At 42.7% G+C, this 72,089-nt stretch overlaps 1 protein-coding gene, 1 non-coding gene and 1 pseudogene across 2 annotated transcripts; 1 reads left to right on the top strand and 2 right to left on the bottom strand.

Moving 5' to 3' along the window:
* Positions 1-12,659: 12,659 nt before the first annotated feature.
* Positions 12,660-12,731, bottom strand: Trnae-uuc (transfer RNA glutamic acid (anticodon UUC)). Its single transcript has one exon. It is a non-coding gene; the product is annotated as a tRNA-Glu (tRNA).
* Positions 12,732-13,367: 636 nt separating this feature from the next.
* On the top strand, positions 13,368-36,672 carry Wbp4 (WW domain binding protein 4). Its single transcript, XM_055609994.1, has 10 exons — positions 13,368-13,469; positions 13,967-14,039; positions 16,955-17,017; positions 17,102-17,225; positions 20,841-21,014; positions 23,507-23,553; positions 24,130-24,205; positions 27,175-27,365; positions 31,126-31,292; positions 36,163-36,672. Coding segments are annotated over exons 1-10 (1,119 nt in total). The 5' UTR covers positions 13,368-13,467; the 3' UTR covers positions 36,365-36,672.
* Positions 36,673-50,066: 13,394 nt separating this feature from the next.
* LOC129678913 (kelch repeat and BTB domain-containing protein 7-like) lies at positions 50,067-51,534 on the bottom strand (annotated as a pseudogene).
* Between the last annotated feature and the right edge of the window lie 20,555 nt (positions 51,535-72,089).

Raw genomic sequence — 72,089 nt, 5'->3', positions numbered from 1 at the left:
TTATTTTCAAAGTATCTTTTCCGCTATGACCTAAGTCTCACAAGCATTTGTGTGCTTTTGCGTCCTTACGTCCCCAACACTTAACATCTAGTGCTCGTCACTTAGTGCCTTCATCTCATCCTAGAAGTTCTTTACACTCCGTGCTGGGTTTCCGTGCACTGACCATCCAACTAGACAGTCAGTGATGCCAATAAAACCCAAAGGGCAGAACTCAACAAGTTTCTGGGTAGCCAAACACAGATTTCTTAAGCGTAGTGGCCTGGAGAGGGTCCATAAACTCCATCTTCATCCCCTTTTCCAAACTCAAACTATGCACTTCTCGAGCTGTATCCTTTGTAATGTTCTTTATAATACACTGCCAAACATATTCCCTTGACTACTGTGTGCTACACACTTCTGTGTGTCCCTCAACCCAGGACGGAGTTGTGGGAGCATTGATGAACAGCCAGCCAATCAGAAAAACAAGTATAGCAGTATGGGGGGGGGGGGGTTATGTTTGAGTCCAACGTGAAGCTGCTTTGAGGTCTGAACCCTCTACTTGAGGTCTGATGCTCTCTCCAGGTAGAACCATGTCAGAGGTTAAGATGAGAAAACACTTCCTGGAGTCCTCTGCAGCTAACTGCTTCCTTGCTGGTGAGGCAGCCTCACATACCTGTGTCAGAAACCCTTCTTTGCTGATTGTAGTGAGACCAGAGAGGAAAGATGGGAATTGTTTTTCTGTAAGAACACCAAAACACAAAGTCAAATTTGCTTTTCAAAACTCTTAGTTGGGAGTGGGGCTGGAGAAACGCTTCAGCGGTTAAGGACCGCTGCTCTTGCGGAGGACCCAGGTTCCATTCCGAGCACCCACAACATCAGTAACAACACTTCCCAGGGAACCAGTGCCTCTTCTCACCTGTGTGGGCACCAGGCATGCATGTGGTACACATACAAACATGCAGGTAAGACACTCATACACATAAAAAATAAAAACTAAAACAATTTCAGTTGTGCCAAAATCTGTGTGATATTAAACTTACTGCCTTAACCATGGCTCTTGGTCTACAGCTCAGTAACAGGTAACATGCACATTGTTATGCCACCTGTGAATTCTTCCATTTCGCAAAATTTAAACTCTATACCCACTAAACACCTCCTCACTTTCCCTGGCAAACACCAAGGCCTTTATCTCTATGAGTTAACTGCTCTAGATACCTAGAAAGTAAATGAAATTATTCAGCATGATTTTTGTGACTAGCTCGTTTTCACTTGGCATAGTATCTTCAAGTTTTATCCATGTTATATCATAGTATGTGACACAATTTCTTCTCAGGGCTAAATAATATTCTACTGTGCAGTTAAATACATTGTTTTACCTTTCTACTCATCGATTGACAGTTGGATTATTTATACCAATGTTGCCATAAATACAGGGATACAAATATTTCCATGAGTAATCCACTTTTTAAGGAATCAGTTTACATTCTTAGCAACAATACACAAGGCTCGCTATTTCTCCATGCCAGCAGCTTCCATTTTCTGTTTTATACTAGCCATCTTGGAAGGTATGCATTGGTAAATTACCTTTATATAAATTTAATGTGGGTTTTCTCTACAACTTTATAGCTAAAGAAACTCTAAATTAAAAACATTTCTAGTAAGTATTGATAACACAAAGAAATGAAGGCTTTTAATGAAGAATTTTAAAAGACAATAAAATTATGGATCGTATGAACAGTAGAAACAGGGCACACACATACACACACACACACACACACACACAAAAAAAAAAAAAAAAAAAAAACAAAAAACAGCATTCCTACTCATTTCTAAAATTCCCAGACGCCACCAGCATGGCCAAATTGTGCCTCCCATCAGGATCCCCTCTCTCAGCACTCACCACATAAGGGGCACTTCCCCTGTTAACATGAGCGTAGCCTGGAGCCATGAGCTTCCTGTCAGACCCTCCCCATCCACCTCAGCTCTGGCAACTACAGACAGATCCAGATCCAGTACCCAGCCTTCCTTCCCAGTCAGCAGAGTGATCTGTATTCCTCGGCACAGAGATAGAAGTGATAAACAAATGATGGGAAAGCTGATCATTAAAACAAAACACTGTAGCCTTGAAAGGGTAAAAAAAAAAAGTTTGATTAAATCCAGAAATAGAGTCCAAATCCCTTCACAGAACAATATATGCTACTATTAGAAATATTCTGGCCTGCAGATTCCAAATCCTGAAGAGATTTTTAAACAAAAGATTAAACTATAAATAAAACTTTAAGACAATTTAAAAAGCCTTTTTAAATTCAAAAGTCACTCAGCTAAGAAGCATCTGAAGGATTCAAGAGTACAAAAAGTTTTAAACTAAAGATAATTTACTTAAGGTCCAGTGGGATGTCAGGGACTTAAGGGCTACTTGCCACCAAGCTTAGAGGCCTGAGTTTGGAAGGAGAAAACTGACTCTGAAAGTCGTCCTCTGACCTACACATACACACGTGGTATGTATGGGAGCACACACGCTCACAAAACAAAAATGAAATTAGAATAAAAGGTATTTCCTTAGGAGTGAGTAGTTTACATTCAAAATATTAAAATTTATATACAAGCTTCATTAAATAATTATTACCTTACAAAAATTCCAATTAATCTATGCTAGAGTTACTTTTCAAAGGAGAAAAGAACCTTTCATTATTTGCACAGATGAAAAATATAGATATGAAAAGTAAAAGGGAGCATTACTGCAGCGAGCACTGTGTGGCTAAAGACAGGCCGAGAGACGCCTGAGAGTGTCGGCTAAACAGAAACTGAACCCAAGTTTGGTGCCATTTACAATCTGTAAAAGGATAACAGCAAAAATTACTAAAGAACGACAGAAACATAAATATATCTATAAATGTTATTCATTCTCAGAACTCACATGAAAAGGTAAGAAGGAATCAGCTCTGTGAATTGTCCTCTGATCTCCACACATGAGTCATGGCAGGCATATGCTTCCCCCAGCCCTCAGAATAATCAAAAATTTTAAAATGTAAAATACGTATGACAATATACCTGTTAGGCCTCTGTAAGCATGTGCTTTTGCCTTTTGGGAGGCCACACTTACTTGTGTGCTGAGGCCTCTTTGTGGTCTGCAGAGGTCTCCAGCACAGCTCACACGTTACACCTGCTGCCTTAGCACCTGGATGGCTTCGAGCGCTTCCGTTTGTACATTTTAAACATTGTCTACTTCACTTGAAATCAGAGGTTATTTATTGACTGTAAAATACAGATATACATCTAACAAAAAGTAATTGTGAACCATCAACTACATCCTACCAATTTACTTTGGTAAAGTTAAACCAAACCAAGCATTTAAGTCTGTCAGAGCTGGCAGTGTGACGCACACCTTTAGTCCCAGCACTCTGGAGGCAGATGCAGGCGGATCTGTGAGTTTGAGGCCAGCCTGGTCTACAGGAACAGTTCCAGGACAGCAAAGGCTGCACAGAGAAACCCTGCGCAGAGAGATGGCTCAGCAGTTAAGAGCACTGGCTGCTCTGACAAAGGTCCTGAGTTCAATTGTGAGCAGCCATATGGTGGCTCACAACCATCTATAATATGAACTCATGCTCTCTTCTGCAGGCAGGTATGTATGCAGGCATGCATGCAGATAGAGCGCTTGTAGACAATAAATAAACATTAAAAAAATCGTTAACACTTAGATTTGCCGTTACCCCAGTAACAAAAGGTCAAGTCCCTAAGGTTGGTACCTGGGACCTTACAGGAGGGACACAGATTCAAGGAATACTTGAGCTGGCCTCATCGGTGTGGATTTCAGAACACTTACACTTAACAGTCGCTGGCCTGGAGCATCAGCCCAGCCCACGCAGACTCTACACAGTTTCAACACTAAGTGCCTCCGCCCCACCCATGCTGACACGCCTGGGAATTCTGGTGTGTAGGCCATTTACGACATCATAGGCTGTAAACAACACATCTGCTGGGAAGGTTACTTTGTACAGTCCTGGCCTGGGCCATTCCCCAAGCTGCAGAAGGCAAGTGAGCCTTTCCCAATCCGCATTTCATTTTAAGTCAACTTACCACGGTTTAGTTTTAACGCTGACTTGTTTTAAATAAATAGCATGTAATATGTAATATGCTATTTATTCAATATATAATATTCAAAACTTGTTTACATAAGTGCCACTAAAGGTATCCAACATGGAAGAATTTTTACCCATTTTTTGTTACTTATAACAAAAAATAAGAAGCCACATTTATTTAGGGGGATGTATACTAGAAAATAGTAGTTGAAAAAAAATCAGTATCTGAACTACATAGTGATGTCCTATCTCAAAACAAGAAAAAAAAAATCAGTACAAGTTTAAAGACAACTATTTTACGTAGGCCTCATATACGACAAATGTTTCTTTAAAAACGAAGTGTGAGCAAAATGGTGGCACTCACATATAGTCCTAGTAGTCAGGGGCTAAGATAGCAGAACTACTTCAAACCCATGGCTAGCCAGGGCTACAAAGTGAGCTCCAGGATAGCCTGGGCTAGACAGAACCCATCAGTTTCAAAATACAAAAATAACATGTATACCCAATAAAATAAATAAATAAATTCATTAATGTTCTGGTGCAAAAATATTCACCATCTAAACAGCATGCTTGGATTTCTAGGGTTTGTTTTGCGGTGGCTTTGTTATTCTAAGACAGGGTCTTACAACTGTTGCTAGGCCTTGGTGGGCCTAGAACCCTCTATGTACATTAGACTGGCCTCAACTCACAGAAACCCACCTGTCTCTAACTCTGCCTCTGCCTTCTGAGTGCTGAGGTTAAAGGCGCGTGGCACCACGTCTGGCTTTCACGGCTTTTAAAAAGCTATTGTATTTGGGCTCCCTTTGTTTAGAAGCCTCAAAAGATAAGCTTTAAGCTTTCAATTTAATAAGTATGACCATATACACCGAGGTAGAAGAACCGCTGCCAGTTGTAAAATAGCTTATTTCAAATCAATGAGGCTTTCCTTTAAGTCCTGAGGGTGGCGGTTCTAAATTCAATGTCCACAGGGTGGCAGTGTCATAGTCGTAGTCTTGGTTCCTGGAGCATTTGTAGTGTTCAAAAAGCAATCCACCTCACAAACACAAAGATGAGCAAGAACAGTGTAATCCACACTCTGAGCAAAAACTGCTTATTCTACCAAAAAACAAAACCTGCGCTGAATTTCCCCACTTCTATTGCAGTGTTTACTTTCCGACCTCTCAAATATTCCCTTCAGCCAAGCCTTTGAACCTGATCTTTCTGCTGTGTCGTCGCCACCCTCCTGAGGGAGAGGCCAGAGGCGAGCCTCCTGGCTCCCCTGTCACTGCACTGCAAGAGGAGCCCGACTTTGGCCTGGGAAAGTGAGAGGAGAGACAGGAAAGGGAAGGTGTGGATGGACGCCACAGACACTGCTCTCCAGTTGACCCTGAACAGTGCTATCAAATGAATCTCATTAGCTCCTATTACCAGAAATCCACTTTGCTAGCAAAGAAAACGCCTTTAGCCGAAAATTCCAGAACCTCTCACACTGTCAAGACTCAAGAAAATTCCCAGCACGAACTGTTTCCAGCAGACTTTGTAACCTGGCTTTCAGTCAGTCAGATGCTTCCCGAACGCTCACAGCTGCATGCACAGCTCCGCGTCTGGTGTGACAGAAAGGAAACAAGCCAAAGTCCCCAGCCCAGAGTCACACTGCTGACACAGGGACAGGGCAAAGCACACATTCCACAGGAGCAAGGACGGGCCACCAGAAAAGCCCTAGAGGCTGAGGAGGGTGGGCAAGAAGCAGCAGAACTTGTCAGAGAGCTGACATCGGTCCGCACTGACCCTAATCTATTTTTGCAGCCTGGCTTCCCACTCCTATCCTACTTGTACTCACACTTGGGCCAAAATGTGCCAGCAGCTGTTAAAGCGCTCCCGCGCCCCTCTGCTTCCTTCCCTTGCCTTGTCGCCCACCCCATCTGAACTGTGAGAGCCTAGTGATCTTCAATTCCCTTCTCAAAGACTGCTTCCCACAAAGGGGCCTGTGCCACGGCCTCACGCACACCCAGATGGGAACCTCGGAGACTTTTGAGTGCTTGGGACATCGGTTTAGTGTGAGCATTTTTCACACTGTGCTGTCACAGTCACCTGTGGACTTTGTCTGACCACTTTCATTGGATTCCTTAGAGTATGTGCTACATTATTAGAACAATCTTGAATTCATACTTTTACTCATCAAATATTTCATCATTATTTTTAAGTAGAATAGCAAGCCTATTCTCAGGTAAAATATTCCACGGGGCTTTTTTTTTCAATCCTTTTTAAAATTTTTTTAAAAATTTACTTATTTTTTATTAATTACAGTTTATTCACTTTGTATCCCAGCTGTAGCCCCCTCCCTCATACCCTCCCAATCCTATCCTCCCTCCCTCATCTCTTCCCTGCCCCTCTCTAAGTCCACTGATATGGGAGGTCCTCCTCCCCTTCCATCTGACCCAACTTATCAGGTCTCATCAGGACTGGCTGCATTGTCCTCTTCTGTGGCCTGGTAAGGCTGCCCCTCACCCCCACTCCCACCCCCCGCCTCAAGGGGAGGTGATCAAAGAGCCAGCCATTGAGTTTATGTCAGAGACAGCACCTGTTCCCATTACTAGGGAAGTCACTTGGAGACTGAGCTGCCATGGGCTACATCTGTTCTAGGTTATCTCCATGCATGGTCCTTGGTGGGAGTATCAGTCTCGGAAAAGACCCCTTTGCCCAGATTTCTTGGTTCTGTTGCTCTCCTTGTAAAGCTCCTGTACCCTCCAAGGATCTCTTCCTGCTTTCATAAGATTCAGTGCACTCTGCCCAAAGTTTGGCTATGAGTCTCAGCATCTGCTTTGATACCCTTCTGGGTAGAATCTTTCAGAGGTCCTCTGTGATAGGTTCCTGTCCTGTTACCTGTTTTCTCCCTCTTCCGGAGTCCATCCTGTTTGCCTTTCTGAGTGAGGATGGATCATCTTACCCAGGTTCCTCCTTCTTGCTTAGCTTCTTTAGATGTACAGATTTTAGTTATGTTTATCCTATATTATATGTCTAATATCCACTTATAAGTGAGTACAACAAGGACATTTGCTCAACCATGTTCATAGCAGCTTTATTCGTAATAGAATCTGGAAACAACTCAGATGTCCCTCAACTAAGGAATGGATACAGAAATTGTGGTACATGTACACAATTGAATACTACTCAATAACTAAAAATAAGGAAGGATATCATTAAATTTGCAGGCAAATGGATGGAACTAGAAAAGATCGCCCTGAGTGAGGTATCCCAGAAGCAGAAAGACACACATGCTTCAATCCTTTTTAATAGTTTTTGCAAACACAGGGCTGCAAAATGTGGACTTTAATACCTAGTTTCTTTCACTTGGCATAACATGCTTGAAATTCGTTTGCGCTGTGGTATAGATCACCATATGCCACGCCTTTGTTTGATTGTTTGTTTCCCGAGTCAGGGTTTCTCTGTGTAGTCTTCGCTGTCTCGGACTTGCTTTGTAGACTTGCTTTGTGACCTCAAACTCACAGAGCTCTGCCTGCCTCTGCCTCCCCAAGTGCTGGCATCACATGTATGCACCACCACAGCCGGCTAAGCTATATGCCTTCTTCTAGTATTCCGTTATACAGATATACATTAAACTTAAGCACGTGCTTGGGCCGTTTCCAGCTTTTGCGTATGAGGAACACTGCTATAAACATCTACATGCAAGTTGTAACTGAGGCATATTTTTTCACTTTCTGTGGATCACGTGGTAATTCTGTGTTTACTATTTTAAGGACCTGCCAAAAGTTTCCAGTTGACTGTACCATTGTATATTTGCACCAACAGTGTATGTGGTTCCAACTTCTTTGTGGTACAAACTGAGCAGCGCTGATCTCACTATGTGATGCCCTTATCCTCAAGGAACCACTACCCTGATGAGATAAAAAGAAAACTGAGGTGGGGGGCTGAGAGAAGATTCAGTGATTCTTCCATTTGTTGCTCTTTTTTTAATTTAAATTTTATTTTTTTTCACAATTTATTCATTTTATATCTCGACTGAAGCCCCTCAACTCCCCAGTTCCAGCCCCCCTCCATCTTTTCCCCATCCCCTTCCCCTAGTCCACTGAAAGGGGGAGTTTTCCTGCTCTGCCATCTGCCCATAGCTTATCAAGTCTCATCAGGGCTGCCTGGACCTTCCTCCTTGGCCTGGCAAGGCCACATTGCCAGGGGCAAATGATCAAAGAGCAGGCAATAGAGTTCATGACAGAGGCAGCCCCTGTTCCCCTTACTCGGGAATCCACATGAAGACTGAGCTGCCTGTGGGCTACATCTGAGCAGGGGGTCTAGGTCCTCCCCATGCATGGTCCTTGGTTGGTGCACCAGTCTTTGCAGGCCATCCTGGGCCCAGGTTTTTTAGCTTTGTTGGTCTCCTTGTGGAGTTCCTATACCCTCCAGGTCTTTCTCTCTCCCCCTTTTTCCGTAAGACTCCTGCGCTCTGCCCAAAGGTTGGCAGTGAGTCTCAGCATCTGCTTAGATTCCCTGTTGGGTGGAGCCTTTCAGAGGCCCTCCATTGCTCTGAAAGGGGACCCAGCTTTAGTTCCTGGCACCCGGTGGTGACTTACAACCGTCCTAACTCCAGTCCCAAGGGAACTCAACACCCTCTTTCTGACCTGGTGACCTCTAAGGATACCAGGCATCCTCATGATACATGTACATGCAGGCAGGCAAGATGCTCAGACACATCAAATAAAGGAATCTTTTTAAAATTTGAGAAGGCCCAGAACTGGCTCAGCAGGCAAAGGCATCTGCTGCCAAGGCTGATAACCTGAGTCTGATCCTAGGTGCCCAGTGGTGGAAGGGGAGAACTGGGTCCTACAAGTTGTTCTCTGAACTGAGAGAGAGTGAGCAAGCGAGAGGGAGGGAGGAAGAGAGAGAGAGAGAATTCATTTTAATTTTAAAAAGGCAAACAGGTTAATTGCAGTAAAAAGCAAATAAGAAAGGAAAACATGAATAAGCAAAGTAAATTAACCTGAAAGTAACTGAAAAGTGAGAGTCTATCTAATGTGACCAGAAAAAAAAAAAAAAAAGCCTCTCCACTGTCTCTAACATGAACTCAGTGGCTGCCTCTTTGATCACCTCCCCCTGGGGGGTGCAGCCTTGCCAGGCCACAGAGGAAGATGATGCAGCCAGCCTTGATGAGACCTGATAAGCTAGGGTCAGGTAGATGAGGAGGAGAACCTCCCCTATCAGGGAACTAGGGGAGGGGCATGGGAGGAGATGAGGGAGGAAGGACAGAATTGGGAGAGGCTGAGGGAGGAGGCTACAGCGGACATACAAACTGAATAACTTGTAATAAATAAATAAATAGATAAAATTGAATTACAATTTTTAAAAAAGCCTCTCTGAGAAAGTAAGGCACATTTACTGAGATGTGGAGAGTTGAAATAGAAAAACAAGTATTAAAATTCCTAGGCACATTCAAGAGCCAACAAGAAGGCCAATGGTAGCTGAGCTTCAGTGAAGTGGCAGAGGGAGAGATGAAGTGGAGAAGTTAGCAGAGGCAATGGGACACTGGGAAGGTCTCTGAAATTTGCTTAAATCATCTTGTCTCCTACTCTCTTGCATGTCCATAAACACAGGTGTTCACAAACTTTCATTAAACATTCAGACATCTCCTGGTTGCACCTGGCAGGAACAATGGTAAAACAGACCGGGTGAATTAGCACAACTCTATTAATGGTCTAGAGGAAACACCTTAGGCATCACTGGCAACCTAACAAAGACTGTCACACATTTATTGAATATATCTTCCCAACTATTCAGGAATTATCAAGGCCCCAAAAAGAATAGCTGCAATTCACTCATTAATGAATTTAATGAATTAATTAATTTAAACCCAGACCTCATTCTTTAAAGGTCTAATTAATTGCTTTTCCATTCTATTAATTTGAAAATATTCCACTCCTAAACTTAAAACCCACAGGCACAAAATATTCTGCATGTTCCTATATTGTTTGAGTGTTCTGAAGTAAGATTTCTTTTTTCACATACCACAGTCACACTCAAGCTTTTCAGAGACAGAACTGGATGTGGGAGAACACATCTGTTAAGCTGGGCCATGACAGTAAGACTCAGCCCTACAGTAACAATAACAGCACAAAACAAAGAGACAAAAATGCTTGTAAAACTGTCCTGATATAAAAGGTTGCTGCTTGATTAACAGTAACCTAGCCAATTACAAAGTTTCAAATCCCTGCCCCTCTCCTGCTGCCACCATCTTCCTCCAGGCACTGTCTGTGCCTGCCACACCAGACTTCCTGCAGGTCTCCTGATCCTATGTCCCTCTCCACCTCAGATTTTATGATTTACATTTCCCACTGGGAGAAATCCAACCAGTTCTTCCAGATACAGGGCAAACACTAGCCATTCTTGCCCTTCCCCTGGAGCCAAACCTCCGCCTAATCTCGTCAATTCTGTACCTCAGACCCTGCCTGAGCGAATATCCCCACCTGACCCAGAGCTTGACAGAGGACATTTGGGGCAGGAATGCTGTCACCCTACCACTGCCCTAACCTCACCCTCACGGAGTACGCCCACCTGCCATCACATACTGTTCAGTTTACAATAACAGACACTTCAGCACAAGTCAAGCAAGTCCTTACAAAAATTAAAGCAGAGCTGGGCGCCTTTTCTTCGGAGTCTGGAGAGAAGGCTTTCAGTGCCTGGTTCTTAATGCACACAAAACTGTTGAATAAAAATTCCTACTCCCATTACCTAGACAAGATCTACCTAAACCCTGTGAAGGATGTGTTGCTATGGAGAACGTAGGGTGCTGCTAGAGAGGTTTTGGGCACTTGTGTCTCCTGCGGAGAGGAAGGTTTGATTCCCTGGCACCAAAACACAACCATCCAGAAGTCCAGTTCCAAAGGATCTGACACATTCTGCCCTCCCTGGACAGCAGGCACCCCACGTGGTGCACATGCCGACAAAACGTTCATGCACATAAACATTTTTAATTAACTTTTTTTTTTTTTTTCCTGAAATCTAGTCAGGCCTGGTGCCACAATGCCTGTAATCCGAGTCTGAAGCGGCGGGAAGATCAAGAGTTCAAGGTTATCCTCATCACCACAGAGATTTTGAGGCTATCCCAGGCTACAAGAGCAGATGTCTCAATGCCCACCTTATCCTAGCCCCCAGAAAGAATCCAAACAGGCCCTGAGGCACAAGCCTGCACTCTCACTGCTTGAGAAGCAATGGCAGGAGGATCACAAATCCCAGCACTCTGGGCTCCCAGTGAGTTCTAGGCCATCTTGGGCCACATGTAAAATCATACTTAATATAATGATGATGAGGAGGAGGAGGAGAGAGACTATAAAGGACAGCTTACGGCTCTAAAGCTAGAATACAACTGAGGTCAAAGACCTAAGCAGGTCCCACAGCTAGTCACCGGAGTCAGAATGGGGTAGCAGGGACCTCAAAACATCCGTAGGGTACCTGACATGGGTAAACACACAGATATTTTACGTAAGGTTTTAAATATTTGCCAACGGGGTTTTCTAGCTTTAACTTTTTGAGGGAAGGCTAATTAACCCCTAATCACACAGATCACATTAACAGTTATTTTTCAAACTCAGCGGTGCCAGTTAAGGCTATAAAATATTTTGAGAACACACAAACACAAGCCAAAACTTCTGCTCACTCATGGCTCTGACCAGAAACCTATCCGCGGGAGTCAGTTTTTCCTTATTTGTGCCCAAAGGCCCGACAGACTAAACATTACAGCCGCCCCAATCTTCTAATTTCGACTTGCACTTGAGATAACGCTTTTGTTTCGTTCTCGGCGCTCGGGCTGCTGACACAGCTGGGTCCCTTCTCTGTAATAAACACAGGGCTTCTATATTTAAAAGTACACTGCAACTTTGTTATAACATCCCTCCCGAGTCTCCGGGCTAGTTTTCTGTCTCCCAGGCTCCGCCTCCATCCACCCCATGATTCTTTTTTAATCAGTGACGCTCCAAAACAGCCTCCCAGAAAGTGGATTCTGTTCTTTAAAGACAACTCATCACAGTGGTATTTTTTTTTCTTCCCCGCAGCTTGTCGCGTGTTTGAAGAGTAAAAAGGGAGTTAGAAGGGTGGGGAGGGGGGGACAGTTTCTGCAGAGGCCTCGTCTTGAGGCTGGGCGTGCTTCTTGGGGAAGCGGTGGGCTCAGCCCGGGCGCAAACGGCGGGGGTCCCGGAGCCGGCCGGGCCAGCCCAGGGGTCTCCGGTGGCTGCTGACAGTAACTGGAGCGCGGCCGGCACGCCCCAGCCCGCGGTGTCGGAAGGGGGTGACCGAGTAGGGTGTGGACGGAGGGGCCACCGGGGCGGGGGGGCAGATAAGGCGAGGCCCGAGTTAATCATCACCTCCCTAACGCCTGGAAAAGTACGGGATGAGGGCGGGCGGCCGGCGTGGCCGGCGGGCGGGGAGCGGCGGCCGGGAAAGCGAAACTCCTCCCGCACTGGCCCGGGCGCGGCGGGGACCCCCGAGCGCACCCCGCGGTCCTGCGCGAGCCAGCTCCCCGGTCCCTTCCCAAACTCAGCCGGACACCACAAGCACAAGTTAGCCGGGGCCACCAGAAAACAACACCACCGCGTCCAAACGGTGACAAAAAGTGCGCCGTTCCCATACCGGGAGTCGAACCCGGGCCGCCTGGGTGAAAACCAGGAATCCTAACCGCTAGACCATATGGGAAGTGCTGCCGGGAGCACCGCCGCGACCCACCTGACTAGCGTAAGCGCAGCTCCCGGCTCGTCCGCTCTGCACGATCCCAGCCGAAGACGCCCGGCCGCCGCCGCCGCGGCCCCCACGCGCGGGAACGAGCCCGGCGGAGCGCGCGCGGGCGTGACGGGGGAGGGGAGGAGCGGGGCCGACGCCGCCACTGGCAAGTTCCGAGGCGAAGCCCGGAGCGCCGTGCGGTCCCGGAGCCGGCGGCCGCGCCTTTCTTTCGGAGCCCTCAGGTCTCGGGCTGCTCCCGGGTCACGGAGAGAGGAGGCTACCGCGGGCAAAAGGCGAGGGCGGCGCCGTCCGTGGGAACAGCTGCGCGCGCCGGGGGCGGGGGGGGCGGAGGAGGCGGCGGCGGCGGCGGCCGAGCGGAGCCCCCGGATCCCGGGAGGAGCGAGCACCGCGGGATGGAGCCCGGCTCGGACGCTCGAGGACCACCGCTCCGGTCCCGTCGCGCCTCCGTCCCTTCTGGGTGACCTCAACCCCTTTATACCGACCCCACCTCTCAGGCGCCGCGAGGACCGCCCCGTGGGGGAGGGGAAGAGGCGGTGACGCCGCGCGCGCGCGCGGACTGGGCCGTCGCGGCTGCCGTAGCCCGGCCGCGGAACGCCGGGCCCGGGGACGCGGAGACCGGGAAGTCGTGGGTTTCGCCGCCGACGGACGGCCGTGAGCCGGATCGCGGGCCGAGCTCGGAGCTGGTGCGGTCATGTGAGTCGGGTCGGGTCGGGTCGGACCTGCGCCGCGCGGCGCCTCCTCCTCCCCCCTCCCCCCAGCTCCGCTCCCCCGGGGCCGCCCGACCTGCCCGGCCGGTTCTCGAGGAGACGCGGCCGCCCTTTTGGCCGGAGCCCGGGGCTCGGGGGCCGCCCCCGCCCGCCGGCTCCCGGGGCCTGCGTGGCGCTGCCGCCGCTGACGTCCTGCGGCTTTCCCCGGAGTCGGGTCCCCGGAACAAGCGAATCGGCTGAGAAGGGGACGGGAAAGGGAGATAGTTTTCTTTGAGGCTGGCTCTCCTCCATCTCTGTGGCAGTAGCGAGAAGCCTGGCTTTACCTTACGGAAAGCAGCTCTGCGCGGAATTTAGCTTCGCATAATGAATAGAACTGCTTTGCTAAGAAAAGACGGTCAGCAGCCTTATGTTCCACATTTTAACAAACCTAACAATTCTCTTTCAGTTTTTGGATAAACTTGAGCGTTGTTTTTCCTTTTTCAGGGCCGACTACTGGAAGTCACAGCCAAAGAAATTCTGTGATTACTGCAAGTGCTGGATAGCAGACAATAGGCCTGTATGAAATTTTCTACTAAAATATTCATGTGATATGATGCTTTTAAATCTAAGTGGAGTTTTCAGACCGCTTTCATCTATAGTGCTCTGTATTGAAAATCTAAAAGGATTTGTTTGATTCACCTTAGGAAAGTTACTTGCCTTCATCTCTTCATCAATCTAACTTTGAGTTGTAAGGCCAAATTATTTCTGTGGCCTTTGAGGAAATGGACAGTGAGTGGGTAATTTCATCCTTGTTTACAGAGTGCCTACCCCTTAAAAAGAATATTGTACTTCGTTTTGTTTTCCAGAGAAAGGAGAACATTATTCCATCTCACGAAATACAAAGACAGCAGCTGTGAAACACATTATGCTTATAGCCTAAATAGAGCTTCCCCCACCCCCACCAGTGGTGGGGTTAGGGTTGGTGGTGTGGAGACACGGTTTCCAGAATGCTTTGGCTGCCCTGGAACTCACTCTGTAGACCAGGCTGCCCCTCCCCCCCATTCACAGATCCCCAGGGGTGCTGGGATTAAAGGTGTGTGTCACCACCACCTGACTCCTAGATTCCGTCTTTAAGGTATAAAGCAAAAAAGTCAGCAGGCCTTCTTCCCTCTCTATAGAGTATGGGGACTGGAGAGAGGGCACCACAGTAAAGAGCACCTCCAGCTCTTGCAGAAGTTGGGGCTCAGTTCCCAGCAGCCATGTGGCAGTTCAGAGCCACCTGTAACTGCAGTTCTAGGGTTCCCAGCAGCTTCCGACCTCTACTTGCGGCTGTATTCATGTGGTGCTTATGCACTCACATAGGTGTGTAACCCACAAAAGAATACTTTAAAAACTTACAATCAGCCTGCCAGTGGTAGCACACCCCTTTAATCCAGGGACCTGGGAGAAGAGAGGCAAGATCTCTGAGTTTGAGACCTGCATGGTCTGTAGAGTAAGTTCTAGGCAAGGCTACACAGAAAAACCCTATTTTGAAAAACAAAACAACAGAAATCCTACATATACATAACCTTATTAGTAGGCAGAACTGTTGTACACAGAGAATGATGCGATCTTTTTGTTATATTCCCTCATTAAACAGCATTAAATCACCTTTGGCTTTGAGTGTTGCTCCTCAGTTTTGGCTTTGGTGATTGTTGCTAAAGATTATGCATATTTTATTTGGCTTAGGTTACTCCTTATCAAAACTATGAGATTTTAAAACCATACAAATTGAAATACATCCATCCTTAGAGGTTTGTAGACAGTAAAATGGCTTTATGAGTTATTTAAGTGATCTTTCCAGAGGTCTGTCTGTATCTCCGTATATATCTAGTAATTTAGCTATTAACAACAAGCACTATTCAGTTTGAATGATCCTTTAGTATAGTATTCCTTATGTGGTAGAATCAGCTGTAAGTAACCCAGTATAGGAGCAATAGAGAAGACTGCTTTACAGACCCCAGCTTTAAAGAGGAATTCATAGGAGTATATTAGAATAGTTTGGTCAGGACTCTCCAGGGATTTCTCTTTTCTTACTACCAGACATGTATGATTTAGTGGGGATTTCTAATGATTTAAGTAGGTCCCAGTGCTTGCTCAGGCGTCCCAGTCCCCATCCATCTAATTAATGTTGCTCTTCAGAAGTTACCACCCCTGTTTTTCATGTACCCTTCCATTATTTATGTGTGTGTATTCTAGTCCAGCTGGTTTACATAGCAGTTTTAGTTTTGTTTTTTTTTTTAACTGAGCTAAGTATATCCTGAAGGTGTCTGCATGTCAGTACAGAGGGAACTGTGCGCTCCTTTTCTGTTCTATGAAAGCCTATGGGAATGAATGCAATTTGCTCAGCCAGTCTCCAACAGATAGGCTGCAAGACTATTGCTACAAACAGTACTGCAGTGAGTAACCTTATTTATTGCATCATTTTGCACAATGTGAGGGATTTTTAAAATGTATTGTGTGGGAATGTGTGTGTGTTGGTATGGGTGTTTCGTGGTGTGTGATGGCAGAGGGCAATCTCAGGAGTCTGCTCTCCTTCCATCGTGCGGGTCCTGGGGCTTGGATCCAGTCGTCAGGCTTGGTCACAAGCACCTTTACCCACTAAGTCATCTTACCTGTCCACATGAGGAATTTTTTTTAAGAATCTTTTCTTAATGCTTTAAAGACCAATTTTCCTCCCACATACACACACCTCCCCCTTTGGTTTTAAAGTTTTTCTGCACTCCTCTCTGTCCTAGAACCTCACTCTGTAGACCAGGCTGGCCTCGAACTTGAGATCTGCCTGCCTCTGCCTCCCAAGCGCTGGAATTAAAAGGCATGTACCACCACCACCAAGCTAAAACTTAGTCTTTAAGGATATGTTTTTATGTCTTACATAGCAAAACAGAACAATGAAATTTTAGAGGTTTAGCCAGTTTTGATATTTGATGTAGAAAGGTAGGATATTGTTGTTGTTGGGGCTTTAGTTTGTTTGGTGGTTGCTTTGGTTTGTGGAGTTTTTTTCTGTTGTTGTGTTATTATCTTTTGTTTGTTTGTTTGTTTTGAGGCGAGATGTCACTTGAGCAAATAGCTTAAGCTGGCCTTAACTCCTTGAACTCTGGTTTCTCTTGCCTCAGTCTTTGAAATGTTGGGGTTACAGTAAATGTGACTGTCTAGCTGTGATATATTTTTTGAAAGACTTCATGTCTTAGGTCCTTATTACACCCGTATTCACTGGGTTAGTACTGTATATTTCTTCCACCGGTGTGGTCATCCTGGCTCATTTGAAGAACCAGAGAGCGCCTAGTGGGGGAGCACAGTAACCCGCTTAGGCTGCTAGCATCACTTGATACAAGGGTCAGTTTGCATTAAAACAATCTTTTTTTTTTTCTGTTTTCTGCCATTATAATCTTACAATTCAGCCATATAGTTTAAGAGAGTTTAATAATAATTGTTTCCTTTTTCATTTTCAAGAGTGTTGAGTTTCATGAAAGAGGAAAGAATCACAAGGAAAATGTGGCCAAGAGGATCAGTGAGGTAATTTCAATTGGCTCTTTGTTTACTTTTCTGTGTAAATGTTGATCCCTTCTCTCACTTTCATTTCATGTGTATCTTACACAGATTAAGCAGAAAAGCTTGGATAAGGCAAAGGAAGAAGAAAAGGCCTCCAAGGAGTTTGCTGCCATGGAGGCAGCTGCCCTGAAGGCATACCAAGAGGATCTGAAAAGGCTTGGCTTAAAGTCAGGTAAGACATCAGCAAGCAAATTTTATAAGTAACAACACAGGTTGTGCTCAGTGGTCTTTTTTTGTCTCCATATAGGAGCTATGTACTTGGAATATTCTAGTGCTTTTATTATGCATTATTGTCCTATTCAGAATATGGGCTTTGAAGCACTTTTGTTTTGTGCTGTTGCTATTGTTGTTGTTTTGTTGCATGTAGTGGGCTGGTCTTGAACTTGTAAGCTTCCTACTTAGGCCCTCTTAAGTGCTGAATTTAAAAGTGTGAGTCACTATGCCTGGCTTGTTTTGCTTTACATATTTATTTACTTATTTATTTATCTGTGTATTTATGTTTCTGTGTCTCTGTGTGGAGTTCAGGTGACAGCCTAGAAGAGTCAGTTCCCTCTTTCCACCATGTAGGCTCCAAGGATCAAACTTAGGTCATGAAGCCCAGTGGCAAGTGCCTTTATACCCTGAACCATCTTGCTGGCTCCTTGTTTAATTTTGATTGCTTATTTATTTACTTACTTATTTTAGGTATATGATTGCTCTATCTGCATGTATGTGCATGCCAGAAGAGGGCACCAGGTCAATCACATTATAGATGGTTGTGAGCCACCATGTGGTTTCGGGAATTGAACGCAGGACCTCTGGAAGAACAGCCAGTGCTCTTAACCACCAAGCCATCTCTCTAGCAACCCCTTGTTTTGCTTTTAATGTCTCATTTTTTTTGATACTTTTATTGTTATCAATAATATTGCCTTTACAGTTACCTAGTCCTAGCTCCATCCTAGCTGAATGATTCGTTTCCAAAACCTTCAGGTTTCTCTTTTAGATACTCCTTAAGTTATAGGCACTATTCATTTAAAAACAAAAACAAAAAAACCTTGCCTTATAATTACATATTTTCAACATAGCCAAAACTTGCTGTATCTATTTATATGGTTGGCTACATAATGAAGGAGTTGCCTTTTCTAGACAAATAACTGATGTGACATCAAGCAGGCAGATTGTTTTGAGGGTTTGAGTAAGGGGTATTATTGAACATTTCTATCTTGTTGAATTTAAGCTCTAAAATGGGAAGTTTTTATGAGCTTTTGTCCATGACAAATTGTATTAGTTACTTTTTTCATGACGAAATACCTGACAGAAACAACCTACAGGATAAATTGTCAGCTGTGAGTTTCAGTTCCAAAGGTGTCAATCCACTGTCCTGGGATGACACAGTGGTAGGTGCCCGAAAGGGAAACTTGGAGGCTTACCCACACATTGAAGACCAGAAGCTGAGAGAGCAGCCCAGAGCCAGAATGGAGATATAAACCCAGCAGGCCCTGCCTCCTAAGCTCTGCACCCCACTAAGTCCCTAAACCCGACATAGAAGAGATCTCAATTGTAGATCTGGTAGAGTAGGTAAGATGGCCAGATGGGTTTGTTTTTTACTTTTGTGAACCAGTGATCTTGTTGAGCTTACTTAGATAGCATGAGTGAGGAGCACAGATGACCTCAAACAGCTGCATCACCTCAGAGGCACGCCCCATTGGAGGTCACTGCCTTGGGGACTCCATATCCAGGAGCCTCTTTTCAGTTAACCTTGCACTCCTTTACTTGAGCAGCTCCCAAGATCACCTGTCAGGGGAGCTGGAACGGGATGGAGTAAACTAGCAATCCAAATGAGAAGGAGCAGGTCCTGTGAGACCCCCTAGGAAATGTCAGTACTTCCATTACCATCAGCATATACTTGACCATCACTGTATCATGTTGCTCACTTATTTATTGCCGTGACTGGATCAAGGTATTCTCTACTCCAGATAGTGGGGTGATCCTGTTATATTGAAAGGGAAAAGCTCACTACCACAACACCTCCATCTCCTGGCTCTTGGAATCTTTCCACCTCTTCTTAACAGAGGTTTTTCTGAACCTTGGAAAAGGTGACGTGGAAGAACCTTAATGAGCATTGGGTTGACACACTAAAACAGCAGCCACTTACTTTCAGTAATTTAACCAGTTATGCCTCTCCATTAGTAACCATGCCCACTAAAAGGTTGTCTTCCACAGCCAAAGAAGGCTGCAGCAGTAGAACTGCTGCCTACCTGAGTAGACTTTGTACAACAGAGGCCTGTGGGGCGGGGGCTTCCTGCTCAGGTCAAGCCATTATTTTCAGCATGAAATGATACTCTCTAGTCTCTAATGAAAAGAACTCTAAATTATGGGTTTAAGTAGAATAGTGCTTTCATTAAGTAAGAATCATTGTCAGCTTAATGTAGTCTAAATATTAGTATTTAAGAAAAAGAAGGGGCATGTGTTCCAAAAAGCCATTTATTTATTTATTAATGAATGAAAGTCTCACTGTTTAGTTCAAATAGCTGCAAATTCACTGTGATGTCAGACAGGTTCCCGTGCTCTGGGATTACTGGCATAGATCATTACACTCAACTGAAGATGAAAAGCATTTGGAGAGAAAAAAAAAATTGGTATGTTTGGAGAAGTGTTCATTGAAAACTCATCTCATTTGGATGGATGGATGGATAGCTTTGTGTGTTTCTGGAGAAGTGTTCATTGAAAACTCATTAATTTGAGGATGGATGGATTCCATTTTGATGCCCTTGGCTGTCCTGAAGCTCATTTTGTAGACCAGGCTGGCCTTGAATGCACAGAGATCCACCTGCCTCTGCCACCCAGGTGCTAGGACTAAAGGCATGTGACACCATACTCAGTTTGACCTGGAATTTACATTGTTGTGAAGAAGTGAGAAGCTAGTGGAAAGTGGCTTAATAGATTTGCCTTTGAAACTTGTTGTTGACAAGTCCCATTCCTGTTGTCATCAGCATTGACCTTTGTTGATATGGGCAGAATATCTGCTTTTCAGATGGGGTTTCACAGCCCAGGCTGTCAGAATCCTTGGTCACTGAAGATGGTCTTAAACTCCCGAGCTTCCTACCTCTACCTCCCAAGTACTATAAGGCATGCATCATCACTCTGTTTACTCTGGCACCTTTCCTAAGTATTCCTGCTAATAAAAAAGCACCAGGAATCTTCTTCAGTGATTCTGTGGCTGGACCATTCTGTTTCAGTTATGTGTTTGCTTATTTCCTCATCAATTCTCCGCTGCTGGATTCCTCCCCCTACAGCACTAGAGGTCTAACCCAGGGCCTGTGCATGTTAGGCAAGCACTCTGCTGCTGAGTTACAGTCCCAGACCTGCATTTGTTTTAAGTTGAATTTTAGACTAAGTTTTGTTTGTCTTGTTTTTGTTTTCTTGGTGTGCTGAGATTAAACCCACAACCTTGGGCAGTCGTGGTAGATGTACTACCCTGGGCCACACTCCCCAGACCCTAGGGTGACTTCTAAGGAGCAGTAGAAGTCTATAACCCTTGCTACTACTACTTTTTAGCTTTCCCTATATGTTCTTGCATGATTGTATCTCAGATAATTTTATTAAAATATGTTTTGTTCCCAAGAAGACTCTTGTCAAACTTTTGTTTTTTCAAATGTTGTCTAGGCTGGTCGCAGACACGGAGTGCGCTGCCTCAGCCTCCTGAGTAGCTGGAATCTCAGGCATGCATCACTGTCCTGGCGCTGCCGGGCTTCTGGCTGATACAGCACTTAAACTGGTAAGTTACCTATCTTTATCTTTTTTCTAGACATTTCAGAGCCGAGTCTGTCACCAGTGGGGAGCACTGTGCAGCCCACCTCCACATCCAATCAGCAGAAAGAGAAGAGAACAAAGAAGAAAAAGAAAGAAGCACCGAAGGGCAGATGGGTGGAAGGCGCCACGGCTGACGGCCACTCTTACTATTACGATCTGATCACAGGAGGTGTGTATGCTGGGGAAGCCTAGAACTCTTTCTGAAAATAGAAAAACACAGTATTTTGAGGGTTTTACTGAATATTGGAATATGTTAAGCAGTGAGAAACTGTAACTTCATTTTTACACAAAGCTTAGGAAATTATGTGCCTTTTGTGGTAATGCACACTCTGTAATTCCAGCGTTCAAAAAGCTTGAAGCAAAGGGATTGCCACAAGACTAGCCTTCTTATTAATGTTAAGTACCAGTTTAGTGAAGTACAGTAAGAATATTAAAAACTTGTTTGTTTTGTTTTGTTTTCCCCCAACAGGGTTACTCTGTGTAGCCTTGGCTGTTGTGGACTCACTTTGTAGACCAGGCTAGCCTCAAACTCACAATGATCCACTTGTCTCTGCCTCCCTAAGTGCTGGAATTAAAGGTGGGTGCCACCACGCCCAGCAAAAACATATATTTTTATTCCTTTAAAATTTAATACTTTTTTTAAAATTTTGTGTATATTCTGGGGTAAATAAGTTTACTTATTTTATCCTTCAGGAATACAGAATTTATGGCAGAAATAAGTAAATTTGGTACAAAAAGGAATTTTCTTTTTAGCTGCTCCCCCAACCCCTATTCTTACGCTAGATTTCGTGTCTATTTCCTCATACTTACCAGGCAAGTGCTTTACCATTGAGCTAAGTCCCTATCCTATAAGAAAAGAACGTTAAGATACTGTGTAGTAGAAACATAACCTAAGATTATGTGGTAGCTCATACTAACAGCTGGGTGTGGTAGCATACACATTAGTAATCCTGGCACTTGGGAAAAGGAAGGCAAGGAATTCACAGTTATCTTTAACCACTCAGCACTTCCAACGTGCTATCTTAGGAATTTTAGCCTTGGCACAGTGTTGGCAGAATTTGTGTACTCCATTACTTTAAGATTTTTTTTTATTTTATTTTATATGTATGTGTGTTTTACCTGGGTTAACATATATGTATCATGTGTGTGTAGTGTCTGTGGGGCACCAAAGAGGGCTTTGGATCCCCTGGAACAGGAGTTACAGATGGTTGTGAGCTGTCATGTGGGTGTTGAGAACCAAACCAGATCCCCTGGAAGAGATCCCAGTGTCTTAACCTCTGAGTCATCTCTCCAGGCCCCAATAGTAATCATTTCTAAGTTTATTTGCACAAAGTCTTAAATGAAATGCATATTGTAGTTCAATAGTATATCAACTATAAATAGACACTTGGAATGAGGTATTTGGGTTTTTTGTTTTGTTTTTCAGATGCACTTTGAAGCTCTTTTTCTGTCTTCATGTGCCTCATTTCTTCACCATTCTATTTTGTGTATTATTGTCCTCAATGATTCTTCATTCTTCACCTCTCACTCTCCCTTTACCCGAGACAACAGAAGGTTGGCCATCTTTTTCCTACGAAAGCTACTAAGCTGACCATTTCCACACAGCAGAAGTGAGACATAAAGAACTAACTGATAAAATACCTCTAGATGTAATAAGAAAAAAGCCCTCAAAAGACAGGGTCACACTGTGTAAACGTGGCTGGCCTAGAACTCAAGAGATCTGCCTGCCCTTGCCTTCCCAGTGCTACTATTAAAAGCATCCAGTGCTGTAACTGGGAGATTATATATCTTTTAAGGACTTGTACAAGGTCTGACTAACCTCAAATTTACAGCAATACTTTTGACTTAGCTTCTCAAATGCTGGCATTACAAAGATGTGTCACTGTGTTCACTTGCACTGTATTTTTAGGTGAGTAGGTATCTTAGTTACTTTTCTATTGCTGAGACAAAACATCACGACCAAGGCAACTTATAAAAGAAAGTATTTATTTGGGGTTCACGGTCCCAGAAGATTAAAAGCCATGATCGTCATAGCGGAGAGCATGGCAGTAGGCAGACATGGTGCTGGAACAATAACTGAGAGCTTATATCTCATCCACGATCAGGAGGCAGAGAGAGCAAGCACACTGGGAGTGCTGTAGGCCTTTGAAACCTCAAAGCCCAACCCATCAACACACCCCAACAAGGCCACACTTCCTAATCCTTCCCAAACAGTTCCACCAACCAGAGAACCAAGTCAAATATATGAGCCTCTGAGGGCCATTCTCATTTAAACCACCACAATAGGCAAGGCATCTCATAGAAGAATTAAAAGCACATAAAGATGGGAAAAACAAAAAACCTACCAAGTATAAATTCCCTAATCTCTGAGAAAAGTCCTGTCTAGCCCTAGTAATTACTGTGGTAGTTTCAGTAACTCTTGCTCAGTCTTCCCTTTCTTCTAGATTATGTAACATTCATGTGTGTTCTGTGCTGTGCCTCTAGGAATATATACATATATGTATAAATATATATGTATGCTTTGGTTCTTTAGTTTTTCAGTAATAAACTATTTTGTAGTGTTTTATAGATGTTGACTATCTGTGGATTTTTACCTGATTACACTTTTGGGACTTGTTTTATTTTAAAGCAAAATTATTTTATAATGTATTTTGTTTTAAGCATCTCAGTGGGAGAAACCAGAAGGATTTCAAGGGAGCTTAAAAAAGGTAACTGTAGCATATTTATAATATCTTTGCTTTATTCTTTCAAGTGTGATTGGCTTCTACAGTGCTTGAGTGGGGTTTGGGTGGCTGGTTTTATGGTGCTGGGGATTGATCGGAGGACTTTGTGAATGGCCGGCATTCTCCCCTGAGCTAAACAAATCTCCAGACTGGCTGCTGTGACTTTTTATAGAGTTTTGCTAAGCAAATTTACTTCCAAATAAGCAGTTCTCTCCAACCGCCAACATGGCTTCTTTCTTCCTATAACCCTTCTGTTTGAATTCTGGGTAAAGAAGGAACACACACACAAAACCTATTCAGGAGAAATAGTAGTTGATTTGTAGTCATTTGTTGTTCACATGTCTCTGTCCCACAGAATTCCTGGCTTTGAGAGGTAAGACAGTCTCTGTTTGAAAGTTGGTAGTGACAAGCAGAAACCAGACTGTGTTACCATGATCTTTATCACTACTCTTGACTCCCAGGTACCAGCTAGAAAAGAACGCATAGCAAGATTTGCCTTAGTTATTCAATAGATAGCCATTGTCATTATTTTCAGTGTATTGTCTTTTTCCTTCCTATTAGACATCAGCAAAGGCCATTTGGGTAGAAGGTTTAAGTGAAGACGGTTATACCTATTATTATAATACAGAAACAGGAGGTGAGTGTTGTCTTTGATTATTTTAACCTAAAATTGTACTGCATGTGAGATAATATATCATCTAAACTAACTTTAATGTAGTAAATATTTCTATAGGATGTATCTATATTTTTTATAAGGGATACTTTAAATTTTTCTACTTATAGTATGTTATACTGTGCATCAATGTTGTTTTGTTTTTTAATGTGTATGGCTATTTTGCCACCTGTGAGACTGGTGCCCAAGGGAGCCCAAAGAAGGCATCAGATTTCCTGGAACTGGTGTCGTGGTTGGTTTTGAGCCATAATGTGGGTGTTAGAACTTAACCCAGGTCCTCTGTGAGAGCAATAAGAATTAACTGCTGAGCCACTTCTCTGTGTCCACTTAGTGAAATTCTTTTAAGTAATTATTTATTTATTTTTATTTTATATACATTGGTGTTTTGACTGTATATACATCTGTGTGAGGGTGTTGGATCCCCTGGAACAGGAGTTACAGACAGGGGTGAACTTCCATTTGGGTGCTGGGGATTGAACCCCAGTCCTCTGGAAGACCAACGAGTACTCTTAACCGCTGAGCTTTCTCTCCAGCTCATTAATAAGACATTTTCAAATTTTAAAAAGAATCTTCAACTCTCTAAAATTACTGGGTCTTATGATTGATTTAATAATTTTCCTTCTAAGGACCTATAGGTAGTTATCACCTCGTTCAACTTTTGTCATGGTGAGGATGAAACTTGGGACCTAAGGCATACAAGCTTGTACCCTCTCAGTGCACTAACCCTCAGCCCTCACCATTTTCTTCTTTAAAAAAACAAAACAAAACAAACAAACAAACAAACAAAAACCAAAAAAAAACCTGGTGTTGGAGATGTCCCTTAATTGATAGAGTGCTTACCTAGCATGCAGAGTCCTGGGTTCAATCTGTAGCATTACATAAAACAGAATGGGGACTAGAAAGGTGGCTTGGTGGTTAAAGTGCTTGCTGTCCAGGAATGAAGACCTGAGTTCAAACTCCCATCATCCACATAGTGAAATGTGGACGTAAACACCTGTAACTCCAACACTGGGTGTGCAGAGATGGGCAAATCCCACAGCTTGTGGGCTGGCCGGTCTAGGTTCAGCGAGAGACCCTACCTTGATAGATGGTGGGTGGGTGGGTGGGTGAATGATACAGATAATAGAGCAGAGATGGGCAAATCCCAGCTTGCTGGCTGGCAGGTCTATGTCAGTGAGAGATCCTACCTTGATGGATAGATTCATAGATACATAGATGATAGATTAAATAGATAGATAGATGATTGACAGATAGGTAGGTAGGTAGGTAGGTAGGTAGATAGACAGATAGATAGACAGACAGACAGACAGTGGGGAATGATAGAGAAGGTACCAGAGGTAGTCCTCTGGCCTTCACATGCAAGTGCATAGGCAAGCACACCCCCACAACACCTATAAGCATATACCATATGCTCAAGCAAAACCAAAAACAAGTGTAATCAAACATGCCTGTAATCCTATTACTAGGAAGGTGGAATCAGGAGGAACAGGGGTTCAAAAGGCATTCTCAGATAGTGAGTTTGGGATACATGAGACCCTTTCACACAAGGAAGAACAAAGTAAATTCTTAGAAAATCGCAGAATTTCTTATAACCATCCTTCAGTTAAGTCTTTGGTGTTCCTTTTCTGGCTTTCTGAGATTATCTCAACCTGGCCTCCAGCTCAACAGGTGGCTGAGTAGGACCTGGAAGTCTTGATCCTCCTGACTCTACTTCCCCGGTGCTGCAAGTACAGGACTATGCCACCTTACCCAGCTGGTTTTCAATGTTTCTTATGCCTGGATTTCAACTCTTTTAAAAAATTTCTTGTTTGTCCCAGCATGCATCATATGTTCAGGTTTTTATCCAGAAGGACTGAAGAAAAGAAAGTACTGGGGTGGGGAAGCAGAGGATATTAAAACTTGGCCATGTTCATGTTGATACTTAGGACAATGTACGAAGAAATGACAATGTACAAAGAAATAAGTTGCCATATGGGAAGTGTTATAAGTTCCTTCAGTGAAGTGCCCTCAAGTTTCTTAGCCAGTACCACTGGATAGCTGTCCCCATCAGTCTTCACATTTTCCTTTCTGCTATCAGCTTGGGTGTCTAAATTCTTACTATTCTAAACTCTGTATTTCATCTTTTAGGAAGAAATAGCCTTTTAAACTTTCAAACAGATACGTATTCTGCCCAGTGAAAGCAGTGTTTCTGTACCAAATAAGTAAAGTTCTCGGTCTTTAGAGAGATCATACAGCACATTAATATAATAGGACTTTAGACTTAATACAGGTCTAACTTCGATGCAGCTTCTTATCAGTGAAGTCACTGAGTTTGTAGTCATTCTTGAGGAAAAAAGTTTAATCCTGATCAGTGTAATTAGTAACCACTTTCCATCTTGTTTGTTACTTTGTAGCTGGCTGGTGGGAAGTCACCATGTAGACCAGGCAGGCCTTGAACTCAGAGAAATCCTCCTGCCTCTATCTCCTATTCAGCTTCATTCTTAAAATTGTCTCAGTTGGATAACAACTTGTATATTTACTGTCCCTTTTACAAAACGATTATTAGATGATTAAAAGCACTTTAATATCTCTAAAAGCACACTAGATGGCAGTGGAGTTCAGCCAATTGAGATTCCTTTACTATGAAAGTAGTATAGTCAAATCATCACTATATTGTGAAAACTCCAGAAGTCTTGTTTTCAGGTAAACTAAAGATTTTTAAAATTATCATCCACTTCCCAAGTTTGTTCCTATTGGAGGGTTTATGAGTTTAGTAAATGCAGATTACCCCAAATTTTCTGAATGATAAAAGAATGAGAGGTTTGAGCTCCTTTCTTGATAAAGTATAGATATAAAAATGCCATATTATGTAATAATTACAAATGATAAAAAGTGGTATATTGCTGAGGAATATTGCTAAATAAATAATGCAGTTATTACAATGTGTTGAGCAGAATCCAAATGGGAAAAGCCTGATGATTTCATTCCACACACTGGTGATGTGCTTTCTAGTAAGGACAATGAAAAGTTACCTGACACCTTAGAAGAATCCAAATCATCAGATTCTCACAGTGATTCTGATGGCGAGCAGAAGAAAGCAGAAGAGGCCCCTGTAGAAACAAAGAAGCTAGTAATCAAGTTTAAGGTAGGTTCTTGCTTTACTTTTTACAAACATTTGTCAGTCTTATTTTCCATGGTTCCTGTTACTTCTAATCAACTCAGATCTGGAAATAGTAAATAGAAAATCCAGAAAAAGCAGTTCATAATTTTAAAATTGTATGTCACCCTGTATGTCATGATGAAATCTTTTTATTATAGTATATTGTTGTAGTAGTTTGTGATTTACTATTGTAGTTAATCTCTTAGTGTGCCTAATTTATCAGTTACCATTGGGAGTGTGTGTGGTTTGATATGGTATAGTGCTTTTAGGCATCTATCCATGGGGATCTTGAAATAAATCACTCAAGGGTGAGGTCAACTGTATTTTGGCATTTGGATAGATGATTGTACCATTTATTCTTGAGAGCAAGACACTGAGCCTATTTTAGACCATCTAACTTTTTTTTAAATTATATTTTATTTTTTTAAGACAGGTCTTCAATATGCAATCCTGAGTAGCCCAGGACTCATTTTGTAGATCAAGCTTGGCCTTAAACTGCCAATATCTGTGTGCCTCTTGCCTCAGAAATGCTGGTATTGAAGACACGTGCCTTAACACTTGTAACTTTAAGAAGCTTCATTTGGAAAGCTTGTCTGGCCAGTGTGCATACCTAGACTAGAAACAAAAATGGTAATAAATGGTAACAACTAATAGTATTTTAAGTTTCAGTGTAGGTAAGCTAGCTTAGAAGAATAAGTGTGGATGTTAAACATTTTTTTAAGTTCACTTGCGGTGGAGGTGTGAGGGCAGATGTAGGGGTTGAGAAGAATGTCCCAAAGCCAGACAAGGAGAACGCATCAAGAATTAAGTCTGCTGGGCTGGAGAGTTGGCTCAGCCAGTAAAGAAAGGCACTTGCTTCTAGGCCAAGCGACCTGAGTTTTCTCTCCAGGACCCACATGATGGAAAGACAGAACTTTATCTTTCCCACATTATCCTTTATACCCTAGTCAGCAGGAATGCACGCACACAAAATCTGAAAACAAAACCAAAAAAAACAAAAGTAGTAGGGGTAGTGTTTTTTTTAAGGGGGTGCCTATCAAGATGGCTCAGCAATAAAGGCTCTTGAAGGCCAGAGCTCAGTCCCAGAGTCACACATGGTGGAGGTGGAAGGAAAGAATTGACTCTCACAAGTTGTCCTTTGACTTTCACACATATATCAACATATATACATCCACACAAAATAAATAGTAAAAATGTAATTGTTAAGTTTAATTTTTTTTAAGTGGAAAAAGAAAGGAGTATATCTATTAAACTTAGCAGTTAGTAACTCCTTAGTTCCCTTCTGAAAATTTGATCAACGTTTTGGGTAGTAGAACTCATAGGGAACAGAAAAGCAGTTTCTAGTTTAGGTATGGTTTGGATAAGACATGGAAAATAGAAATTGAGCTCACCTTTAATGCCAGCACTTGAGAGATGACTGACTTCAAAAGTGTAGGAAGTCTTAAGATGCTAGAAAGACCTTTCCCAAGCCGTGCCTAAGATCCTGGCATTGCCCGGGATTTCTCTATCCACTCTTATCAATTCTTACGAGGTACAGGAGGAGCTCTGTATCACAAGGGCAACCGAGCCTTTGTAGCAGCCAGCAGACTATTCATAACCAACATAAGGTAGCATGATTGTGTTCTATCATAACTAAGGCACCTATTATAAAAATACTATTTACAAAGTAGAGAAAAACAAATGGTGGAACTAGTATTAATCTTCCCTCCTCCCAGAACAATCCACTATAATTGCAGTTATTTTCTGTTCAGACACACACACAAAAAGGGTGGTGGTACTAAACCTTGTGCCTTGGGCATGTTAACTCATACCCTCTACAACTGAGGTACCTCCCAGCCAGCCAGTACACATATTACTTTAAACAAAATCTGGAATCAGTGGTGTAATAAGATTTTGCTGTTAGCTTTCAATTTAATCTTTCACAAAGGCAACAGTAACTATCTGCCAAAGCAGTGTTTATATAATATTCTATAGTATAAATACATCATTATTTAGCCCTGTGTAGAAATTTTAGTGTTTTTGTGTTTGTTTTTTATTCAAAGGACTAGTGGACACAACACTTAGAACTGTTAAAAGTCTCTACTGTAATTTTTGGGAGGGGGTAACTACAGATCCAAGTTAAGAACAAATGGTTATATACAACGATGGAAATTTTTTGGTTATGTGCAGTAGAAAAGATACAAGCAAACATTTTTAGGGTGCTAACAAAGGAGAGTTTAAAGTGATACTCTGTGAAACTGAACTATAAAAGAAGGATGTAAAGTCTAGAAGAGACCAATAAACTCAGGAATCGGTAGTACTGGAAATGATACAGAGTCAGGTGAGCAGTATAGTACAAGTAAGAGAGTCAGAAAGCCAAAGGAAATAAGAACTCCATTCTCAAAAGAGGGGCTTTCTGTTTTAAATGTCATAACAAGGCATTTCAGAGTTAGTACTTACTTGGAATAAAACCAAATGAAGATGTAACAGTATTTTAAGACAAAGTCTCCAGCCCAGTCTGGTCTTCAGCCTGCTGTTTGGCTAAAGGTGACCTGAACTTCCGAGCCTCCTGCTTCCATCTCCTAAATGCTGGGATTATGTGTCTGTACCAGCCTGCCCAGTTTATGCTTTGCTTGGAATCGAACACAGGTTCTTCTGCATAAAAGGCAGGCGCACTACCATCTGCACCATATCCGCAGACAAGAATTTAGTATTTTAATACTAGATGGCTGAAACAGCAAAGATCCAGATCATTGATTGTAGAGCTAACAAAAGTAAAGGCCAGAGGATTTGTGAAAATTATGTTCAGCGATGTGGTAGCATGTGCCTTCAATGCCAGCACTTGGGAGGCAGAGGCAGGCAGAGCATCACAGTGAGACCCTGTTCAGGGAAAAGGGAACAAGAAAACCACGTTACTGAGCATGGTGACATATCCTGGTGATCTTTAGAAGTAGAGGGTCAGCCTGGGCTACATAGGGGAAGAGTCATTGTAGAACACAAAAGAAATTCCAAAAATTAGAGAAATTCCAAGTAAGCTTCCTATGGTTGTGTAATTTGCAAGGAGGCTGAAAAACCCCAGCATACACACTAAAATGGCAAAGTGGGCTAAAGAGCTAGCTTTCTTAACCCAATGAAGACATGGCATAAAGAACCAGCCCCAGGGCTTCTGCCCCGGGGTGGGGGTGGGAGGAGGGAGAAGAATCATTCTAATCTCTTTGTGTCCCGCAAGACAGTTTTTCTATGTAGTCCTGGCTGTCCTGGATTTGCTCTGTAGACTAGAACTCACAGAGATTGACCAGCCTCTGTCTCCAGAGTACTGGGATTAAAGGCATATGCTACCAATACCTTTATCGTCACAGTACGTTTTTCAAAAGCATCATTAAACATACTGCATTAAAGTTTTACACATAGTAAAAAACCTGATCAAGTTCTTCCATGTACATTTATTATGTAATGAGAAAACTTAAACCATTACATGAATGATTCTTATTACTAGTAGTAAGACAGTTTTAAAAGTTAAAGAAAAGCCAGGCAGTGGTGGTACACACCTTTGATCCCAGCAGAGGCTGGCGGATCTTTATGAGTTCAAGACCAGCCTGATTTTTGTGAGTTCAAGGCCAGCCTGGTCTACAGAGTGAGTGCCAAGACAGCCAGAGCTGTTACACAGAGAATCCATGTCTCAAAAAACAAACAAACAAAAAGTTAAAGAAATTTGGGGTTAACAATTTTGCTTGAAGTGTGCTGTTTATTGTCCTTTGCATTTCAGGAAAAAAATAAAAGTACTGAAAAAAGAACTGACCCAGAAATACAAAAAGAAAAGAGTACCCCAAAACAGAATTCATCAAATACAAATGAAGAAAAACCCAAAACACTTAAGAAATCGACAAACCCTTATGGGGAATGGCAAGAGATTAAACAGGAGGCAGCAGCGCAGTAAGTACCTGAGGTGTCATCCCACTGCTGTGTCCCAGCACCTCAGCACAGTCAGGAATCTCTGGTGGGCTGTGCTCCTTAAAAGTGTAGCTCTTTGTCATATTCCTAGAATAGTTTTGATTGTAAAAGATGAAGCAGTTGTTGCTTTAAAACAAATTAGTGATTGTTTCCTGCCTGCCAAAGCAGGACATTTCTAATACCAGATTCATTCACTCATCATTTTTTATCAGAAAAACAAATACTTGGCATATTGAAGGGCAACAGGTTTGTCAACAGTTAAGCACATTGTGCTGAGGATGTTACCTGATTTATGTCACTGGCTTAACTGTTCAAATAAGTTTTCTTCTTAGAAGCATTTATTTTACCATGTAAGTATGTATCACTCCCAGGCATCATTTTAGTGTTTTTTTAAACCTTTAAAAGAACCCTTGAGGTGAAGAAAGGTGTATAGGTAAAGCAGATACTCTTTAAAACAATGCTTTGAAATGATAGTATAGGGTGGATGATTTTTATGTACTTCCATAGGCTCTTCTCTGACTAGCTCACAACTTTAAATAACCCATTTATACTAATTTGCATTCTGCCACATGGCTGGTTACCTCTGCTTAGGTACCACATGTCTGTCATATGAGGTGAATCTCCTTGCCTGGCTCTATCCCAGAATCCTTTTCTGCCTATTGGATGCCCTACCTTCTATTCTGTCCTTTCCTATAGGCATAGTTTTGCTGTTGTTGTTGTTTTGACAGTGTTACATCCATTGTTGATGACCAGCATCAACATTCACAGGATAAAACTAAGTTGGGGCATAGATCTGTGGTTGCTAGCTGGCTGGTGGCCCAACAGACTTTTTCTGAGGGGAATTTTCCAGGCCAGAACTGATGGTTACCAACCATAGCTTCTACTGATAGTGGCAAACTGAGGGGCCAAAATTAAATTGTTGGTGGCCAGTAGTGACAGCTTCCTGGCGGGGGCTTACAGCTACCATGTAAGTGGGGCTAGGGCTGCTGCCTCCTAACAGGGCCTTCCACTAGTGTGGCAAGCGGGGTCTTACACCTGTTATGGTAAGTGGGAGCAAGGGCTGTTGGCTTCTAGCAGGGATCTTTCCACTGGTAGGGACAGACAGTCTAAAAAGGAAACGAAAAAAAGGAGAGAAAAAGACCACATACATATATATTACTTGTATTTGATGAAGTAAGACAGACTCCAGCAGGTAGGTTCCAACAAGTTTGTTCTTTCTTGCTTCTCTTACTTTACCTATACACATATATACTTATTTACATGCGTGCATGCATGCATGCATGCATGCATACATGCACACACACTCACACATTGGGTAGATAGAAACAGATTCCAACCTCACCAACTACTGTACATATACACATATATACATATTTACAGTTGATGAATGGAACAAACCCCAAAGAGTGAGCTCCAGACCATATTTTTATTCTTTTCCCACTGCTTATATATCCCAGTAAAGTCTTTCAAGCAGTACAGAAATCACAATGTGGTTATATTACAATGAGTATATGTAAGAAGAACATTCCCTAATACCTTCACATGATCAAGTGTTTTTCATATTATGGGTGAAAAACAAGTTGTTTCCAAGAACCTATATGCGTTTGTAACTAAACAACTTATTATAAATTAAAGAGAGGAGCAAACAAGGTCATTTCTCAGCCAGCTTTTTCTTTACTGGCAGGCTGCAGTTTACAAAGAAAAAAAAATCAACTATCTTAAAAAGTAATCTTATAAAAGTCTTAATAGAATCACAAACCTAAACTTTTATATAAAAATAATTACCTATTTCTACTTTAAGTCCTCAGTCTACTCATTATACAATTTTTACTGAATCATAACAGGAAGCTGAGGGCAAAAATGGGGACAAGAAATTAATCACCCTGAAGCCCAGCTTCAGTGAGAGAGTCAGATATTGCTAATTGGGTTATTGTTCTCGCTCACCAACCTCAACAAGTCCCTGGCTTTACTATTAAGAATGTACTTTCCTGAACTTCAAACTGTTCTCTAAGATGCTTTCCATCAGCGCCACTAGCAAAAGCAACTTTACTTAACCTTACTAAGCAATCTCTTTTTCCTAATATTTTCTACGTCAGAGGTACTAGCAAAAACATCTTTACCTAACCTTGCTAAACAATCTATTTTTTTGAATTCTTTCTAAGGGTAGTGGTTATTGCTAACAATCTACATCTCTGAGTTCTTTTCAAGGGTGGTGGTTAAATCATTAATCTGCTCTAGCAACAATGCCTTAATGAGATCAAATATTGTTATTTCTAAGTGCCAGATAAGTGCTTGGTATGACAAGTATGCACTACCACACCTACATAAAATCTTTGAGTTGGGGTCTTGCTATGAGACCTAGCTAGGCTGGAACTCCTAGTCCTCCTGCTTCAGCTTCCCAAGTGCTGGGATTACACAATGGGCTACACGGCTTACTCCAAAATTGTTTTTAAATTGTCATTACCACCTTGCAGTCCTTATCTTTGTCCTTGCGCTTTTGTTTCATTTTTCATGATCCTAACAAATTGTCTAACTATTAAATTATTGAAATAACTCTAGAAGCATTCATACTCTGTGACTGCATTTTACTCACATTTGTACAGGTTGGAACATAGAAAGTTTCTCAGAACATGTTAGTTTACCTTTATACACCTGTGTGAAAAAAGAAAATTTGTTATACTTACCGGTGTATCATACCTATATTATGACTCAGGTTATTGAGGCTGTGGATATAGTTGATAGTATTCTTGCCTATCATGCCAAGACCTTGGGGCTCAATCACAAGTACTTGCAGAAGAAAATCATCTAATACAACTTAATAGTATGTATTAAATAGAAGTTTAGTCCTGGTAAACAACATAAAAATAATACTGTCTCTAAATTGTAGTATCACTGCTGATAAGGTACCACTGTTCTTGTTTTACTGTTCTATGCTAAGATGTGACTTACATGAAGTAGTTTCTGGTGTGGCTGGACCCACATGCTTCAGTAAAAATCATCAGGGTGCTGTGCAGTCTCTGATCCTTTATTTTCACTTCTGCCTTCCTCTTGAGCTGACCCCTTCACAGATAAGCTCTGTACCTAACATCAAAGCTCTAGGCTAATATACTTTTTAAGAGATATGAGATGGGGAGCTCTTCCAGAGGGCCAGGAGTCGAGCCCCATATGGCAACTCACATCATTTGTAACTCTAGTTCCAAAGATCTGTTTCCCTCTTCTGTCTTCCACAGGCACCACGCACATGTGCACAGACACTCACACACATACAACTAAACTGTCCGAGCTAACTTTATCATGGACTGGTTCTTACTTCTAAGCTCATCACTGGTAATTCTGAATGGACATGCTCTGAATTCAGTGGTCTCTGAAAGGAAGGGCTAATAATAAAACAAATGCTGATGCTGATCCTGGAAAGAATAGAACGGTGTTTTAGATAAGCTAGTCTTTCTACTGGAATATCTACTCCAGCTGCCTCATGCAGTGTCTGGTGTACAAAAGACACAAGTGTAGCTACTATAAAATAACAATAAAAGCTTTCATTTATTTAAAGATTCCTTAAGTTAAGAGTGCTTACTGCTATTGGAGAGGACCTGGATTTGGTCCCCAATATCCACATTGTGGCTAACAACCAACTGTAACTCTAGTTCCAGAGGATCTGACACCTCCTTCTGGCCTCTGTAGACACTTCATGCATTGTGGTACACAGACATACATGCAGGCAAAACATCCTCTACACATAAAATAAAATCTAAGGGGGGGGGGGTCCTCTGAGGAGGCATATTTTCAAAAAGAATTAGATTATCTCACATCTCTGCTTTTCTCTGTTTGCTGCTTTTATTCTCTGTCTACTGAATCCCTCTCTCCAAAAGGATGGTACTTGGTTCCCATCAGGCTTTATAGTCTCACCCACTGAATATGATGATCTTTCTGCTCTGTGTTCAAAAATCTCATAAGTGAAATTGATGAGCTAACTCCACCATAGACCAGTTGCCTGTCTAGGGTAGTGTTTCTCAACCTGCAGTTCATGACCCCTTTGGGAGGTCATATAACCTCTGCACAGGTGTTGACTAAAACCATCAGAAAACAGATATTTACATTAAGGTTCTTAACAGTATCAAAATCACAGTTAAGTAGCAACAAAGTCATCTTATGGTTGGGGATCACCACAACATGAGAAACTGTATTAAAGAGTCTTAGCATTAGGAAGGTTGAGAACCTCTGCTCTAGAAGATAGGGTACTGAGAAGTTCATGTGAAGCAGGTCACTGATTTCAGGTCAGTTAGATTGTTTATGACTGACTGTGTGGGTAGTTGAAGGGCTAGTTCTCAGAATAAAAAGACGGTAGGCAAGTAGTCCGTCGAGTCTTCTATAATAGGACATTAAGGTTCCTTTTTTTTTTATCTTGTATTATATAAACTTCAGAATCAGTGGTAAAATCAGTTTTTACAACTTCCATTACCTGTTTATGTCATATACGAGCAGAGTATGTAATGATATATTATGTCCTCTGTGTAGCAGATGAGACTTGTCCTCCTAACACATGTTCACCTGAGTCAGAGTTAAAAATCACCTAGAGCCAGGCAGTGCACACCTAACCTAGCACAGGAGGGATGAAGGATGAAGGCTCAGGAGCTCAGTCATCCACAGTGACTTTAGAGAGAGTAAGGTTAGCCAGGACTGCATGAGACCCTGTCTTTAAAAAGCCAAAACAGAAACAGCTTGGTGTTCTCAGATGACCGGCTACTGATGTGGTACCGTGGGGAAGGTGCTCTTTGTGCTAGGTTGGCTTTTTAGTTCATCTGCAAGCATTTATCTTAATTTTTCAGGTAATAAAGTTTTCTTTCTGTTCCAGGGAAGAGGTCGATTTGGAACTTCCAAGCACTGAAAGTGAATGTCTATCAGAAGCTAGTGCTGGAGAAATCAAAGTGGTATTTAAAGAAAAAACAGTCTCCTCTCTGGGAGTTGCAGCAGATGGAGTGGCCCCTGTCTTTAAGAAGAGAAGACTTGAGAATGGAAAGTCTCGGAATTTAAGACAGCGAGGTGATGATGAGTAACTGTGAAAAGCCTTGGGCACAGGCAACGTGCCCTTTCCGAGCTTCCCTGTGTGTTCCAGTACGGTAGTGCTGCAGTTCACATTTATGCTGATTGTATTTTATGTGAATTAAAATAAATCTTTTTTCATGTGAAATTTATTTTTGTTCCTTAAATGGAAGCCTACAACATTGCATTGTAATACAGTGTATTATGTTCAATGTCTAAAATTGCTAATTATATGATAATTTAAGATGCTATGTATCTGTTATTTAAAACATGGGGAAGACCCTTGCTCTGTTCTTACTCATAAACGTCTATTTATTCTGCATTGAAAATGCATTATTTCTGTACATTGAAATTAACCTGTTACCTGAGAACTAAGACACAGCCCCATGACAGTTTGGTGTTGATGGTCCTTTCTGAAGCCTGCACTTAGAAGAGTGCAGATCAGCTTGTCTTAACTCGGTTTAAGCCGGAAGACCAGAAGCAGGAGCCACTTGAGTACTGAAGTAGAGAGTGACAGCAGGTCAGTGACAGCTGACCTGCACTTGCCCCAGTTCAGCTTAGAGCTGCAAAGTGTACAAAAGCACCTTAACTTGGGCCAGGCCTCAGGGGACTAGAGACAGGAGTGCAGCCTCTGTTCCTTACTCTGGCAGAGTCCTTTCCCAGTCAGGTAACCTTTTTTATAGCCTTGGGCCCCTTGGAAGGTTTATATAAGGTAATGTCAACAAAAGTCTTGAGCTAAAATAGGTGTCACTGTCCACATTAGTCTTTCCCATTTTCTGGTTACATTTCATAAGTAGAAGTTTCATATTCTATTTGAAGTACTTAATTGTAGAAAATCTGTTAATTCTAGACGGCTTTTCTAACCAGGCCAGTTCCCAAATAATTGAGACAGACCTATTGATTATTTAAACAGCTTAACGCATATTACTGGACAAGTACAATTTATATTAATTTTCTAAACTACTCAAGCTACTACTTCCCAGCCACATGCCCCAAGTTATTTTCCAATATTCGTCCTGTCTGGGCTGGATCTGCTGTATCAGGCCACGTCCTTTCTCTCCATCTTCCTCGTCCCCTTCCTCCTGCCTCATGGTCCCTACCTAGGACCTAGGAACTGTAGCCCCGCCTACCTCTCTTCTGCCAAGTTTCAGGCTATCCAGCCTTTATTAACCAATCAGAGATAATTGGGGAGAAAAAAATTATACAACATTGTTTGGTATATGTGAGAATGCACTCGTCTGGACTTCAACCAGATCTTGGAACCCAGAATTTAGCATCTGACCAGACCAACCCCAAACAGTACTTCCCTTTATTACTTTTGCATATTTTTAATCATATTTTTCATAAGTTGTACAATTTGTAAATTTTGGTAGCAAATCTGTCTTTTTACAATTGTTAGTGTACATGTATTAATAGCTTATTAAAACTCAAAGTAAATATTGGGGTCCTTGTGTCTTCTAATACAGATCAAAGTTGCCTTATCATTGGCAAAATATTATTTGAAGATTAGTCTTTGCAATTATTTAAGCCTAAACTTTGCATTCTAAAGTTTTAAGAGTTCCACTGTGTTGAAAAGAACCTCAAGTCCAGATCCTCTGTCCTAAGAGGACTCAAAAGAGTACTGGAATTAACGGGTATTACGTCATAGCTGACTCATAGAGTTTTTCGTCTTTAACTAAGTGGTCAAGGGTTTGAGTCGGTCTCACTGTGAATCTCTGGCTGCCCTCAAACTTGAGTTACCTCCCCCCCCCCCCCCCCCCCCCAACCCCCCTACCTGGGGTTCCCCCCCCCCCCCCCCCCCGCCTAAAACCTTAGTACTGGGATTGCCAGCATGCACTAACACACTCCTGGTTTACTGGCTTTAAAGGGGTTGGGAGGGTTGGGAGGGGTTTGTTTAGTTGGTTGGGTTTTGAGGGGGTTGTTTTTTTTTTTTTTTTGAAGGAGTGGTTTGGGGGTTTGGTTTGGTTGAAACCCACCTTTCTGCCAGGCTAGCAGAGAACAGCTGCCTTCTTAGGTAGCTTGGCTGAAGATGGCACTGACCTGATCCTCCTGTTTTCCACTTCTCCAGAGCTGGGATTGCAGGTGTATGCTTACAGGCCCCCAGCCCTGCCTCCACCCCGCCCCACCCCCAGTTTATGTGATGCTAGATTGTGTTGGGAGAGCACCATCTGAGCTATATTCTACCTGTTTTTAAATTTTGAGTAGTCTATTTGTCATATAGCTGAGGAATATGTATTGGTTCTTGACTCTTCTCAAAAAAAGTGGAATGAATGCTTTATAGTTCATCCACATTTTGCTCCTATAAAATACAATACTGAAGACATTAGCTAAGTCTGTTTTTGTTTGTTCTGAGATAGGGTCTCATTGTGTATTTCTGGCAGGTTTAGAACTCTACATAGACCTGGTTGGTGCTTACGGCAATCCTACCTATCTCTGCCTCCCACGTGCTAAGAATAAAGGCGTTTACCACTAGGCCTAGACGCTAGGTTTATTTTGAGGAGTAATGGTATTAGTGTGTTTATAAGGCACTTGGGACAATGCCTGTCAGATAGTAGCCCATATTCAGCTATTATTAATACTAAGAATATATACAGATGGACATAAAGTAATAAAAACTAAGAAGGACCAAATTCCTACCAACCAGTAGCATAACTTGGTCTTTTTCCTTGTCCCAGTTCTCTCACTTATACGCAACTTTCATATACAGTAGTGTTGAGAATGTGTATGCATCACTTTACAGCAGCAAATAAAGCTACTGGGGTTTAGCCCTCAAAATAGTTGAGTTCACTGGATAGTGATGGTAATGATGGTTATACAGGGTGAACGTAGTAGGGCAGGAGACATAGTTGAGTTATTGAGGGCTTGCCTACCATTCCTATAGCCCTAGATCAACCTCCGATTGTATCTAGTGATGCTCAACTGTATATGGGCTAGAAATTTGTCAGGAGGACCTTAGCGCACAGCCAGAGGCCCCTTTTTAGAAAGCCAGCTGTAGTTGGGAAATGGTGGTTCACGCCTTTAAACTCAGCACGTGGGAGGCAGAGGCAGGAAGATCTCTGAGTTCAAGTTTGAGACCGGACTGGTCCAGAGAGCAAATTCTTAGGACAGCCAGCGCTACACAGTGAAATCCTGTTTCAAAAATCGGAAACAAAAGCCAGCTATGGTGGCTTACTCTCTGTAGACAGTTTCCTGCCATCATCTCTATTGACGTACTTTTAAAATTTTGCTTTAACTTTTAAAAAAACTTTAAAAAATTTCAGGTGCATGTGAGCTAAGCATGGTGGTTGCAGGCCTGTAATCCCAGCACTCGGGGAGGCAGAGGCAGGTGGATCTCTGTGAGTTTGAGGCCAGCCTGGTCTACAAAGTGAGTCCAGGACAGCCAAGGCTACACAGAGAAACCCTGTCTCAAAAAAAAAAAAAAAAAAACAAAACAAAAAATTTTTATGTGTATGCCACATCTTTGTAGGGTATCCGAAGAGCTCCAAGGGGGTATTGGATTCCCTGAAGCTGGAGTCTTAGGCAGTTTACAGGTGCTGAAAACCACATTCAGGTCCTCTAGAAGAGCAGCAAGCTTTTTAAGCACACTCAGCCATTTCCCTAGCCCCTCAAGTACTTTTTTTTTTTTTTTTTTTTTTTAAGATTTATCTATTTTAGGTATGAGTGCTCTTCTGCATGTACACCAGAAGAGGGCATCAGATCCCAGTATGGATGGTTGTGAGCTACCGTGTGGGTGTTGGGAACTGAACTCAGGACCTCTGGAAGAGCAACCAGTGCTCCAAACCACTGAGCCATCTCTCTGCCACATGGGCTCCAGAGATCAAACTAGGACTGAACTCAGGTCATCAGATTTGGCAGCACGCACCTGCCGTTCTGGGCCACCTCACCCATCCCTATTGAGAACACTTTCTTTTTACACTTACTTTGTGTGTGTGTTACGGAGTGGGGAGGAGACATGCTGCAGCTTCAAACCAACCAGGAGCCATGATACCAATACTTCCTTCAAGGGCACACCCACAATGACCTAGCTCACATCCATTAAGACACATGGCAATTTTTTTTCCAAGTGTGTGTGTGTGTGTGTGTGTGTGTGTGTGTGTGTGTGTATGTGTGTGTGTGTAGACCAGGAAGGCCTTGACCTCAGAGATCTGCCTGCTTCTGCCTTCTGAGAGCTTATAATTGGACTTTCCTGGCTCCACCAGTGGTAAAAACAATGACACGGAGACTTTGGTATCATTTAAGCCTTTAGCTGGGCATATTCCCAGCTACCATCGAAACTTGACCTGACTCTTCTACCTGCTACCAGCCACATGGATAACTCTTCACACTCTCTGCCCCTCTTCAGGTCTTGTCTGTTCCCTTCCAAGTCTGCTTCTGAGTCTCCCACGCTTGTTTTATTTTCCCAGGGTCTCTCTCTCTCTCCTGGAAGTTCTACCCTCCACTTCCTGCTCCCGATACTGGCTGTCAGCTCTCTGATACAACCAATCAGTGTGAAGCTGCCTGATCTTCAAGTATCTCAGCAGCTGTAGAAGGACAAACATTTACAAACATAAAGCCAGTGAGAGGTCATAGAAATTACAGTAACAAAATCCTGCCAGCACTTAGCTCTCTGTACAGAGCTAACAACTGAAAATGCAGAGACATTCCTTCATACAAAGGGAAGGAGAGTTACCCCTACAAGTGCTTGGATTAAAGACATGAGCCACCACCTCCTGGCTTTACAGCCTGCTTTTTATATATCCCAGGACCTCCTGCCCAGGAATTGGTACTGCCTTCAAGGGCTTGAGTCTTCCCTACATCATTAATAAGATAGTCTCTCACAGACGTGTCCACAGCCCAATCTCTTGTAAGCAAACCCTCAATTGATACTCCCTTCTCAGGCGACTCTAGGCTGTGACAAGTTGACGGGTAGAGCTAACTAGGGTAATAATTAAACCAAATCATTGTATAAGCCACGTCATTAACAGCAGCACAAAAATTGGGCAAGAAATTAAATTTTGAATAGACTTATAGCTAGTGATTTGAGTTTCCATGGGGTGGTGGCAGGGGCAGGGGGGAGCAATTAGATGACACGCACACACACCTACAAAAACAAGCACAGAAAATGGTGGAATGTTGCTAAATAGCCTAGTTTGCTCTACGAAGTTACCCATTTGCACCATTAATAATAATTAATAATCCAGTATCTACTGTTTTCTTAAGAGAGGCAACATTTTAAAATAAAGTCCTTGACAGACGGTGGCGTGTCATGCCTTTAATCACAGCTCTAGGAGGCAGAGGCAGGTGATTCTCTGTTTGAGTCACAGTTTGAGGCCAGCCTGGTCTAAAGAGCAAGTTCCAGGACAGCCAGAACTATACAGAGAAACCCTGTCTCAAAATAATAATAATAGTAATGTCCACATTGTTATTTTCTTTTTAAAATTTTATTTATATATTAATTTATTACAATTTATTCACTTTGTATCCCTGCTGTAGCCCCCTCCCTTGTCTCCTCCCAGTCCCACCCACCCTTCCTCTTCTCCCCCTAAGTCCTTTCCCTAGTCCTCTGATAGAGGAGGTCCTCCTCCCCTTCTATCAGACCCTAGCTTATCAGGTCTCATCAAGGCTGGCTGCATCATCTTTCTCTGTGTTATTTTATTCTTGAGACATGGTCTCCCTGTGTAGTCCTGGGTAGCCTGAAACTCACTATATAGACCAGGCTAGCCCTGAATTCATAAAGATCCAATTGCTTCTGCCTCCCGAGTGCTGCTGTTGCAAGGATTTCTCTGAAATAAGCTCTCTGACACCACTAAGAGTGGAAGTGAGGAGGTCTCACTGGTAGACCAAAGCCAAGAGAGCTCTTGAAAAGCTTCCAGCTTGAACCTAGTTTGCTTCTAATGTTTATATGCTAAAGCAACAATGTGGGGTGAGACAGAAGATAAATAAATAGAATCACAAGTACTAGTTAACCTGGGAACTTTTGGTTATCAAAGGCATACGTAACAGTTACTGATGTAAGCTTTTGTGGTCAGCCTGCTATGAGCAACAATCTATCGTTTGAGCTGCTTCTCTACATCATTCTGTTACAGCTAGCGAGTGAAGTCACCCTTGGCAATCGGTACTACAAGTAGGGCTTTAAAGTAACCACGAAGTAAATCAGTATCTAATAATCGCTCTTTTCTTCTTATTCTACTTCATTTGAGATTAAAGGTGTGCACCACACCATGCCCAGCCTCCATGTTTCTTAAAATCAACAAGTGGGAAGATCAGCTGGGTGCCTTCTCTGTTTCTCTGAGCTAACAGGCTTTCACCCTAGCACCTGGTTCCTGAGATGCTATTGGTAAAATCGGACAATTGAGATGAAAAACAGCAACCTTTTGGTTCTTTAAAGCTCAATAAAACTTAAAAAAAAAAACATATTTATACATTGAGAAAGGGAAAGATGTTGTTATTGAGAATGGGAAAATTTTGTTAAAACAACATCTCAATAGACAAGGTAATGGCTGAAGTTATTTATGGTTTGGACTGTGAAATGTCCCCCATTAATTCCTGCTTGGAAATGTGATCTGCAGCTGGTGATGCTATTCTGTTAGGACTAGAAACATTCTCAACAGGAGGCCTGTCAGAGTTCTGGCCTGAGCTGTTTCCTGGTCTACAGAGACAAAGCAAGCAGCCCTCCACTCCCACTGCCACAGAAGTTGGTATCCTAGCCATGCCTTTCCTTCTATGACGGGAACCAAAAGCCAGAATAAAGCCCCCTATGCTAAAATTGCTTTTGAAATCTATTATCTTGTCACAGTGTGAGAACTAATGCAGCTACTTTGTATATTACCCTTTGGACCCCTAGTCCTATTCCTTATTTGACAAGTTTTGTATGTTTGTTTGTTTGTTTTATTTACTGTGTATGAGTGTTTTGCCTGCATGGATTAAAGGCGCTCTGTTTGCATGCAGTACCGGAGGAGGCCAGAGGAGGTCTCTGCGACTGGAGTTAAAGATGCTTGTATGTGGGCGCTGAGACCCAAACGCAATTCCTCTGTTAAGAGTAGCCAGTGCTCTTAACTCCTGAACTCCTCTCTCCAGCGCCCACCCCCGAACCCCCGGTATTTGGGTTAACTGCAATCTGAGTTAAGCTTGTCCAAATACAAGCATTTATTCTACTCATTTAAAATTTTTATGTTTAAGTTTTATGTCGAGACCTGTTCTTTGTACCATAGCTGGTGCCATTTTGTATTCGGCATCCATCTTTGTTATAAGGTGATATTAACTTACTTCGTAGAAATAGCTGGTCATAGCTAATACTAACAAGCCCTGCCAGAAGGTCATAGTAACCTACAATAACAGATCCTGTCAGAGGCTCAAGTTAACCTTATATTTTACTATGACTCGTGTTCTGTTATCTCCATACTTGGCTTAACTCTGTTTGCACTCCATGTTTTGGCACTTGGCTGTACTCTGGTTATACTCTGGCAAACCCTAACCACTGCTTCACTTACCTCACTTGAGACCAATCAGCTCAAAGGTTAGCTGACAATACTTTGTCTAGTTGGCCAAAGTATATTACAGTGTATCACTGCCTCCAGCCCTTGTCTTCTGCACTTAATTTTCCTATAAAAAGACTGCCCTAAGAACAGGTTGATGTCACAGACTCCTTTCTGTGACCCTGATTTTGATCAGCTTAGAACAGGCCTTCAATAAACCATCCTTATCTGACTGAGATTGGTGTCTGAGTGTTTTGTATGGCTATTCTGGACTACAACATTTTACATACATGCATACATACATACATACATGTATCATAAGTGTGCAGTGTCCTTGGAGGTCAGAGAGAACATCAGATTCTCCAGAACTGGAGTTACAAGTAAATACCATTTGTAGGTAGTAGAACTGATCCCAGGTCCTCTGTAAGAGTTCTTACCCACTGAGCCATCTCTCTAGCCCTTAAGTCATTCTAAATCTTACAAGTATTAATCCTGCACATAATGCTGCATTTGCACATCTGCTGAAACATGTGCTTATTAATTTTAAAAAATGAAGACTAGGGAGCTTTATTGTGAAAAGGATTTTAACACTGGTAGCTGTGTCATGCAATACAGTAAGCAGAACTACTGAATTAAAAAGTTGAGTAACCCAAGTTTTAGTAAGTTTTATTGATAGTAATAACCAGTTACAAGTATTAACATACAATTTAATGCACTAATTGGTAATTAGCCAAATAAAGTCATTCATCTATAAAACAATATATACATCTATAAAAACACTCATAAAGTCATCTATAAAACAATATATAAAGTCACTCATCTATAAAACAGTAATTCACAAATGTATCACTGTTTCAGGATATTGGATTCCATTGTGAACCCTGAGATTGTGAACTATAAAAACCTGTTTCTTGTTTGGTGTGGCTCAGCCCTAACACACCTCTAACCCAAGAGCTTTCTGTTTACTGTGAACAAGTACTTGAGTATGGCTTATCCCTAGCACACACCTTTAATCCAAGAACTTTCTGTACAGAGGATTAAATAAAGTTAACCTTAGGTCAAGAGGTGGAGCAAGAAACCAGCTGACAGGAAGTAAACAGAAAGAATGGTCTTTGAGTTGAAGGATATTTAAGACAGTGTGGAGGAGAAGGGGCTTTTGGCTTTTTCCTTTTGGGAAGTCAGCTGCATAGAAAGATCAGCTGGGTGCTTTCTCTGCCTCTCTGAGCTAGTAGGTTTTCACCCCAGCATCTGACTCCTGAGTCTTTATTGGTAAAATTGAACGTTTGGTATTTTTCTTGCTTTAAAACAACATATCACAAAACTAAAATTTTTCCTTAAAAAAACTTCATTGTAAACCAATATATTAATAATGTTTAACCTAGGGATTCATATCAAAAGTTTGCAGATTCTTAAGTGACAAACTGAAATTCTTTTATACAACAGTTTGCAAACCCTAGTTGTTTAGAGGTATAATCTGATTAAGACATTTTCCTTATCAGTTGTCTAGTTAGAGTTTTATTGATGTGAAGAGACACCATGACCACAGCAATGCTTATAATGGAAAGTACTTAATTGGGGCTGGCTTACAGTTCAGAGATTAAGTCTATTATTCACATGGTAGGAAGCATGGCAGCATGTAGGCAGACATGATGCTGGCGAGGTACAGTCAGCAGGAAGAAAAAGTGACACTAGGCCTGACTTGAGTTTTTGAGACCTCAAAGTCCAGCCCCAGTAACACATTTCCTCCAAGAAGGCCAAATCCTAACAGTTCTACTCCCTATGGGCCTATGGGTGTCAGTTTTATTCAAACCACCACACCAACCTTGTGGAACAAAAAACTGGCTTGGGGATATAACTCAGACGTAGAGAATCTGCCTAGCATTTTATGAAGCCCTGCTTGGCTCATGATAAACATGCATACACATGCACATATCCCCCAAGAACTTAATGGGGGTGGGGAACTGGCCATTAAATAACATCATAGGGAATGAGCATTCTGTGTTAAAAGCAGTGTTTACAACACCCCAAATGAAATGAAATGTAGATATTCAAAGGCAACTAATGCACATTTGTCCTTTTGAGAAAACATACTAATATACTGCTGGGGCAAGAATTTTATAGAATATAAATTATTAATAATATAAATTGTAATATACAGTTATCAAAAATGTTAAAGTGTCTTTTATTCTTTTGTGTCTCCCTCTTTCCATTTTCATACTATGATGCTTCATTCAAAGGTTTAGTTCCTTATCCTGGAACACATTCCTCTGTCTTCTGCCAGGGTATAAAAAAATGTGAGCATTTTGTCCCTGGGTAATTAACACTGAAGATTTAGAAAGTTATAGAATGAGAATTAAGGAAAGTAATGCTGAGTAGAGGACTGAAGGAAGAGCTCAGTCAGGAAAACACTTGGCAAGCAAGCAGGGGTTCCCAAGTTAGAGGTCCAGAACTCAGGTAAAGAAGCTTGTAATCCCTAATACTAGGAGTTGGAGACAGGTAGATTCTGGAGTATACTGTCCAGCCAGCCTAGTCTGTAAGGTGAGCTCCAGGCCAATGAGAGATCCTGTCTAACAAAACAAGTTGTATAGCACCTGAAGAGCACCCACGACTGCCCAATGGCCTCCACATGCATGTGCACACATGTGGCCCTCCCATACACGCATACACATACAAAAAAATTAAAGCAAAACATCTGCTCATGTTATCATGTTCAGGTGTCACGACAATTTTGTAATAACTGTCAAGTGATAAACACATTTTTATGCATTTAGTCTATTTCTAGGTTTTCCCTTATAGTACCATAACAAAACAAAGACTAGAGAAACAGAATACAATTAAAGAGGAACATGGAACTGAAATACTTTAGAAGCGCTTCAGAGAAACATTTTCACTACTCTCCTCAAATGGCACCACCCCATTATATTCCTTAACTGCCAACTTTTGAATATTTTCAAGCTTATAGTAAGAATATTCAGTATCCTAAAGGGGAAAAAAAAGGCTGAGCATAGTAGCACATGTCTATAATTGGAGTACTCTGGAAGACAGGAAAAGAAGATCTCAATTTGAAAACAGCCCAGGATACAAAACAAGACCTTGTCTCCAAAAAACAGAAGCCCAACAGAACATTTGAATGTTACAGAAAACGGTTCTATATAGAGCTTTAAATTTCAAAGTTCTTTGTGGGAATTTGATTCCACAGTTGGGAACTATAACTGTTGATCTCAACAAAATATGCAATTTATCTTAAAAAAAAAAAACCAGTATTACTTGACAAAATAGTAAATATAATATTGTTTCTTTGCTGGGGGTAGTGGCACACACCTATTTTCCCAAACACTTGGGAAACTAACTCAAGGAATCACCCAAGCTCAGGAGTTCCAAGTTACCCTGAGCAAAATATCAAGCCACCCATCTCAAAAAACAATAAACAAAAACCAGAAACATTATTTCTTGCTGGAGATCCTAAGATGTAAAAAAATATATATATTTTAGGAATCACATAATTTTTCATGACAGGACAATAAAAATGTACACAATTATGTCTAGTGAAAAAAAGGATTGTTCTTATGACTCAGTGAAGCAGTATTATCAGGTTAAGACAAAAAATAAAAAAAGGTTAGCAACTTACTTTTTTAAAAGTATCACAGGTAGAACTGGAAACAATATTTGAATATCCTTTTAGATGAAAATTGGTCATTTTTCCAAATACATATTTTTGTATTCCAAAATTAAATTTATTTACAAGCAGGGTTTTCTTTTTGTTGTTGCTGTTTCTACTTTCAGTGAGCTATCAACCATTTCATACATTATAAACATTTGGATATATATATATCCAAATACATACACACACACACATCACACACATATATAGAGAAACAGAAAAATATGTATATTATTTTATATAACATATATAAAAATACATATAAACATATGTCTATACTACACATATATGTAACTGAGAGACCAAAAAATTAAATACTAGCTTTTGGGGGGTATTGGTTTAAAGTTTAAAGCGCAAGCCTGAACAAAGGCCAGACAGGTGGAGACGCGTACAGCCACCTGCAGGAAGCAACCAGCCTTACTGCATTCTTTTCCTGCCCACTAGAGATACAGTTGCTAGGAAACCAAACAAGGGAAGCCAGACCATTAATGGTTTGGGGACCTTCCTTTAGCCAATCAATTCAAAATGCAACATCCCCTTTTGTGTTTCAAGCAATAGATGCGTGCCAGGCAGGAATTCCCCTGCTTTAGGCTCACTGGGAGGGACTGGAATCTTTAAATCAACCACCTAACCTGAGCAGGAGGCTACCTGCTCTCAATATCTATAGCAGTGAGAGTGTGTGAGCCCGAGCTATAGCTTGTAATAAAAAGATCCTCATGTGTTTGCAACAGACTCAAAATTTCTGGTGGTCTTTTGGGGTCTCAGGAATCGAACACTACCCACTTGAGGACTCATCCAGGATCCCCAAGACCTCCCAGGATCCCTGAGCAGAAGGATCAGAATCCCAGGTAAGTTCTTTTGTCTTGGGCAAGTTCTGTCTCTGTTCTGTCATTCTGTGTATTTTTGAGATATCAAGATGGTACACTTTCAATAAACTCCCTTATAGTTTCATAAGGTACCTCTCTCAAGCACTTTTGAGAGACCAAAGAATTAAAAATTAGGTTTTTTTTTAAATTAATTAATTTATTTTTTTTTTATTGGTTTAAAGTTTAAAGCACAAACCTGAACAAAGGTCAGACAGGTGGAGACGTGTCCAGCCACCTGTGGGAGGAACCAGGCTTACTGCATTCTTTTCTTGCCCACTAGAGATACTGTTGCTAAGAAACCGGCCCAGATAACTCTTCTACCCTAGGACAGCCAAACAAAGAAAATTAGCCAATCAGTTTAAAATGCAACATCCCCTTTGTGTTTCAACCAATAGATGCTTGCCAGGCAGGAATTCCCCTGCTTTGGGCATGCTGGAAGGGACTGAGACCTTTAAATGACCCACCTACTCTGCTGCCATCCGTGAGGGTATGAGCCCAAGCTCTAGCTTGTAATAAAAAGATACTCGCGTGTTTTGCAACAGACTTGATTCCTGTCGGTCTTTTGGGGGCTCACGATCGGGCACAACACATTCTACAGCACTGTAACACCAAATCTTGCTGGTCTTGTAAATTTCACTGATATGCTACCTACCATACAAAACATCATAAAAAGAACTTGAACTTTCTCTATTTGAGTCCAACTCACCCAATCTGCCTAGTCCCAAATTATCTCTTCTTCTTCAGCCAGGAAACCGACTAGGTTCAAAGCAGAGCAGAAAGGCTACACATGGGCTGAGAGGAAAACAAAAACAAACTCAAAAATAGGGTCAAAGTTCAGCAGGCCTAATGTAATACCTGTATTAATCTACTGGTTTTCTCTGTCATATTTATACAATCCACTAGGGGGTACATGAGGTGATAAGCAACAATTTTTGGTCATGTGTGATAATCCCACTGGTCCGTAATAACATAATATTAATTTATCTCTATTGTGATGACCTTCCTTCACATTTACAAAGGTGTCACCCTGTATTCTCAATTGTTAATTCTGTGCCAGCAGAGATTTAAGTACTGTATTTAATTTATAATTCAATACAATTGCAATTGTATTTAATCGTATTTCTATGGCCCACTACCAGTTTTCTATTTGTAAATGCTTGTCCTTCCTCACCAGCCAAAGAGCAACTCATAAGAGATGGATTGGGTGTTGTCCTGCTGCTGATTGGTTCAGACAGGAATAGGAATGTGGCTTTTTGTGTAATAAAGAGCTGATGGCACAGACCTGGGGTAGGAAGTACAGGCGGGACTTGCAGGCAGAGATGAAAGAGACGAACAGAAAAGAGAGGGAATGGAGCTGGAAAGCAGGCAGTGAGAAACACACAGAGAGATGGAATGCCAGAGAAGTCAGGATAAGTTTAGACCGTTAGGTGAGAGGACCAGTAAAGGGCCAACAGCTTTAACCTACAGAGAAGTCGCCATGTCTTAATTAAACCACAAGTGGGATTTGCAAAAGCCCCAAAATATGTCTCCATTCTGCACTAAGTGTAATGTAGATTTTTATGACTGGGATGTCACAGATACAATAGATCTCATAAGTGAATACAAAGGCTTTCCAAAAGCCCCTGAGATTCAGAGAAACACACTTCAGCCACTTATTACAGCTTAGATCACAACAGAACAAATTTACCGCAGAGAGCATATAATTACATTAGGTGAAAGAATATAAAGGGATGCATTAGTTGTGCCACTTGTTCCTCTGAACACTGTAGGATGCCACTTCTTTTTAATTTACCTCCAGTAATGGGGTCTCTCCCACCCAAGATGTAAATGAAGCCATTCAGATAAGTCACACCCATGCCCTCCTAACACAGGAAGCAGTCTGCCAGTTGATACCAACTATTTTGGGCTGGTTTATACACCCATAGGTCTTTCCTGGGCTGGGCAGCGAGATAGATGCCACGGTCTGGAGAGATACAGACAGCTAAGGCTGAGACAGTTCTAGTGTGCGCAAGGCAAGTCACAAGCAAAGGCGATTTGCAAATTTCCCCAGAGTATGGGTTACAACAGAAAAATCGATGTTTGAGGTGTCCAGAGAAGATTATCATTCTCTTGGCACACATACCCAACCTTTGGGGTAGATTTTCTTCTGCAGGGACAAGAGTACTGCTGGTGCTGTTGTCATCATTGTTATTGCTGCTGCTGCTGCTGCTGCTTGGCACTCCCACCAGAGCCTTGCACCAAAACGCTGCTGCAGGAGGGCCCCTTCAATTAGGTCCAGGCAGTATTTCTTCACAATAGGCTTGTTGAGTAGCCCTCCCAAGTAGTCCTGATCTTCTGCGGGGAAGTGTGCCCAGCGAACACACTTGAAGACTTCTGCAGCACTGGGGCCCCGCTCTTTGGGAGCAGCCTCGAGCCACTGCACTGCCACGTGACACACAGTCTTCTCACTCTCCACGTCCAGGCTGTCTAGGCGCAGGACGGCCTGCAGCTGGGCCAGGGTCAGGTCCGCCAGCGTCTCCTCCCGGATGGAGCCCATCCTGCTGAGCTGCTTGAAGTTGTGAGCTATGAAGGACTGCGCCTGAGACCGCAGCTTGTGATGGTCAAAGGCATCGGCGAACTTGAGGATGGCAGTGCAGTTGGTCAGGTCAAGGCGGCGAGCCAGGAAGGAAGCACAGGCTTCGCGTACGTACTCCAGCTGGAGCATGTCCGAGGCCGCGTACAGCCGCTGCACGTTGGCCTCACTGAGGGACACGCGGCCGGTGTAGCAGTAGTCCACCAGGACCTCGAAGGACTCGGCATCCACGTCGTGGATGGTCACGCTGGCCTGCTGGCTCTCGTACATGCCGCCGGTGAACATGCTCTTGAAGTAGGGACACGCCGCGGCCAGCATGTTGCGGTTGCACGAGAACAGGCGCCCCGTGCCAGGCCCGCTGCCGGGAGTCACCACCTCGATGGTCACATCACACAGCAGCCGCGCGTCGTAGAAAGACTTGAGCTGGGCCAGGAGGGCTGCAGAGTGGGCCGTGTCCTTTAATTCCTCCGGGCCCGTGAAGAAGGCCGACACCGAGGGCTTGGAAATCCTCTTGGGCCGCCTGCCGCCGCGGGGACTGGCGAGGCGGCGAGAGCACGGGGCGTCTTCCCGGGACTGCATGGTGGAGATGGCGGCGGGGCGCCGAGGGTGAGAACGGCTGCAGACGCCCGGCTCCTCCCCGACGCCGACACAGAGGGCCAGCCTCCTCAGGCCAGCACGGGCTCCACCGCAAAAAGTCTCCAGCTACCCATCGGGAATACATTGCAGGTTGCTTTTCGCGCCTCGGGGCATGACGGGAGCTTTCAGGTGCTGCAGATGCTTTGCATGTTGGGAGTTGTAGTTCATCTAATGTCTCAAGCCTTTCTGGCTTTTTATTGTTTTCAGGCTGTACTACAAAGCGCCAGCTCTCTTGAGATTTACTTTAGGATTTAGAATTTATGGTTTGGAAGCATCATTAATTGCTGTGTTTCTAATATGTGTTTGGTTTTTCTTTTGTGAAAGAGCAATAATAGCATTTGATGAGATTGTATGAGGCCAGCCTGATCTAGAAAGCGAGTCCAGGACAGCCAAGGCTACACAGAGAGACCCTGTCTTGGAGGGGAAGAAAAAAAAAAGATTGTATGATGATTAAATGAGCTACATTGCATTGGATATAGAACGCTTAGTAGTTTGTTGTTGTTGTTGTTTTGTTTTACAAAACGATAAACAGAACATGCTATTCATGGAATATAAAAGCAGAGAGTTTGTTTTTCATCCAGTATTTTATTAGAAATTATTTAACACTGATTTAACACTGATTTAACACGAGTCCATAGCGGGGGGGGGGGGGAATCTTCAAGTTTCTTCAGAAATGTTTCTGGCTCGTTTGGCTCGTTTGACTAGATTCTATTTTTAGAACAGTTTTAGCCTTGTAGGAAAATTGAATGAACAGGAAGGTCGGGAAACTCCAAACATCCATGTCTCACAGTTTTATCCATTAATACCTGTCTTAATGCCCTGCATTAGTGCAAGATTTGTTAGAGTGTATGAATGATTACTGATGCTAAAGTTTACAGTCTGTACAGAAGTTCACCCTTTGTGTTGAACTGTTTGTGCTTGACAATTTCATAAAGTCTGTCCACCATTACAGAATCATACAAAGTGGCTTCAGTGACAGAAATCCCTTTCTTCCACCCTTTTCAGTCCTCTCTCCCTAAACCGTGATAACCACGGACCTCCACTCCTATGCTGGAGACTGAAGCCAGGATCTGAGGCATGTTCCGAAAGTGCTCTGTTTCCAACTGCACCACCAGTCCAACCACTGACCTGTTTTTGCTGCTATTGTTTTGAGAATTACTTAGACCATGATATTCCTCTTGAAGACCAGACTTAATTCCACCAGAAGTTGAAACCAAGGCATAACTGATGTTGGTGAAAATGGGTCAAAAGGTTTCTTTTACTGTTGCCTCTCCCATGATCATCATCTTGTCCCCTAAATGGGATTCTGCTTCCGTTACCAGCATTTCAAAGTCTGAAATCTTCTGCAGACTAATTATTCAGTAGCCTTTTCCTTTTGCACATGCCAGAAAGACAGACTAGGTATAATCTCTCTCTCTCTCTCTCTCTCTCTCTCTCTTTCTCCTCACACATTAAAAAAGAAAGAAAGAGTGGGAATCAGAGGTGTGTTGGGTGTCTTACTTTTAGATCCAGGGGCTAAAGCATTTCCCCTGCTTGCCTGTGTGAAGCTGCTGCCACCAGAACTGATTTAGGAATGAGTAATCCACTAAGCCTTTATATAACTCATGTATTTCAGACCTTTGAAGTCACTTAGCACACCAGAGCTACTTCTGTGAACTCCCACTATCTTCCCCTCCCCCCATTCCAATCTACTACTATCCCCAACCTTGCAGCTTCTCTTTTCCTTCCTTCCTTCCTTCCTTCCTTCCTTCCTTCCTTCCTTCCTTCCTTCCCTCCTTCGTTCATTTTTTTCCATCAACTTTAAAAAACAAAAACAAAAACCCTCCCTGGGCCATAGAAATTGATCAGCAAGTAAATCCACTGGATATTCAATTCTGAAGATCAGAATTCCTTTTTTTAACGAAACTTTCTTTTTCTTTTTTTTACGATTTGTTTATTATTTATGCACCACTCTGCCTACATGTATGCATACACACCAGAAGAGAGCATCAGATCTCATTATAGATGATTGTGAGCCACCATGTAGTTTCTGGAAATTGACCTCAGGACCTTTGGAAGAGTTGACAGTGCTCTTAATCGCTGAGCCATCATAAAGCTTTTTTTTTTTTTTTAAAGATTTTATTTGTGTATTTTTACATATAAAAGTGTCTTATCTGCATGTACACTTGCATGTCAAAAGAGGGCACCAGATCCCCATATAGATGATTGTGAGCTACCATGTGGTTGCTGGGAATTGTACTCAAGACCTCTGGAAGAGCAGACAGTGCTCTTAACTACTCAGCCATCTCTCCAGCCCAGATGATCAGAATTCTATATCCATATGATAGAACAGACTCCTACCTCCACACATGTGCTAAGCTAGGTTCATGCACACAAAAATCAATAATTAAAAACAAACAAACAAACAAACAAAAAAAAAAAAACCAGAAATTCCAAAACTGAAAGGGCACTCTGTACACTCAGCATTTTGGTGTGGTTTTTTTTTTTTTTTTAAGATTTGTTTATTTATACATATGAGCACTCTGTTTGCATATATGCCTGCATGACAGAAGAGAGCATCAGATCCCATTATAGATGGTTGTTTGTCACCATGTATTTGCTGGAAATTGAACTCAAGACCTCTGGAAAAGCAGACAGCACTCTTAACCATTGATCCATCTCTCCAGCCCCCATTTATTGGTGCTTCAACTTTTGTTAATGGCCCTTGCTTCAGAAGGCAGAGACAGGAGTATCTCACATTGAAAAACAGCCTACAATCTAGCTGCACAGAAAGTTCCAAGACAGCCTAAGCTACAAAGAAAGACCATTAACTCTAGTGTTTAACCATTAACTCTATATCCAAGACTGTTTATGAAATTGTGCAATCTTGCTTTAGCTTCTATTTACAAGTGTAACCTGATGACTTTGTTGCTATCAAATATTTTGTTATATTTACAGCTATTTGATAAAAGAGGAACCACACACAGACACTCACAAGTAAGTAAGTAAATGAAAAAAAAATAAAAACAAACAAACAAAGAAAAGCTTGTTCTTAGGCTGAGGTTGTGCTCGCTCGCTTCTCACATGTGAGGGCCTGGATGTGATTCCCAGCACTACATAAATTAGGTCTGGCAGTAGAGGCTGTAATTCTAGCACTTGGGAGGTGGAGGCAGAAGGATCAGAAGTTCAAGGTCATCCTCAGGTCTACTAGAGTCCATGGCCAGTCTAGGATAGATGAGAACCTGTTTTTAAAAACAAAACATTGGAGGGTGGCCGGAAGAGAGAACATCCAGCCAGCCACGTGAGTGGATGTGTGGTGGGGAATGTGGGGCAGAGATGGGAGAGGCAGTGAAGCCAAGAGGTTTCTGCACTGTGGACAGAGGTAGAACTGAAGACTGGTGAGGAACAAGGAAATGGAAGGAAAATGATGTGGGGTCATGGTGATGTCTGGACCAGGAGTGCTGCTGGGGACCATGCCTGAGTCCTGGCCTGGGTGTGTACTGATGTCTATGGCCCATGTTGCCACCAAATGCCTTCTGGATGTCAGTAGTCTTGGGCTGCTGCCTGAGACTATACTGATGGCTGGGGCCTGGAGGAAGGTTTGGGGAGACATGACACTGATCTGGGTAGTCTGTGCTGCCGCCTGAGGCCATGGTAACATCCTGGTCCTGGTTACTGCTGAGGGCCATGTCTGGGTCCGTTGATGTCCAAGGTTTGTGTTACCACCAAAGGTCCTTAGGATCTCTGGGCTGCCACCTCAGGCCATGATGATATCTGAGCACTGTGCTGAGCTGGCCCGCCCCTCACTGGTCACCACATTCAGAGAGCTGACCCTGACCCTCACTTAGGCAGCATGGAAGAGCTGGCCCTGGTGGCAGAGATGCTGGTGAGCTGGCCCTGAAAGAGTAAGGAGAGCTGGTCCCAACCTTCATCAGCTGCAGCATTTAGGAGAGCTGGCCCTGGTGTTTTGGGTGCAGAGCTGGTAGGCAAACCAACTCAGCTTCTACCCAATCCCAGACTTTGGGTTGGCACGTTCTAACAGTCAACCCCATCTGTGAACCGCTGGATTTGGAAAAGGGGTCTGTCCTGCAGACCCAAAGCTGCAGGATCTCCACGGCACAGGGCAACAACAGGATATTTGAGAGGAGTCCCAGTGAGGTTACCATATTGATAGTATAACAGAAGCCAGAGGCCTCAAACCAGACCGATAACTCACAGCAATTAACATTTGCCAGTAGAGTTGCATGGGTACACTGTGGGACACAAGGCGACAACTGCATCTTCCATGGCGAGATGCTTTTGTTGTTGTTCTGTTTTCTTTTGTGTGTGTGTGTGGGGGGGGTGTTACAAGGGTGGAGGGCAGATATGAAGAGGGAGATGAGTGGGATCGGGGTGCATGATGTGAAATTCACAAAGAAGCAATAAAAAGTTTTTAAAGAGACAAACAAAAGAACTAAGACTTTTTTTAAACGTTTATGTCTGTGTGTGTGCAAGTACAAGGTTCCACAGTCTGAATTTGGAGGTTAGAGGACAAGTAGTGGGTATTAAGTTTTTTTCTCTCTGCCATGTGGGTTCCTGGGTCAAATTCAGGCTTCTGGGCTTGGTGACAAGTGCCTTTTCCCACTAACCATTTCACTGGCCCTAGAACTTGTTCTTAAACTAGGGATACGTGATGGTCACTCTTTTATTGTTAAGTTTTCATTTTTCATTTTAATTAAATGTGAGTGGGAACATGGGTACATGAGTACAGGTACCCTTAGGGGCCAGAAAAGGGCATCGGATTCCCTGGAACCGGAGCTACAGATGGTTTTGAGCCACCTAATGTGGGTAACAAGAACTGAATTCCGGTCTTCTGGAAGAGCGGTATGTGCTCCTCACCACTGAGCCATCTCTCCAGACCCTTGCTCTTTATCTTTATTGTCAACTTGATGGGATTTAGAATCACCATTTTAAAAAAACGTCTAGTGTATCTTTGGGGGCATTTCCAGATAGACTGAACTATTGTTTTGCCCAGTTCACGAACCCCAAAAGACCAGGAATAACTAGACTCCACTGTAAATACATGAGGTTCTTTTTATTGTAAATTACAAGCTGCAGCTTGGGCCCACACAGCCCCACCGCCGAAGCAGTGGGAGCCGAGTGTGCTGTCCCCAGGTTAGTTGGGTGATTTAAAGATTCTGGTCCATCCCAGCATGCCCAAGGCAGGGGCGATTCCTGCCTGGCAAGCATCTATTGGTCAAGATGCTACATTTTGAATCGATTGGCTATAGGAAGGTTCCCAGACCATAATGACCTGGTGTCCCTCCCTAGGGGGGGATGGTCCAGTTTCCTAGCAACTGTATCTCTAGCGGGTGGGGAAAGAATGCAGTGATGTGGCTCTTCCCCTCAGGGCATTACTAGACTTCTTTAGCTACCTACTTCAGGTGCTAATAATAGCTGCTACTTTATCTTTTGGTCTCTCACTATCCAGAGAAAACCCACTTTGAATATGCAGAGCAACATCTCATGGGCACCTGTACTGAAGAAAAAGGAGAAAGCGAGCTGAGCACCGGCCTTCCTTTCTCTGTACTCCCTGACGGTGGACACAATGTGGCCCGATGCCCCACATTTCTTCTGCCACATCTTCCTCACCATCGTGGGCTCCTTCAAGGTCAGACTCAACATAAATCCATCCTTCTTTAAGGTGCTTTTGCCAGTTGTTTTTCATACCAATGTGAAAAGAAGTGAATATAAGAATGCTTAAGACTGTCTATATATTACTAGGCTCTCCTTCTGTAGCCCAGGCCGGCCTGGAATTCCCTATGTAGCCAGACTAGCTGCAACCTGTTGTGACCCACCTGTTTCAGTCTCCCAAGTGCTGAGGTCGCAGGTGAGAGCCACCACTCCACTCTATGAATATATCTATTTGTTTATGAGACATCTCAAGTAGCCCCGATTGGCCTTAAACTTGCAATGGATCTATGAGTCGTGGTCATCATAGGATGACTATGAACTCCGGATTCTCTTTCTTCACCACCCACATGCTGAGATTATGGGTGTGTGCTACCACACTCCACTATACATGTTTTGTTGTTACTTTTGAGACCCCTTGGATTACCTGCCGCTTCCTATATAGACCAGGCTGGACCCGGAGATCCACCTGCCTCTGCCTCTCGATCACTAATATTAAAGGCATGTGCCACCATGCCCTGCCCTAATCCTATATACTTTAAATTTCATTGTATAAATATTCTCAAGGCTTTTCCATGCCTCAATCTTCCTGCTCTAGCCCATTCCCTGTGCTTTGTTTTATTGATTTAATGAGGTTTTCCTCCAAAAGCTCAACAGTGACATTTTTTGTTTGTTTGTTTGTTTGTTTGTTTGTTTGTTTTTTGAGACGGGACTGCTCTGTGTTGCTTGGATGTTCTGGACTCAGTTTGTAAACTAGGCTGGCCTTGGATTGACATGAAATCTCCTGCCTCTGTCTCACTGAGTGCTGGGATTACAGGGGTGCACCACGCCTGGCTTACAATGACATCTCTATCTGCTTGTTGAAACAGATTCTGAGTTAACAGACCCTTGTGGCTTATCACTTCACATAGCCTCAGGTCTTTTTTTTTTTTTTTTTTTTTTTTTTTTTTTAGCTCATGGCCCTGGGCATGTGGACTGAACCTCACACATTCTAAGCCTTAGGCTTTCAAGACTCTCATCCCTCAAAGAATCTTCCCAAATAACCTTGTCTTTCCTAGATCTCTAATGTGCTCAGACATTGATCTATTTCTTGCCCCAGCAGAAAGCAGGTAGTTCAACGCAGCCATATATATTTGCAGTAAACTCCAATTGCTCACTATGGCCTGAATATTTCTGTCTTTTCTAGATATAGAAATCCCAACTCCCCAATGTGACATCGGTACTGGGAGGTTTTGGAGAGCTCACTCAGTGGGCTGTGAGGCTGTGTGCACTCGGCAATTAGGATGATGTCTTAGGGTTTCTGCTGCTGTGACAAAACACCATACCAAAACAAAAACAAAACAAAACAAGTTGGGAAAGAGAGGGTTTATTTGGCTTACACTTCACTTCCACAGAACTGTTCATCACTGAAGGAAGTCAGGACAGGAGCTCAAACAGTGCACGGCAGCCACAATGAAGAGACCTTGCCTCAAACCATGGAAGGCAAGATCAGTGTCTTACCTCCACATGTATGTGAAGGCCAGTGTGCACCATCAAACACTCACACACACACACATACATCCTACATACACGAAATTCAGACAAACATTTAAAAACTAAATTTATGGCTGCTTGAGTGACCCAAATCAACCTTGTTTTGTTGAATTAATAATGAGTTTTCCACAATGACTAATCTACTTTAATTATTCTCAGTTCTAGTTCCTGTGTTCTGAGGGTGTGGGAGGAAGGAAGAGCTGGGGAAATAGGTTATGTTGGCCCTTTTCAGAGAAAATCTCACATTTTGTAAGGCTATAATGATTTGTTAGCTGATCATGAATGTCAAGCAATGGGTAAGAACAGAAGAAAACCAGAGGCTGTATCAAAGCTCCCCGGAAGCCTTGCTTTGCAGTAATTACCTTTCAAAACTTCCCTGATGACTTAGACAGCAAAGCCATAGAAACCACAGCTGCCTGTGGAAAGGCTGAAAAACGCAAAGAGAATGTGAACAAGGTAGGAGTGCAGCCGTGTAGCTCACTGCTAGGTTTTGCTTTTCTTAGCCCTCATTGGTTTGAAGAGATTTAAGCCTAATTCTCTGCCATTTTCATAAAGGATAAAACCTCTCGGTGTCCCTCCGTGAATGTGATGTAAACTGGCACTGTTAGTTCATAATTGAAAGTGCTGTTTGGTCTTCTGGGAGAATGAGTACATCAGAATTAACTTGTAGCTCTAGAGACTGGTGGGTTGCTATGACAACCCAAACCAAAAAAAAAAAAAAAAAAGTATAATTGTTTTCCTTTATCTCTGGAGAACTCAGTGAATGACATAAGCTCGTGCTGTAAATCCAAACAGCAGCACACACTGATTTGTTTCTTCTTTCATGACTCTGTGCTTAGCACCGTCTAGGCCAGCGGTTCTCCACCTTCCTAACACTGAGACCCTTGCATACAGGGTCCTCATGTCCGGGTGACCCCAACCATAAAATTATTTTGTTGCTACCTCATAACCGTAATTTTGCTACTGTTACGGATTTTAATGTAACTGTGTTTTCGGATGGTCTTAAGTACCCCTGTGAAAGGGTGGTTAGACCCCCAAAGGGGTCATGACCCACAAGTTGAGAACTATAAACCTAGGAACTGATAAAATGATAGATGTGGTTCTTCTCCTGAGGAAGTATGCTGTAGCAGAGAAGGCAGATAATAAACAAAAAGAAAAGAATAAATAATCTCAGCAAGTGACAGAAGCCCGAAGAAAACAATGTGCCTTGTTGGACAAGGCAGAGATGGGTACGGAGATGTACACACGGCCACATGGGTGTGTGTTTGTTCTGAGACAGGGTTTCTCTGTGTAGACCTGGCTGTCCTGAGCTTTCTTGGTAGATCACGCTGGCCTCAAACTCATAGCGATCCGCCTGCCTCAGCCTTCCTGAGTGCTGGGATTATCTAAGTTACTTTTAACAGAAAGCCTTAAATCTAGTTCTGGGCCTGTAGATCAGTGGTAAAATGTCTGCCTAGCATGCACAAGGCCAGGAGTTTGACGTAGCAACTTTCCCCAAAAGCAAACAAACAAAAAACCTCAAAAACCCCAAAACAAATCAACCAATTAAACAACACCCCCCTCCAAAAAAAATCATCATAAAGAGAAGAAAAAAGAACATTCACAGTCTAGATTTAAAAAAAAAAAAAAAATGGGTGGCTGGCTAGATGGCTCAGCAGGTAAGAGCACTGTCTGCTCTTTTCAAGCACCCGGGTTCAAGTTGTGACACTGACATGGTGATTCTGACCTGTCTGTAACCCTGGTTCCAGGGGATCCAACAGGCTCTTTTGGCCTCTGGGGGCACCAGGCATGCAAGCAGTGTGCAGACATGCATACAGGCAAACACTCATACACATAAAATAATAGGATGCATTTTACAAAAGGTGCTGTAAACCGCGGGTGAACTTCTACTTACCATATATCTCCATGTATATCCACCCTCCCTTTTTTTTTTTGCTGCGGTTTCAGAATAAAAGAGGTCTTTTCTCCCTTTCAAGGGCCACCCTGCAATCCACTCTATCATCTCCCTTCTGCCTTCTGCGTCCATGTCTCAGTCTGTTGTATGTCGTGACTGCGTATCACAGACCTGGAGTTCATAAAGAATTGAGTGTAGACTTGCAGTGGGGTTTGTTGCTTTTGTTTTGTTTTTACCCTCTCATTGGTTCATTAAAATGTGTCTCTCTACAGTGTACTGTATCTTGCATAGACAACTAATTTTCTTCTTGTGTTTACATGCACACAGACACTTGCACATCATTTCACTTTCATACAACTTTCCTAGAGTTTGCCTACATTTAAAAATAGTTTTCTATGCTTTTTTGTAGTCACATTCACCTCTTGTTACTTTTTTGTTTCCCTCTCACGCTCCTGCCACCTCTCCTCCACCCCCAACCCCCGTTTATTCACTTTATGTCCTGGTTTCAGCCCAAGTCTACAGTGCAATCCAATGATGAAGAAGGCTTGGTGATGGCACCTAGCCCGAAGCTTCCAGCAGCAGTGGAAATACTGGCTTGCACATTTCCATAGACAGTTGAAGAACCTGTCTGTGTGTGTAGCAGGGGCAGTCCTGCCTTATATCAAGGACAATGCCATCCAATAAGATGAAGGCGCTGAGAACAGACACTATGCAAAAATGCAATGAGGGTTTTCAAACCTATTAATTTCCAAATGCCTTCATGTGATCCAGATATTAATGTACACTCTGTTGGAAGGAGACAAGCAGTTTCTCATTAACTGACTTACATCTTATTAATATTTCTGTAACTTTTATTGTTGAAATTATGATCCCAATGCTTTTATTGTACACAATGTCCCCCATCAGCTAGATTGCCATACCTTTTTTCTTAATTTTGAGATTATATTTTTTTTAATTCTTTATTAATTACACTTTATTCACTTTGTATCCCCCCTGTGGTTCCCTCCCTCCTCCCGTCCCAATCTCTCCCTTCCTCCACCTTCTGCATGCATGCCCCTCCCCAAGTCCACTGATAGGGGAGGACTTCTTTTCCTTCCTTCTGATCCTAGTCAATTAGGTCTCATCAGGAGTGGCTGCATTGTCTTCTTCTGTGGCCTGGTAATGCTGCTTCCCCCTCAGGGGGAGCTAATTAAAGAGCAGGCCAATCAGTTCAGAGACTGTCAGAGACAGTCCCTGTTCCTATTACAATGGAACCCACTAGGATACTGAACTGCCATAGGCTACATCTGTGCAGGGGTTCCATGCGTAGTCTTTGGTTGGAGTATCAGTCTCAGGAAAGACCCCTGTGCTCAGATTTTCTGGTTCTGTTGCTCTCCTTGTGGAGTTCCTGTCCTCTCCAGATCTTACTGTTTCCCATTTCTTCATAAGATTCCCTGCACTCTGCCCAAAGGTTGCCCATAAGTCTCAGCATCTGCATTGATAGTCTGCAGGGCAGAGCCTTTCAGAGGTCCTCTGTGTCAGGCTCCTGATTTTTTCCCTCTTTTTTGAGATTATAATTTAATTACATCATTTTCCCTTTCCTTTCTTCCTTCCAAACCCACCCAAACTGCATCATCCCCATAATAAAAACTACTGGTTTCGAATTTTCCATTTTTCTATCCATTCTCTAACTGTAAACAAATGCTTTCCTAATGTGTCACCACCTATTGTTCCTTGTGGCTAAAAAATAGGCATATAAATAATTATAAGTTGTGTATCTTATTCATCTCAATGCATACCCCTCACCCCAAATTCTAACCATAATAAGAAACATATTGCCGTTGTCACTTATTTAATGTTCTTTTCTTGAAGCTGCAATGAACCTCAGTTGTCAAAATTCACTCTTCTCAACCATACTATAGCTTTCTGAAGAAAAAGACTGAACCTTAACACTTTAGTGTCTCTGATAATAAACTGGGTATTGGCATTTAAAAGGTGCCCACGACATGCTTAATAAATAAACTGTGCTTCTTGAGAGTGAAAAAACAACAAAACAAAACAAAACAAAAAACAGAATCACGTTTAGCTCCCTGTTCTGCAGGCTGAGAAGTGTGAGAGCATGGCACTGACATCTTAGCACCTGCCCTGGGGCCTCATAAGGGGAAGGCAGGGTCCTTGAAGCAACAAAGGCACCACAGCATCACATGGGGGAGGGGCACACTCGAAAGACAGCTGAACTGGTTTCCATAACAGACCCCTTCTGCATTACCCCATTAACTGATCAACCCTCTAGGCATTAAAAAAATTAACCCACTTACAAAGGGAAAGCTTGAAGAACCCTGTAAAGGTCTCACCTGGCTCTAAATCCCCTTATTATCTCAAAATAGTAATTACCATGTAATTAAAATACTAGTGTTGTTGTTGTTGTTGTTGTTTTCTATGAGTATCGATGGTCTCACCAATACCATAGCAGCCTAGGACTGTCTTTATGATAATTAATGGTTTATTGCTGGAACTTGGTGTTCAAGAATATCAACTTCTGTCTCACTGCTCTGGCAGACAAATGGGGTTCCATTCCCAGTTCCCACATGGTGACTCACAACCACCTGGAACCGTTCCAGGTGATTTGATACCTCCTTTGGACATCAGAGGGTCCCTGCATGCACAAAAATCCATAAACCCTCACACATGCTCTCTCATACACGCATTTAAAAAATTTAAAATGTCTTTAAAAATCGGCTGGGTATAACAGAGCATACCTTTAATCTTAGCACTTGAGAGGCAGAAGCAGGAGGATCTCTCTGAGTTGAAGGCCAGCGTGGTTTACACAGAGAGTTCTAGGTCAGACAAGGCTACATAGTAAGACGCTACCTCAAAAAAAAAAAAAAAAAAAAAAAAAGAAGGAACTTAAAACAATAAGCAATAAACACAATTTAGGCCTTTTCACCAAAGGGCCCCAGCCCCTCCCAGAGTCAAAGCCAGTGTGAAGGTCTCAAAAGCCAAGACAGTTGTGCTGATAGGTGACCACAGGCGCGCGCGCGCACACACACACACACACACACACACACAACACAAGATATTCATATCAATTAGGTCTCACAGACGAGATACTGGAGTGTCCCCAGCCTCCCCAGTAATTAGCCAACCAGTGATATAAAAGTACATACTTCGTTCTGGGCATTGCCCAGGTCAAGGTGTTCCTTTTTCAATGGACTGTTTGCCCCTCACTGTTTGGCCAAGTGGCCCAAACCAATCAGCTTAAAGGCCAGTCTACCTCAATCTACCCACTCCTGTAATGCCAAGGCTTGGAATTCCCTGCTTGCAGTTTTCCCCTTTAAAAACTCTACCCTCGCTTAGAAAGAACTCAGGGTGTTTTTTCTGAACGGCTGCATCAGTTCAGAAAGAGCCCAAGCTCGAGTTTCAATAAAAACCTTTGTATGTTTGGACTGGACTGGACTCATGTTCCTGGTGGTCTCTTACAGGTCTCGTGATCTAGGCATAACACTATTATTTTATTGTTGTTATATTTTCTTTTATTACTATTGTGTGAGAGACTGTGGGCACAGTGACTGTGCGTAAAGAGGACAGCTTTCAGGACCTTCCCTTCCCTCATGAGTCCCAGGATGAAACTCAACATTAGGCTTACATGCATGTGCTTTTACCTGCTGAGCCATTTTTCTGCCTGTCATGGTGCTCTTTCATTTTTCTGTGTGCTAATTTTTGAAAGAGCTAGAGGTTTGGGCTAGTAGCTTGATGGTAATTGTTTGTAGTAATAATTATTTGTAATTGTAATACAAGTAAAGATTTTGAAAACATAAGAACAGGAGTTTGTTTTTGTTATTCAGACCTAAGAAGGGCCTGTGTATTTAGGAGTTGGAGTGATTTGTATTTAGCATGTGGCTAAGGAAGGCATCATCTCACTCATTTTAATTTCCTCTTACCAAGCACTTGTCCAAATTAAAACTTCTTTTCCAAAATACCACCAATGATGCTCTATCTACCAAGCTAAATTCCTGTGCTGTGACATGGCAGGCTATACCCCGAGAGTGGGACAGGGAGTTGTGTTCTTTGGGGATCTCGGAATTTTTCATAATCATCACCTTCCTCAGACAGGAGGTTTTTCTGCAATTCTCATCCTCCATTGCTTAAAGACTGCCCGGAAGTAGTAACTTCTCCTTTGCTGGACCGTTGCTTAAGGGAAGGCTCCTTCCTCCACAAGAAGCCTTTAGAAAGTGACCTTTGAGGGTGGTGGGGGACAGGCCTGCCACAGCCACAGTAAATCAGAGGTGGGCCAAACGGATGAGAGGTGGGATGTGGGATACCAGCTGCATCTAGTGCTTTTCCCAAGTCGAGTCCGACCAGACTCACCAGACTCACTGAACGGCAACACTACCCCCTGAGTCAGCTGGGACAGAGGATGATAGACAAGTGCCTTGTCTATCAGCTCCTTCTTCCTTCTGGTGATAGCAAGCCTTGGGGATATAGTATTTGTGTGAGGGCTAAGCTGATAGCTTCCCAGAGGTGAAAGTGAGGGACTGGGAAATTGTGTGAGGATTTAGGGAGGGTGTTAGAGTAACTTTTATTTGCCTGATTTAACTGTTGTCTCCAAGGCTTACTTGCCCTGTCTGCTAACCTCCGCCTAGCCCTGGAAGCTTCTAGCCTCTATGCAATCTTGTCTAGGCCTAAAATGTTTTTAGCCTCTTTGACTTACTGCTGAATAAACTCACCCCTTAGAGTTCTTTCGGGATTCTGGCTGGCTGGGTCAACTCAGCTGTTCTAACTCAACCTCCTCTCCTAGCTCGCGCATTCAACCTGGCTTCTCTCCCGGCCTTTTACTGAATTACTCTGCTTAACTTCGTACTAACTTTGGCAATATGCTCTAATCTTCTGGCTCCTTCTCATTTTCAGGCTCATTCTGTCTTCACCTGTGTCTAGCTTATTCTCTTTCCAATATCTCTCTGTAAAACTCCCTGTAAAAACTGTCACAAACTCAACTCCACTGCATTGCCTCTCAACTCAGTGATTCATCTGAACTGCCTGAACAGCACTTACTAGAACTCAGAGATCTGCATGCTTCTGTCTCCTGAGTGCTATGATTAAAGGCATGTACTACCACTCCTGGACCTAAGCTTTTCTCTGTCTGTAACCTGCTTTATACCAGGCTGTCCTTGCACTCAGAGATCTGCTTGCTTTTATCACCTGGCATTAAAGGTGGCGTTGACTATATTCCAGCTGGATCACACAGATAGAAGGTCTTTGGATGTGATCTATTGCCAGAGTAGCCATGTTCTGAATTAAAATTCCTCTACAGGAGGGGACTCTGGCTCTCAGGGGCTTCATTTCTGCTATTTCTGGAATACATGACTCATAATGAATAATTTTAAAAGGTAGATTTAATAACGAAGAGTGTTCATGAGCACACAACTGTGCCCGTCTGTGCTAAAGGTACAGGGTGCATTCGTTTGTTAAAACATTGGTATTGGCATGGTATGGAATTAAGTTTGGGTATGTGAGTTGATTGTGAAGAATCACAGGAAAATTTGGAATTACTGTGATAATGACACCTACATGGTGGTATGAAGCGCCGATGTACGAGAAAATGTTTATATTAAAATGTGTTTATCATCTATTTAGAACTGGAGTCCCTTAGGCAGGCTCATAGCTACTCACCTGATGACAAAATTCCCCAGTTAATAGCCTACCTCCAACAAACAAACAAACAAACAAACAAACAAACAAACAAACCAACAAACACCATTCCTTGTAAAGGTGTAGAGGTTCCAAAGAGCTAAGCTTCTTACTTTGGAGTCAGAGAAAGCATGTTTCAGATGTGGAGGGAATGAAGCATACAACATGCCCCTTGATGACAAATATGGTGATAGGACTGAGTCCTCCTTTGGCAGTATCCCAAGCTGCTCTTGAACTCACTGTGTAGCTAAGGATGCCCTTAAGCTTCTTCTTACCTCTATCTCCTGGATGCTGAGATCACAGGCATGCACCACCATGTTTATGGGGTAGTGAGGATCAAACTTGGGGGTTCATGCATCACTGTAAATGGGTTGTAGCTTTAGTCTCATAACAGTCATTAAAAAAAAATTTTATGTGTATTGGTGTTTTGCCTGTATGTATGTCTGCAGAGTTGTCAGACCCTGGAGTTGCAGTTGTAAACTGCCATGTGTGTGCTGAGAATTGAACTGAGGTTCTCCAGAAGAGCAATCAGTGCTCTTAACTACTGAACCATCTCTCCAGCCTCCATAACAGTCGTTTTAAAGAGTGGTGGTGGGGAATTCCACTTCCCTTCCTCTCTTTTCCTTAGGCCGAAATAGAGCTACAATTCTGTGGGATGTGATCTGTCAATTAAAACACATTTTAATTTAATTTAATTTTACTTTATTAATTACACTTTATTCACTTTGTATCCCCCCATAAGCCCCTCCCTCCTCCCCTTCCAGCCCCACCCTCCCTCCTCTTTCTTCACACATGCCCCTCCCCAAGTCCACTGATAGGGGAGGTCCTCCTCTCCTTCCTTCTGATCTTAGTCTATCAGATCACATCAGGAGTGGCTGCATTGTCATCTTCTGTGGCCTGGTAAGGCTGCTCCCCCTTAGGGGGAGGTGATCAAAGAGCAGGCCAATCAGATTATGTCAGAGGCAGTCCCTCTTCCCATTACTATGGAACCCACTTGGACACTAAACTGCCATGGACTGACTACATCTGTGCAGGGGTTCTAGGTTATCTCCATGCCTGGTACTTGGTTGGAGTATGAGCTTCTGGGAAGACCCCTGTGTTCAAATTTTCTGGTTCTGTTGCTCTCCTTGTAGGGTTCCTGTCCTCTCCAGATCTTACTATTTCCCATTTCTTACATAAGATTCCATGTACTCTGCCCAAGAGTTGGCCATAAGTCTCAGGGTCTGCTTTGATAGTCTGTAGGGCAGAGCCTTTCAGAGGCCCTCTGTGGCAGGTTCCTAGGTTGTTTCCTGTTTTCTTCTGATGTCCATCCTTTTTGCCTTTCGGGATGGGAATTGAGCGTTTTAGTCAGGGTCCTCTCTCTTGATTAGTTTCTTTAGATGTACAGATTTTAGTAGGCTTATCCTATGTTATATGTCTATATGCGTGAATATATACCATGTGTGTCTGCTTCTGGGACAGCTCACTCAGGATGATCCTTTCCAGGTCCCACCATTTACCTGCAAATTTCATGATTTCCTTATTTTTCATTGCAGAGTAATACTCCATTGTGTAGATGTACCACAATTTCTGCATCCATTTTTCAGTTGAGGGACATCTGGGCTGTTTCCAGCTTCAGGCTATTACAAATAAAGCTGCTATAAACATGGTTGAGCAAATGTCCTTATTGTGTACTTGAGCCCCTTTTGGATATATGCCTAGGAGTGGTATGGCTGGATCTTGAGGAAGCGCTATTCCTAGTTGTCTGAGAAAGTGCCAGATTGATTTCCAGAGTGGTTGTACAAGTTTACATTCCCACCAGCAGTGGAGGAGGGTTCCCCTTTCTCCACCACCTCTCCAGCATGAAAACACAAAATTTTAATCTGTCAATGAAAATACAAAAACCTGAGCCCATGAACAATCTCATGCTGAAGAACCACTTGGCGAATCCCGACTGTTCATTCTGGACTGATGCAGACAAAAGGGGTTCTCTCATATTTTAGGCTTCTTTGGTACAGAGTGTTGGCCTCTGTCTTAACAACAACATTCAGGCAAGAAACCTTGTCCTTCCTTTCTCATAATACCTCATTTCAAACAGCTCTTAGGTCTGCTCCTGTCTCATACAAACCCACAACTACTTCATCTACTGAGGATGACATCATGTCAGTGTCCGTCAACAATAGCGTTTTAGTTACTCTTCGATTGTTATGATAAGTCACCATGACCAGAGGCATCATCGAGAAGAAAGGGTTCATTTGGGCTTTTGGCTCCTGAGGGATAAGGGCTGGGAAGTATGGCAGCAAGCAGGCATGGTGGGTAGAACAGCAGGCTGAGAGCTCACATCTTCAATGTCGAGTATGAAGCAGAGAGCGCCAACTGTGAGGAGTGAAGTTATAAATTCTCAGAGGCCACCCCCTCCCCCAGTGGTATTTCTTCCAGCAAGGCCACATTTTCAAAACCTACCCAAATAGCATCACCAAACTGGGGACTGAGTGTTACAGAAGATATTTATCACTCAAAGCATCACAGTCAACATCCGTTTAATCTGTGCTACTAATTTATACACTGTCAATACATTCAGGAGAGGGGTCACTAATACTATTGAATTGTTCCAAGTCTCTACTTAAGATTTTCAGTGAAGGGCTGGGGAGAGAGCTTGGCTAAGAACACTTGTTGCTCTTGAAGAGGACCTGGGTTTGTTTCCCAGCACCCATACGGCAGTTCAAAAAACACCTGTAGCTCCAGTTCCAGGGGACCCAACACCATCTTCTGGCTCCCAAGGGCACCAAACACAAACATAGTACACATATATACATGCAGGCAAAATATTCATATACAAGATAAAAAATTTATACATTTTAAATTTTATCACTTCACCTCTTCCCTTTACTTCCTCCAATCCCATGTTCCCCTAATCTCAAACTGAAGCTTCTTCCCCAATTATTATTGTAACACATGCTCTCTCTCTCTCTCTCTCTCTCTCTCTCTCACACACACACACACACACACACACACAAATATAAATAAAACCTGCTGAATCTTTGTGTATATATGGCTTCAGGGCTGACCACTTTATATTAGACAATCAATTAGGGTCTAATTCCTGGGACCGGCTAACCCCCCTCCCTCGGCAGGGACCTGTAGTTCCTTGTCCAAAAGTGTGATCCCAGGAAATTGTCCCTTCTATGTGAGCATGTCTATTGATCCTGCCATTGTTCAGGTCTTGTTTCTGCAGCAACTTCCAGGAGAAACCATTTCACAGATGAACATTTCAGTATTCTGGCTCTTAAATCTTCCTGCCTCTTCTTTTGTGATATTTCCTGAGTTACATATGCAGGAACTGTGACCTAGATGTATCTATAGGAGCTAGGCTCCTCATGATCCATTAATCTCTGTAGTAGCCACTTGTGGTTTTCTGTGACAGTCTTCATTTGTTTTATATGTGCCTAAAAATCATGCCAAATACATATGTGTATACCTACACTATGCATATGCCATTAAGGCTGACAATGTGTTCCTGACAAAAACTATAGACTAACACATACCCCAGTACCAAGCACTATGGCTGTTGTCCTTAGTTGCTACTTGGAGGTTAAAGGTAAGCCCCTATTGCTGAAGATACCACACACTTAGGATACAGGGCTAGGGCTAGGATTGTTGGAGCTAGATCTAACTAAAAGTCTTATTCTTGTGGTCTAGCTTCCATGGTACCAGAATATACTATGCAAGTTGCCATCCGAGAAAAGTAATTAACAGTCCTATCTAGGTGTGACACCTATGAAACACAAAGATCAGCAAGGCAAGTTGTTCATAATCTAATTGGACTGAAAGCCACACAGTAGAAGGGAACCCTAGCCAACTTCCCAGGGCTTGTAAGGTAATGCATTTTAGAAGAGAATCTATACCCAGCATTTTTCTAGCATAATTCCTAACCTCATTCTAAATTGTATCCTCATACCCACAGATAAGTGTGGCTATCACCCCTCATCAAAATACATTTTTAAATAACTTTTTTATTTGTTTTTGTTTTTTTTGGAGACACGGTTTCTCTGTGTAGCCCTGGCTGTACAAGAACTCTATAGACTAGACTGGCCTGGAACTCAGAGATCTGCCTGCCTCTACCTCCCAAGTGGTAGGATTAAAGGCATGTGCCACTACCCCATCCCCCCCCCCCCCCAGTCTCAATGAGAATCAAGTATGGTAACCCATGTCTATAATCCTAGTACTTGGGAGACAAAAGCAGGAAGACCAGAGTTCAAAGCCAGTCTGTGCCACAGGGTAAGACCATGTCTCAAAAATTAAAATAAATAGATAAACAACATCCTCCCCCCCCCAAAAAAAAAAAACCCTCAAGGAATTTATGGAAAAAAAAATAAAACTCTTAGTGGCATAAAAGCTTCCAAAATCTGATACCAACCAACTTTTCTTGCTTGGTCCCAAGTTGGAAGATATCCCAAGATAACCCTCCCTTTCCAGATTCAAGTTATATCAAAATATCTTGCTTTCTACTTGTATAACACTTTTCCTAGGGAGACATGTACAAACATCTACTCAGCCCAGAAAGGAAACTGATGACAGAACAGTAATGACGACACCAGCCTCCAACTTAATGAACTTAGGGAATTTATTGGGGTTACTTACAGAATCATGGATGCCTCAAAGGTAGCTGCAACTTCTGTATTGCTGACAATTCACAAAAGCTGGTATCCTGGAGCCAAGGCATTCTTTGAATGATCTGTAGGCAGCCTGACAGGTCAGATTCCTCTTCCTTGGTGGTCTCTACCACTTACGTAGTCTTGGGAAGTGAAGGGGGAGGGGCTTGTGAATCTGGTTAAATTTTTGTGCCTTGAGATTTGTGTGTTCGGTGTTATTTCCCAAGTGTCAGGGAGCCTCCCTTTAGAACCTCAAAGTCTGAAGAGTTATTTATGTGTATGGGTGTTCTGTCTTGCAAGTAGGTCTGTGCATTCTTTATTCGCATGTATGTCTGTGTGTAGTGTACATGGCCACAGAGGCCAGCGGATCTCCTGGAAATGGAGTTATGGACGATTGTGAACTGCCATGCAGGTGCTGGGGACAAAATCCAGGTCCTATGTAAGAACAGCCAGTGTCCTTAACTACTGAGCCATCTCTCCAGCTAAGAACTTTCTCAGTTTTTAAAAATTTTATTTATGTGTGTGTGTGTGTGTTTTGCCTGCATGGATATCTGTGTACCACATGCATACCTGGTGAATGAGGAGGGCATCAGATACCCTGAACCTAGAGGTATGGTTGTGCACTGGGAACCAAACCCAAATCCTTTGCAAGAGCAACAAGTGTTCTTAACTGCTGAGTTAGCTTTCTGGACCCCAGGTACCCAAATTCAGTGAGCTTCTCTCTCTGATGGAATGTTCCAATCAGGCGGAAGTTGCTACACAACACTTCTGAACTTACGTCTGGACCTCTACTGCTTCTGCAGAACCTGCTAGAATAGAAATGATAACTTTCATTGATATCTCTTCACCCATCAATCTCCCTTAACGTTTCCTATCTCCATCCATCACCAGAATTAGCTAATTAAAGTAGTAGGCAGCCAGAATTCTTCATATTGCTAGAGACAGAAAACCCTGTCCGTCTTCACTGAGGTTTGAGATAAGGTGAAATATGGGTGTTTGGAGTCTTAGCACTGTCTGGAATTCCCTTCTGATGAAGTCTGTCCTGACAGATAATTTCTTAGAGACTGTTACTTATATTCTAATATCACTCCTCAAAATTTTACAAGAAACCTCTGAGTTTTAACTCAGTACAAAGGACTCAGAATAAAGACTGAGGCTTCCTTACACCTATGGGTA

This window comes from Psammomys obesus, unplaced genomic scaffold (genome assembly GCF_907164565.1).
Source record: "Psammomys obesus unplaced genomic scaffold, mPsaObe1.curated_primary_1811, whole genome shotgun sequence".
NCBI classification, from domain to species: domain Eukaryota; kingdom Metazoa; phylum Chordata; class Mammalia; order Rodentia; family Muridae; genus Psammomys; species Psammomys obesus.
Note: the sequence above shows the minus strand (reverse complement) of the source record. Positions and strands in the feature narration are given on the sequence as shown.

Excerpts from the sequence above, each read along its gene's own strand:
- Wbp4 (XM_055609994.1), top strand. Across the intron at positions 17,226-20,840 it reads AAGGCTTGGCTTAAAGTCAG|ACATTTCAGAGCCGAGTCTG; the intron begins GTAAGACATCAG and ends TCTTTTTTCTAG. Across the intron at positions 27,366-31,125 it reads AGCTAGTAATCAAGTTTAAG|GAAAAAAATAAAAGTACTGA; the intron begins GTAGGTTCTTGC and ends TTTGCATTTCAG.